Source organism: Carya illinoinensis, chromosome 6 (genome assembly GCF_018687715.1).
Source record: "Carya illinoinensis cultivar Pawnee chromosome 6, C.illinoinensisPawnee_v1, whole genome shotgun sequence".
Lineage (NCBI taxonomy): Eukaryota > Viridiplantae > Streptophyta > Magnoliopsida > Fagales > Juglandaceae > Carya > Carya illinoinensis.
The window spans coordinates 13,078,555-13,150,643 of record NC_056757.1 but is presented as its reverse complement, the minus strand read 5'-3'; the positions used below and the strand labels follow the sequence as shown (position 1 = coordinate 13,150,643).

The 72,089-nt window shown below is 36.8% G+C and overlaps 1 protein-coding gene across 2 annotated transcripts; it reads right to left on the bottom strand.

Annotated features, from left to right (window-relative positions):
• Positions 1 to 26,089: 26,089 nt before the first annotated feature.
• Positions 26,090 to 68,828, bottom strand: LOC122313149 (DNA-directed RNA polymerase I subunit 2). Of its 2 annotated transcripts, XM_043127903.1 has the most exons (27): positions 68,519 to 68,828; positions 68,215 to 68,297; positions 68,030 to 68,149; positions 56,724 to 56,800; positions 52,625 to 52,688; positions 52,191 to 52,261; positions 49,686 to 49,763; positions 48,517 to 48,562; positions 47,105 to 47,285; positions 46,964 to 47,016; positions 46,803 to 46,876; positions 46,514 to 46,631; positions 42,851 to 42,938; positions 40,933 to 41,048; positions 39,936 to 40,063; positions 39,757 to 39,836; positions 38,563 to 38,804; positions 38,322 to 38,483; positions 38,041 to 38,205; positions 37,836 to 37,910; positions 37,347 to 37,450; positions 37,195 to 37,270; positions 36,564 to 36,692; positions 36,334 to 36,474; positions 33,431 to 33,643; positions 32,112 to 32,366; positions 26,090 to 26,606 (listed from the first exon to the last, which is right to left on the bottom strand). In XM_043127903.1, the coding sequence occupies exons 1-27, from the start codon at positions 68,682 to 68,684 to the stop codon at positions 26,187 to 26,189; spliced, it is 3,525 nt and encodes a 1,174-aa protein (XP_042983837.1). In that variant the 5' UTR covers positions 68,685 to 68,828; the 3' UTR covers positions 26,090 to 26,186. The 2 variants fall into 2 exon arrangements, with proteins under 2 accessions (XP_042983837.1, XP_042983838.1); XM_043127904.1 differs by lacking the exons at positions 52,625 to 52,688; positions 68,030 to 68,149; positions 68,215 to 68,297; positions 68,519 to 68,828.
• Positions 68,829 to 72,089: the final 3,261 nt, after the last annotated feature.

The following is a 72,089-nucleotide window of genomic DNA, read 5'->3' as shown; positions in this document are numbered from 1 at the left end:
GGAGTTCGGGGGTCGGATGGATTGAGGACGGAGTTGCTTGGTTTGGTTATTTTTGTGATTGGTTGGTTAATTGTTCCTTGAGGTTGCATTTACATGGTGCATTCATGTGCATTTTATTTAATTTGAGAAAATCATGTTTTATTCGTGTAAATGGATTTTCGGGTGCGTGTGAGTCACGACCCCAAGCCGGGATGGGGTATTATCTCGGTGGAGCTCCTCTGGTCACTCGGGAGTGGATAATACTGAGTGACATCCCCTGGGTTGTCGTTGGACAACGATCGGATCGGACGATATGGTAATGCTATCGTGTCGACTCCATGGTCCCTAGAGTGGCGGGGACTAGAGGATGGCCTGGTCCAAGGATGCATTGGGCGCGAGTACTGGGCATCGCTCGTTTAGGTGTCACACGCGTAGTCGTTACCTGCAGTGTGGCATAGGGGCCAAAGTGTGCGGATGATCCCTAGGGGAGATCATGGTGCATGCAATAATTGGATCGGTTTTATGGATTTCGGATAGGGGCCATTTTCGGGGAAAATGGTGAGGTTACTTTGAGGCTTTGTGATCCATTTTCTGGGAAAATGGTGGTTTCTTGCTTTGGGCCATTATCTGGGATAATGGCAAGGCTGGTTTTAAAGATTATGTTTTTGGCCCAAAAATGAGATTTTGGCGTGTGTGGAAAAATGTGGTTTTTATGGGACATGTGCATTTGCATTCTTTCATGCATATTGTTGAGTTTAATATGTTTTTATCTTATGGCGTTTGGATCTTTGGTATCTTAGATTTTGGTGCAAAGATCGAGGAGGAGGAGGAGGCTGAGCCCGAGGAGGCGGCTCCGCCAGAGTTTTGAGTTGGAGTTTATGCTTTATAGTCGGTTTGAAACTATATTTGTAGCTTGTAATATTTTATTATGTATGTTTTGAATGGCTTTATATTAAACCAAGAAAAATTCTGGTACTTAGTTATATGACTTTGTTTATCTGCTGCATGTTTTCTTTTGCACACTTGTTGCATGTACACACACTTGGCACTTGGCGATAGGGTGGTGACCCGTGTTGTCATCATCCGGACGTCTCAATTTCCCTGTGTCCGTACGTGGGATTTGGGGGCATCACACAAACATCACATTGGGTAGATTTGCATGGTGAGAGATCTTCAAACTTCTACTTCACTCACTTCTCTTGAGCACACACGCACCTACATAAAGTTTCTTTGGTTGAAGAGGGATCATCTTGGGTGAGTAAAGGATGTAGGACACCACCTTGTCTCGATTTGTGGAGATGATGGGAATATTTGGTTTAGATTTTGCCTCTCCTCTTCTCTCTGTATCTCATCTACCCTAGGAAGAACAATCCAAACACCTCCAACTCATAAGGAAAGGAAGGAGATTAAAACATTACATTGGGTAGATTTGTACGGTGAGAGATCTTCATACTTCTACTTCACTCTCTTCTCTTGACCACACATGCACCTACATGAAGTTTTGTGGGTTGAAGAGGGATTGTCTTGGGTGAGTAAAGCATGTAGGACACCACTTTGTCTCAAGTTGTGGGGATGATGGGATTATTTGGTTCAACCATGATTGATCTTGTCGAGTATGAGTATCCAGGGTTTTCTTCTCAAAGAGCCCGAACCATTAGAATGTCACCTCTATTCGTCCTAGGGCATTTCCTTAAGACCAGAGTTCATGAAAGGTCACAAAGTGAGAAAAGAAACCCTAGAACAAAATAGGGTGAACCCTATAACATGACACACACACACACACACACTTGGATTGAAGTATCGTTAATTTCACTAAGTCTAATGATCTAAACCTACACTTTCAGCTTGTTTGATTGTTGGCATTTCTTATGGGTGTACAGAATTCGGTCCGGATAAAAAAAAAATGACCAAATCAAAAATTTTGGTCTAGACCAGACCAGGCCGAATATTATACCAATCGGTCTTGATCCTAAAAATTGTGGATTGAAGAAATTCGGCCCGGTCCCAAGGTCTATAAATTTCAGATCGGACCGGACCGAACCCCTATATATATTTTTTAAAACTATTTTTAATAATTTAATATATTTTTTATATAGTAATTATATAAGTTAATGATGTAATTTTCATCTAATTTATTATCATTGAAAATATAAAATATTAAACAAAATCATGTGATAATTTATGCCATTATATGTAAATAGTTAATACATCATACATTCATACATACTCTAGTATTTACACTTAATTAAAGTAATTATGTAATTTTTTTTACATACCTAAGTTGCAAGCAAGTATGAATAATCTATATACAATGAAATTATTTGATATTCATTAACTATATATAAAATGTATGACATCATTAATAATTATGTATACTAAAGAGTAAAGTTTAATTTAATAATTAATTAAATGACATGTTTTAATTCTGAGTAATGTTGTATGTTTGGTTGAGCTTCCACATGTTGATTTTCTAGTACAAGTTTCTGCACGTTCTAATTCTTTCAAATTATAAACATGATGCACTCTTGATATATGGCATAAGAACATGATGTTGTTGTATAAAGTCACATGGTCACATGTAACACATTCTCAGGTTATACATCAAAGTTTTTGTCACAAGTACATGTCACATGCATTTCAGATTGTGCATTAAAAGAAAAGAAAGAATAATGATTTTTGCACGACCCCAAATGTTAGGATGGGGAAATATCTTAGTAGAACTCATGTGTCCACTCTTGAATGCTTAAATTGGAGTGTTAACCCCTAGGTTAATAAAGTATAGTCAACAGACTTCGAATGGAGCCTTTTTAAAGGATTTTAGAGTGAAGTAGCACCTAACACTAGTGGGTGCAACACATAGAAAATGCGGTGAAGGCAAATGTGAACTATCATACTAACTTCGATGTACTCACACCCAGTCAATAGGGTCAGTTATGTGATACGGTAACTAGCAGGGAGCCCACGAGTGCGTAGGGGAGCCATGAAGTGTCCACCCAAATTGTTATTGGATTAAATGGCTATAACTAAAAAATATGAATTGCAAACGGTACTTTTACATGACTATTTTTGTTACTTTGTTACAAGAATACATGATCAATGATTTTGAAGTGAATACAAGAACAAACGATCTCATATGTTACTAGTTTAACTTGTTGAGATTTCTTGAAATCTTACCCTGGTAGTTTCCATCACCAATCCACCTAGAATGGTAGAGGTTGTAGCATGTTTAAGCAATAGCTATTGGGGAAATGAAAGAGGGAGAATCCCCCACCAACTAAGAAAGCCCCTAAGAGCCTTGGGCGCTCCACAGATCCAACAGTAGAGGAAAGACTAGAGGTAGCCAATAAGTTCATTAGTGAAGAACTAAAGCTTTTTGAGGACTTGCAGAAGATCATAGCAAAAGACAAGCCCTAATAGGTTTTTTTGGGGATTCCATGTAAATAATGTTATGAGATTGTGGTGAAACTAAGTACTAAGGGTTGTGGTTTAAAACCCTCATTTTGTATCAGGAGTTTTTGAACAAGTATTTTGGAATTTTCATAGTTACTTTATTTGGTACCATACTTTAATTGCACTATCTTTTCCTAGACTTGAATCTTTTCCGCTGTGATTATTGCATACTACTAGTAACATATAAGGTGCATTGCATGTTAACTATCAGGAATGACGAGTTGGTAGCCTTGAGTTACATGTCCCAACACTTTAGTCTACAGGTTGTAGTAATGATTCCTGATGGGAATACAGTAGCTTGTACTCATTTAATTAGGGACTGTCTGCTTAAATTAGAACAAAAGACTGTGAAGGCTTTTTTATTGGTATTAGGCCAGCTGGAGTTTGACCTAATTTTGGAGATGGACTGGTTGTTCAAGCCTTATGCTAAGATAGACTGTAGGAAGAGAGAAGTTGTGTTTGAACCCCTAAGTGAAGACAAGATAAGTTACGCAAGAGCTTTAGTTAAGGCCACCCATCTAGTGATTTTAGCTTTACAGGCCAAGAGGTGCATCGAGGAAGGTGCCTCAAAATTTCTATTGATGGTCGTTGAGAAGCCAGAAGAAGGTAAAGAAGTCTATGGGATACCTATAGTTGAAGACTTTTCCTAAAGTTATGGTTGACGATTTACCCAGATTACTGCTAGATAGAGAGACGAAGTTTGGAATAGAGTTGGAACTTGTGACGACTCTGACGCACAATGCGCCATATCGCATGGCTCCCATAAAATTGAAAGAGCTCAAGGTGCAATTGGAGGAACTATTATTAGTAAAGGGATTTATTCATCCCAGTTATTTATCATTAGGAGCAACTGTGCTATTCGTGAAGAAGAAAGATGGTTCCATGCGGATGTGCATAGACTATAGAGAGTTCAATAAAGTGACGATCAATAACAAGTATCCATTGCCACAGATTAACATCTGTTGGATCAACTACAAGGAGGATCAGTATTTTCAAAGATCAATTTGGGATCCGAATATCACCAGTTGAAGGTGAAGGAACAGGATATGCTGAAAATTGCCTTTGGGACAAGGTACAACCACTACGAGTTTTTGATAATGCATTTTGAGTTAACTAATGCTCCAAACACATTAATGGACATGATGAACAGAATATTCAAACCTTACTTGGATAGTTTTGCTGTTGTATTCATTGATGACATCAGATTTATGCAAAGAGCGAAGAAGAACATAGAATTCACCTAAGTATGGCACTAACCAAACTCAAAGATCAGGAGCTGTATGCCAAGCTCACTAAGTGTGAGTTCTGGCATCGTGAATTAAAGTTCTTATGTCATGGTACTTTCAGTAGAGGAGTAGCACTATACCCCCACAAGATTGAAGCAATAACGAATTCGTAAAGACCGACCAGTGTGCATGAGATTCACATTTTCTTAGGACTGGCTGGTTATTACAAGAGATTCGTGGAAGGATTTTCCAGTTTTTCTGGACCAATTACCACCTTAACAAAGAAGAATGCGAAGTTCATTTGGAGTGATAAGTGCGAGGTAAGTTTTCTAGAGTTAAGGAAAAGACTAACGATAGCATCGGTACTTACTTTCCAAATCCTCATAAGCCTTTGGTTGTATCTAGTGATGCATCCAAGGCAAGACTAGGATGTGTGCTAATGTAGGAAGAAAGAGTAGTTGCGTATGCTTCATGTCAATTGAAGGATCATGAGCAAAATTATCCTACTCACAACTTGGAATCACTTGTTGTAGTTTTTGCTCTGAAGATTTGGAGACACTACTTGTAAGGCGAAAAGTGTGAAGTTTTTATGGATCACAAAGTCTCAAGAAAATTTTTGAGTAAAAGAACCTTAATATGAGGCAGAGGAGATTGTTGAAATTGATTAGTGACTACAAGTGCGACATCAATTACCACCCCGTAAAGGTCAATGTGGTAGCTGATGCTTTGAGTTGCAAGAGTAGAGCAGAAGATTTGTCTACTCCATCCTTGGAAGTGAGATCTCTTTTAAACAGTATGAGGAAACTATTGATTGGAGAACATAGTTAGAAAATCATTTTGACTGCAATCCAAGATTTCGTTCTATTGGATTGGGAAGAACTAAAGAGTCATCAGAGAGAAGACAGTAAGCTTATTAAGGTCATCAAAAAAGTCAAGAAGTTTGGAAGGCCAAAAGACTTCAATGTCAGACAAGATGAAACTTTTTACTACAAGGACTAGAGAAGCTTGAGAGAATCTCATAATACTCCCTATATAGCTCATCTTGGTAGTACAAAGATGTACCAGGATTTGAAGCATCATTTCTAGTGGGAATGAATGAAAAAGGATGTGACAGAGTTTGTAAACAAGTGTTCTATCTGTAGACTTGTTAAAGCATAACACCACAAGCTGGAAGGTGAGTTGTATTCACTACCAATCCCTAAATGGAACTTGGAAGATATCTTGACAAATTTTGTAGTGGGTTTTCCAATAACTACAACTGGTAATAACACTATCTGGGTGATAGTTGATCGTTTAACAAAGAGTGCTCACTTCATACACATAAAAGATATTGATTCTTTGGAGAGATTGATGAGGATTTACATGTTAGAACTTGTTTGATTGCATGGAGTACCGAGGACTATTGTGTCAAATAGATACCCCCATTCCTTGTCTCGATTTTGGCAGAGTTTGATGGGCACCAGTTTGAAATTCAGTAGTGCCTACCATGCTTAAACAGACAGAAAACCAAAAGGATGATTCAGACTTTGGAAGACATGCTTAGAGCTTGTGTGCTGGAACACGAGGGGAACTGGGAGAAGCAATTACCTTTGGTAGAGTTCGTATACAACAACAGCTTCCAGACCACCATTCAAATGGCACCCTATGAAGCTTTGTATGGTAGAAAGTGAAAATGCCCATGATATTTAGACAAGGTTGGGGAGAATAAGGTGATTATACCAGATGTCCTACAAGAGATAAATGACCAAGTCCTTACCATTAGAGAAAGGATGAAAGCAGCACCGGGTCGATAGAAGAGCTACGTCGACAACATAAGAAGAAGTATAGAGTTTGAAGTGATAGATTGGATTTATGTCAAAGTGACTCCTATCAAAGGAGTAAGTTGATTCAGTGTTAAGCCAAGTTAAGCCAGAGATACATTGGACCCTACAAGATATTGGACAAAGTGGGAGCAATTGCATAGTGTCTAGAGTTGTTAACTAATTTCCATAGAATTCATAATGTATTCCACGTGTCTTCACTAAAAAGAGTTTTGGAGATTAGATACCAATAGTCGTAGACCCTGAGTATATCTTTACAATCCAACCTATCTTAAAAGGAAAGACCAATGCAAATTATTGGTTGGAAAGAGAAGGAATTGAATAACCGCAAGATTCCATTGGTCAAAGTACTTTGGTAGAATCATAATGTTTAGGAAACTATTTGGAAAAAGAAGTTGATATGAAAGCCAAGTACCCTCATCTGTTTTGATCTTAGTTCAATCTGTGTTTTATCTATGGTCTCGACTCAGCCGATTTTTGTATTCACTTATGTACAGGGATGCATTACATCAGTCCTTTGTTGTAATTCATTTGTTTGGATATCAAATAAAGTATATGTTTTCCGTATCAGTCTGTTGTGGACCTGTTTATAGTTTGTGCTGTGAATTATCTTCCATCTTTGACTACATCTTTTTACAGTTTCCATGGCATGTGAACGGAAGACCGCAAGGAAATTGACACTCTCTACACAATGAGTGTGAGAGATGAGAGAGGAATGTTGTAGGAGGCGACTTACCATTACCCCTTTGCAAGAGATGGAGCGTCTAGAGTACCATCGCACCCATGTGATGAACATAGATAAGAATGAGGTAGGCTATGAGAGGAAGGCCTCAGTGGCAAAGCCACGTTGGGGCAGGGGGGCCATGGCCCCCCTATAAATTTGAAAAAAAATGTGTTAATTTTCTTAATCTAATAAAATAATATTAATTTATCATGTATTGGACCCTCCTCTAAAAATTATTTTGGCCCCTCAATAAAATTTAATTTGATATAAAAATGAAATAAATAAAATACATCTCATATAAAATAAAATACATAATTTTTATTATAAATAAAAAAAAAAATTCTAACTATAACTAGTAGTATTTCTAACATCTTTCCATTGTCTATATTGAAAGAGAAATAGTTAAGAATTTTAATTTAGATTCAATACTTGATGATTTTGTTTGTTTAAAATAATGCAAGTTACAATTTTAGACACTATAATTTTTTTGTTTAATATATTTATACAAATGTCTTTATATTTTTTCAATAATATACTGTTCTTGACATTCAAATATGTTTTTAATATATAAGTTGTATTAAACGTATTTTTTTAATTGATCTTGACATTCAAGTATTTTTTTTTTACTATATATCATAAAAAAATTGTATAAAAGTAGAAAAAAAATATTTTATGTATATTATTCTAGTTTTATTTGGCCCTCCTAGAATAAATTTCTAGCTCCGCCACTGGAAGGCCTTACCTCATAAGGGATGTTACCCACCTCTTAACTCGACCACGTGGATGGATCAGGATAGTTTTAGAGCAAAGATGTCAAGGGACGGAGCTAAGTCTAGCCGAGCAGCACATGAGTGCGCCGCAACCATTGATTCTATGCTTGAAACATCATGATCATTGATGTCATACTATATGTCTCAGTGTCTCAACATACCATGACTGTAGACCCTGAATCACCCCACCAGCATCGACTAGCAACTATATGTCCCGTGATGAACAGAAGGCTTAGTGAACATCTTCTCTTTTGTTTGATAGTAGTTATTTTAGTGACACATGCATAGATTTTGAGGATGAGATCTTTATTTTTAGGGAGGGAGGATGTAATAGCCTAACAGAAATTCAGTGGATGAATTTCTTAGGCTTTAAGAACATCTCGAAAACACCAAAAGGGTTTCACGAATAGAGCAATCACGTAGAATTGAATTTGTCAATATAGTCAGTTTCTGGCCCACTTAGGTGTCAGAAATGAAATTTTTATTTATTTGAGGCACTTAGGAATGTGATAATGTGAAATGGTCTACACCATTAGTCTTAGATGAATATTTAGAATTTTACAAGGCAATCAAACAATTTTCATTTTTTGGACAACAACTATTCGAAAAACGCGTTTTGATTTGTTCAAGGTAGTTAAAAGTTGAAATTTTTGAAATGAAGTACACTCCTAGTTTTGTAGGATTATTTAGGATTTTATGGTACAAAGTTATTCTCACTATTTTTAGAGTGTAGTAACTTTTGTGTTAGTGCCATGTGGCATGCAGTCTATTCGTTTTCAAATCACAATGTGGAATGTCTAAATCAGTCTAGAGAAGTTTCATTTAAACACTTGGCAAGATCTTAACCACACTTGGTGAATAGTATAAAACATTTGGCACCAAGAGCAACCATAAGATGGAAATGTGAAGAAAATGAAGGAAAATCAAACTTTGTGCTCATACCACCTAAGCCAAATACTATTCCATCCAACCATCCATTTGTGTGCCTAGTGAAACACCCAAATATTTGAAATCTAATTCAAACCCCAAATACCTTGTGGAAACAGAAACCCTAAATGGTTTCCTAAATCCTAAACAAAGCCAATTTTAACTCAGTGTTTAATCACTTGATTAAATTAGTTCCACATGCTATTAACAATTCATATTTATTTCATTACACCCTTATCCATTCTTTTATACCACAGTATTTTCATCGGTCCAAAAAAAATTTGGATTTGGGTTTGATAGAAACCAAACCAAACCCTATTGAAACTCCAATTGAGGCCCAATGGATTTAGGCCCACCAAATTGCACCACCTATACATGGCTTCTTTGAGAAGTTTCCCTAGCACCATGAGTGTACTTCCGCTACCCATGTCAGCCCCTAATAGTGGTTGATGGGAAGGCAATCAACCACCTCACCACCACCCCATCACACAACAACTTCAAGGCACAAAATCAGGGGCTATTACAAAACAATGTGCAATAGCCCTTGGTTTTGTGCATGGTTTTATCTGACAACCCATAACTAGAAAAAGTCACCCTCACATCCCCTCTCAACCCCTTCAGAAGTACTGGCCTTTCTTGCTCAAATTTTTAGAAGCCTTTGTAAGTAGATTCTTATGAAACTCTCATCACATAAGTTGTTACTCTTTAACTCTAGTTTCTGTTGGTTAGTGAGAAATCATGGTGTCTTGATTACTGAAAAATCTGTTTAGGCATGCAAATATCATACAGGGCGGTAATTTAGACGGTGTGTGATTCTTCATTTTTTTTAATGATATTCTTAACAAGATATTGGTCCAATCCTTTGGTTTAGAGTTAACATATTAACATGAAAGTTGGATTTAATTGTGTATTATATTGAGAGTTTTTACTAAGAGTTTTGCATGATATGAGAAAGTTGGAAATTGGTGGTGTAAAAATAATTTCTGTTTTGAGTAAGCTTTGATATTTTGTTGTGAAAGCATGCTCCTATGGTCTTGATATTCCCAATTATTGTTCTTAAGACTTTAATATACGTGTTAGGAAGTTATTGGAAAGATTTATGGTTGTGATCTTGAGGGAATGATTTTTTATGCATGTTGGTCCGATTGAAACACAAACTTGAGGCTCACAAGTTGTGTTGTGTTTCTACGCAATTTTCGCCATGTGATCTTGAGTTTAATTAGGACTTGAATGTGGAGCATATGATGTTATTTATTGATGGTATACTTCATGGAAAAAGTCAGATCTACTGGTTTGATCAAAGACCAAAACATATGGTACTTAGTTTTGGAGAAAATGTGCAAGCGATAGTATTGGTTGTTGATATTTTGGGATTTTTGTGATATTTGACTTGTTTGTTCAAGCAAGCTACTTCTTAGGATTGATATATGGATATGTTAAAAATCGTTTTTTGAAGTTTTGGAGTTCTTGAAGTTGGTTTGAGGAAGGATAGACCAAGAACATCAATGGTTGTTCTTTGTGGTAAAAAACACATGATGTTTTGGCATGAAGGAAATTATGGTTATTATAATTTGTGTTTTTTTAATGTCCTAGCATGATATTAAAGCATAGGATATGGTTTTGTATATTGCATGATTCGGTTTTAGCATGAAAGTTTGAGTTTGAAAGAATTGCAACAAAAATCAAGGATTTTAGTCTTAATGTGTTTCAGCTATGCAATGATTTAAAGTTTTCTCATTAGATATTTGGATTTAGGACAAAATTTACAAGAGGAATGTAAATTTTGGCCAGTTGTCGAGTTAGGATGTGAAATCCTTAAATTAGAGATAAAATGGTCATTTTCCCATAGAGTGGGTAAAATAGTAATCTTACTTTAAGTCAATAATATTATTTTACTAAGTATGTTAGTAAGAATTTTCTAACCTTTAGAAATGTCTCCTTACAGTTTCCGTTATTTCACGATTAAATTTCGTCACTCTTCAATCGCTATAAGTTAGCCTCTAACTTACTTTCAAGATATTATGTGTGTATAGTGGTAAGAGAAACCATACTTTATATTATTTATGCCTTTGTAAATGCTACGTTATTTCCATGCCATAATTTATTTCCAATTCACATATATTTGTTGCACATTATGCCACGTTACGCCATGTTTAACTGTTGCACGTAAAAAAATATTTTATGTTTATCTGTTACGCATCATTATTATGCTTAATTGAAACCGAAATGGTGAAATTCACTTTTAGTAACTTAACACATGAAGACTCTTGAAGATGAGTGAAGAAAAAGTATGAATTTAATTTAAGCAAAATTAAGTTAGATGGAATTAGAGTTTCTAACCAAAAAGGCAAATTAACAAACACTTGGGTTGGGTATGGGACTCTCTTTGTTTCGGTTTCTAGATAATTTTCTTAATTAACAATCCAGTCAAGACATTGATAAACGGAAGATAAAGAAAAGTTACAGTCAAGTTTTGCAATATTTCCCTAAGGGATTCAATACTTTACTAGCCAAACACACATTAACAATCAACTGAGAGAAGTCTTGATAATTTTCAAGTTTTTGTTGTGCCTTGCGTCAACAACAAATCAAGAGCAAAAGTTACAATCTATTTTCAATTCGAATCTGAATAGCAACGGAGTAAAATCAACATTTATCAACAAAATATTGCATTAAACTAGAAATTAGCTACACATAGTATTTCTAGCAGCAAAAATTAGTTTAAATAAAACTATATTAAAATCTAAGAAAATACCCAGATGAGATGAACCCTAGACTGCAAAGCAGCTTCTGAAATATTGAAGAGAAAAAGAAAACTCCCAAAATCATAAGAAACAATCGTCATCAACGTGAAGAAGAAATAAAATGCAAGATAAAAAAAAAAAAAAAAAAAAAAAAAAAAAAAAAAAAAAAAAAAGAAAAGAAAAAAGAGAGAAACTAAAGAGGCACCCACACCATAGGAACACTCTATAAGTAATGAAGAACACCCAACGAATGGAAATCCAAAACTAACGCTATTTGGAAAGAGCCAAAATAAAACTCAGCAAAATGAAATGAATCTGAACAGACATGAGAATGCCGTCTAACCAAAAGAAAAAGTAAAACCAAGAAGAGAAAGAAATAAAGACCAAGCCGCCTCTGAAGAAAAACTGAAAGAAAAAAGGTCTAAGGAAAAAAAATGCAAATGAAAAATAATCGCCCCTCATGCGTTCTCCTTCCACATCTCCTTTTCCGCGAGTTTACCTTCCTTGCCAATGTCTGTCCTAGCCTGTAGCTTTCGCAAGCTAGTTTGTGCCCCTGTTGTAGTTTTAAGCAGCCGTGCCTCTCCATTCGTCCGTAGCTTCACGCCTCTAGCCGTGCTCTTGCATTTCGTGCCAGCAAGCATCCATTTTATTTTTGTCCTCATGTCCCAGTCGTAGCACGTAGGCATGCTCTACGTGCGCCAGTTCATCTTCTCTTTTTAATTCCAGACGGGCTCTATTTTTCAAAAAAAAAAAAACATGTGCTGAACATATAACTATGATATCAGAGTTTAATTATTTCAAGGGAAAATATGAGACTTGTGTGTATAAAATATTGGCATCAATTAATTTATATCCAGTACTAGAATTTGATGCATAATTAAGTACTCAACTCTTCTTTGATAAAATAAATCACTCACTTAAGCAACTTAATTATGTAATTCTAACACTTTATCAAGTCTCATGTACATGTCACGTCATGTCAAGTTTTGTCATCTATCATTTCGTTTCACACCGCGTCATGTCACTAGTTTGGAGTTCATCAATAAAAAACAATATTTTCAAGTCAGTTGAGTCTTTTTTGTTTATCAAGACCCGAAATTCTAGGATGGAAAAATATCCTAGTGGAATCCCATTGTTTACGTTGAGGTGTGTAAACTAGTGTGAGATTCCCTGGGTTGACAAAGTACCATCAATAGGCTTCGAATACAACCTAAGTAACTGGTTTTAGGAATGAAGTCAGGCACCAAAGACAATGGTGCCAACCGTAGTTCACATTCATGTTATACACACTCGTGCATGTGTAGATACCTGTCATCGGTGCATACATTATGTACTCGCAGCAGGTGCAAATACCCATGGTGTTATGAGTATGTTAACGCACTCACAACTGGTGTAGATACTTGTGATGTGATGTGGTATCAGCAGAGGCACACGGCTCAAGGAGACTTGTGTAGTGTGACGCCCCCAACTCCCCACGCATAGACACGGGGAAGTCGAGACATCCGGATAGTGACATCACGGGTCACCATCCTATCGACGAGTGCCAAGTGTGTGTATAAGCAACAAGTGTGCACTAAGAGACACGCAGTGGATAGCAAAGTCATAACTAAGTACTAGAATTTTTCTTAGTTTAATACAAAGCTGTTCAAAACATACATAATAAAATATTACAAACTACAAATATAGTTTCTAAGCCAAATACAAAGCATAAACTCCAACTCAAAACTCCGACGGAGCCGCATCCTCGGGCTCAGCCTCCTCCTCTTCCTCAAACTCTGCACCAAAATCTATAGAAGCAAAAATGGTGCCGCAGGTAAGTAAAATCCAAACACCACTAAATAAAAATATATTAACTCAAACAATATGCATGAAAGAATGCAATGCACATGTCCCATAAAATCATATTTTTCCACGCACGCCAAAAGTCTCATTTGGCCCCAAAAACACATTACTTTCCAACTCACGCCAAAAGTCTCATTTGGCCCATATCCAACTCAAACCGTTAACCAATTAATCCGTATGCACCATGATCTACCCTGGGGGTCATCCGCACACCCTAGCTCCTGTGTCACACCGCAGGTAACAACCACGCGTGTGACACCTAAATGAGCGATGCCCAGTTTCGTGCCCCGCGCGTTCATAGCCAAGCATCCTCTAGCCCTCGCCAGCCAAAGGCCACGGAGTCGGTACGTAGAGCGTTACCATCTCGCCTGTTTCCGTTGTCGCCCAGCGACAACTCAGGGGACATCACTCAGTATATTACGCTCTCGAGTGAACAGAGGAGCTCCACCGGGATAATACCCCATCCCGGCTTGGGGTCGTGATACACACGCACTCGAAAATCCATTTACGCCAATAAAACTGGATTTTCTCAAATAAATAAAATGCACATGCATGCACCATATAAATGAAATCTCAATGCACAAAACAACCAATCAACCATAAATCAACAACTCAACCAACTCCGTCCTCAATCCATCTGACCCCCGAACTCCTCGGACTTAGTCCGGAATCAACCAACCAACCAGATAATGAATTTACTGTAAAAGTAATAATATATTTAAATCTAAAATAGAGTTTGGAAAAATACTTACAACGCTATACAGTATTTTTTGAAAGTTCGTGGCGTTGCAAACGGCGGAGGAAAAGTAACGTAACAGTGTATTTTACATTGTGGCCGTGGGTAATAAATTACCCACTTTCGAACGGGGATAAACCAAGACACGAAATTGATAGGGAATGGCCTTGAGATGTTTATGAAGCTAAAGGAAGTGAGTTTTGGCCGTGGGTGGCGGTGGAAACGGCGGTGGAAGCGGAAAAAGCCCAAATCAGAGTTGAGCTCGTGGGGGCTGCTCCAGCAACGGATCAAGGCCGGAAATGGGTGGGTTAGGTCGGCAAGAGGTAGGGAAAGAATCTATGAATAGGTGGTGGCCGGAGGTGGAATGACGGCGCCGGAAAAGCTCAAAAACTGTGTGGCTTGGAGTAGCTCGTGGCGGCTAACGGTGGCTCGGATGGAGGTGAAACTTGGTGGGGATGTTCACCGGTAGAAAGGGAAGAAAACTGGGTTGGTGGTGTAGGCCACGCCACCGGCAAGCGGTGGTTCTGGGCTGAGAAAGCAACCAGAGACAAAGAGGGAAAACAGGGCTGGTGCCGTGACTTCCAACCGTGCGTAGTGACTAACGGTTGGTCGGATGACCCTGAAAATTGGTGGGGATGATCACTGGTGGGAGGGGAAGATTTTGGTGGGGGTGGTGTACTACACGGCGGCCGGACGGCGGCGGTCTGGGCCGGTCAACAGGCGGCGACGGGAATGGAAAGGAGAGGAGGGCTGCGCGGGGAGAGAGAAACCGGGGAAGAAAAGAAGAAGGAAAAGAAAGAAAGGAAAGAAAAGAAGAAAAAGAAAAAGGAAAAAGGGAAAAAGAAAAATAGAAAAGAAATGAAATGAGGTTCATCCTCACTCCCAAAATCCAAAAACCGATTCACCGAAAACGATTTTAAAAACCGTAAAACGACTAAAATAAATTAAACACAACATCAAATAAATTAAAACCAATTTAAAATACAATAATTTAAAATAAAAGATCTATGATATTAATTAAATTAAAAACACCCTTCAATGAAAATACACGTCAAAGCGGGTCATCACATGTAGCATCCACAGTTCATGTTTAATCAAGCAATTATTATGAGAACAAGATTCCAAATTCATGTTCGATTTCAATTCACATCATGTTCAGTTTTCATGTCATGTTATTTCATGTACAGTCCAAGTTCATGTCATGTCAATTCAGTTCACATCAGTTCCAATTTATGTCAACTCATGTCATCTTATTTGCCAAGTCACCTCATGTTTATTCATGTTCACGTTAGCATTCATGTTTTACCATCATGCATGCACCTGTACACTTCTAGTTAAAGTTATTTGTTAATTTGCTAAGATTTGCTTGGTAGTCCCAACTACCATTTCCCCTGAAATGGTAGATCATGTACCAGGATCAGGTAATGCAACCGATGGTCAATTAGAGGAGGTCGATTAGGCGTCAACATAATGACATGGAGCTTATAGCCTCGATGCTCCATTTCATTTATAGTCTATTGGCTTCCTTGGCTGATTTGTGCGAGCTACTCAAAGGACTAGCCTAGTATATTTTAGTAGTCTTTACGTGTACTTAAGGAGCATTGTCTCCAATACTCATGATGATATATATATTTGGACATGTACTATAACTTTTCAACATCTATTATGTGGATTTTATGAAGTATGTTTATGTTTTTGGTATATGTTACTTCTAGTACATAAATTGCTCAAAGAAGAAAAATATCCATGTGAATATTGCATATTTTTATGTGCATTCTAGGTGTGTTGCATCTTTATTTGTCATGAACGGGGGCAAGTAACCTTGTATTGCATGTCCTAATGCTTTAGAGTCCACCAAATCTCAAGTGGAATTTGGGGGCATCACATTTTTTCTGTCATAGGAGCCATCCATCATTTTGATTTGTACATAGTTTTTCTTAAAGGGCAACCACTTGTATTCTGTTTGCCGCCCATTATGTGATAAACGAATTATTTGGCTTGTATGTATTTCTAAGTTTGGGATAAATGAGGAAATGATAGTAATTATTTCTATGATGTGATTTAGATTTCTAGTACAAGGTCTTAGTTTATTAACTAAACTTCTATCTTTTCCATTGCGATTTTCATATATGAACCTTGACACATGCACTTCCATTTGGATGAGGCACACCAGTTCCTGACCAACCTTGGGTGTTGACTATTTGGCTAGCACTCTGGCCACCCCAGATCCTCACTAGGAGCTTTACCGAGGAATGAGGCACCTCAGCTTGACATCTTTCCTCTATGAATCACCTGATCACATTTGGTCATTCCTCGTAGTCCTCTTTGCTCTAACCATAGCAATATCCTCCAAATTCTCTAAGAGTGGTAAAACTAAGTCGAATGGGTTTGGGGGTTGTTTATAGTTGTGTACCCACCAGTCAAATGGCATAAATGCCCTCATCAAAACGCGTGACTGCCCAATTATTATGACTTAAATAAACAGGAAAACTATCCCTAATGACCTTTTTCACTTTCCAACATGAAATCTTGGGCTTCTAGGCTCATGGGTATTGTTTTGGACAATAACCTTTGTTCCTTCTAGTCTACAATTTGTATCGACATTTCCTCATATGTAAGATTTAGTTGTAACTGAATCTCGCTTGGGCTAACTATTTGGAGTTCTTGATTCATGAAACTTTTCCTCAAAGAGGAGATGTGAAATACGTCTTGGACCTCTCTATGTATTTAATCGGTAATGTGACTCTATATGTGTGATGCCCCCAGACCCTGCTTGGGATTAAACGGAGACTGAAGTTTCCGAACATGTAACTCAATGTTACACACCCCTCATTCATTACAGTTTACATGCAATAATACACCTAACATGTTTCTAGTAATAAACAATAATCGCAGTGGAAAAGTTCAATTCTAAGTAAAGTTTTTTTTTAGCAATTAAAATATGGTGACAAATAAAGTAACTATTAATCTCAAAAGTGCTTGTTTAGAAATCTCTCAATACAAAATAGAAGGGTTTAAGCACAACCCTTCATACTGAGTTCATCAGCAAAAGGTCACGGATGACAAATAGGCTATTCGATTTTCCAAGTACAACATTTCTTCGGATTCAAGAGTTTTTGGGCTTCCTTGATGAGCTCAAGTAGCCTTCTCAAGTTGATGACTGCATCTTCAAGGCTATCTCCCCTAACATGCTAAGAGCTAGAGGCCACACTGCCCTCACCCTTCCTATTTTCTTGCTAAATTCCTCTTTAGTCTTTGGGGAATCCAAGTGCTTATGCTTCTTCATCGCTATCGTCTATTCCCGTCACAACTTCTACCATTCCAGGGGAATGGTGGTGAAAACTACCATGGTGAGATTTCAAGAAATCTCAACGAGTTAAACCAATAATATACAAGAAGATAACATAAGCACATAAAGGTAAACCATAAATATGAATGCATGAGATGGACATGAATTTGATTAAAAACTCATTTCTTTCTTGTATGTGTTCTTTTTCAAAACATTGACCTTGTAATATCATGTAATGGAGTACCAAAGTGAACATGTAAAAATATCATTTTCAATTCATATTAATCACTTATAATCATTAAGATATATAACAATGTAGAAGGACACCTCACAACTCCCCTCAGTACCGTGGGCTCCCTGCTAGTTACTGGATCACATTCCCAACCCTCTTAACTGGGTGTGAGTACATCAAAGTCTATATGATATGGAAGTTCACATTGCACTTCCAATGTGTTGAATCCGCTAGTGTTAGGTACTACTTCACTCTGAAATCCTTTAAAAAGAACAAATTCTAAGTTCATTGACTATGCTTCATTAACCCAGGGGTTACTACTCCAATTTACGCACTCCAAAGTGGACAGAGGAGTTCCACCAGCATATTCCACCATCCTAGCATTTGGGGTCCTGACAAAACCATTTCTTTTAATACACAACCCAAAAAACATGTGACATGTGACCATATAATTTTCATGCAACAATGTCATGTATTTATGCCATATATCAAGAGTGCGTCACATTTGCAATTTGAAAGAATTAGAGCATGCAGAAACACATACTTGTGTATAACATATGAAATCTCATCAAAGCATACACCATTTCTCAAAGCTCCGAACATGTCTTTTGTACCAATCATTTGACAAACAATATTTGAACATAGTAGGCACATGTAAGATATGAATCATAGCATGTGACGAGTAGCAATTCTATAATCGAATTTGAACAACCAAAATGCAGAGTTTACACATAAACATGAATACATTATCCAAAAGTAAGTTAGAGACTAACTTACAAATATTCCGACGTGAAGAAAATGCCAACGATCAAGCAAGTGTGGGTGGAGTGTGTGTCCCTTGGATTTCCAAAATCCATTCCTTTTCTAGCCTTTATCCACTTTTAAGTCTAGATGCAATGAGTCCATAGAGTGAGGTTGCATGATGGCCAAGTGGCGTGGTGGAAGGTGGAGTTGGTGAGTGCCCCAGGTGAGCCGAAACCCAATGTCTCTCCTCCATTACTTGGCTTCTTCTAGAAGCTTTAGGGCTCCAATGCATGAGGGACAAGTGATGGATGCCTCTTAGAAAAATGACACTCCCTTTCCCTAGAAGCCTAATAATTATAACTTTGGAGAACTTAAGAGCCTTCTTGTCCAAAGGAGCGCCTCTCACTCATTGCCAAACCCTAGTTTAGGCTTTCAAAACCCTATATTCCTATAGGGCCAAAACTTGGCAATTGTTGAGCTTCTATCCTTGGACTTGGGCACCTATTGCATAAACAAAACATGGCCTAAGTCTTTCTTTCACCCTTAATCTTCTCCAATCATTGGGCTCAAGTCCATTTGGATAAAAACAAAAAATAAAATAAATAAAAGTAATAGCTTAGGCCGGGTTATCACAATATGCCACTGGGCCCACCTTCTCCATCACTTGGTACTGCCCAACATACCTCAGGCTCAATTTTCTCTTCTTCCGAAATCTTTTTACACCCTTCAAAAGTGACACCTTAATACACACCCAAGTATCTTCAAAGGTCAAGTCCCTTCTTCTCATATCAGCATAACTTTTTTATCGACTCGGTGTTGTTGCCATCTTTTATCATATAACCTTGACTTTATCCTTGATCTCTTGGATTAGCTATGGCCCAATGAGCCTACCCCAACTTCATCCCACTATAGAGGTTACCTACACTTCCTTCTATATAAAGCTTCATAAGGTGCCATTTGAATCGTCACCAAATGGTGCTCTGACTGACCATCAATGTTTGGATGATATGCGCTACTTAACCTCAATTTGGTGCCCATCACTGATTACAAACTCTTCCTGAAATATGAAGTAAACTTTATATCTCAATCTGACACTACAGTCTTGGGCATTCCATGTAGACCGAGGGCAAGTTTGGCAAGTGGGATGAGACACAAAATTCTTATCTCATCTCATCTTAAATTTACAACTTTTTCAAAAATATAATAAACAATTCAACTTTTTCAAGTCTCAATTCAAAATTTTCAAATTTCAAAAAAATAATAATATTAAAAATAATATTTTAAACTTTTATCTAAAACCAAAAATTCTTATCTTACTATCCAAACCTACCTTCACTATTTCCCTAGGGAAGCCATGTTAGTGATTGGAAGAAAATTAGTACTCTTGGTCAACCTATCCACAATCAACCATACTGAGTTCTTCCCACTTGGAGTCCTTGGAAATCTGACTACAAAGTCTATTGCGATGTCATCCCATTTCCACAATGGGATTGCTAGGTGTTACAAACTCCCAACATGTCTTTGATGTTCTACTTTCACTTGTCTACACCTAGAACACCTCTAAATGAAGTGGGCGATGTCCCTCTTCATTCTCTCCTACCAAGATTTTTTCTTCAAGTCTTGGTAAATCTTTGTACCCCCTGAGTGTACCGTAAGGTGCTAAATGAGCCACATCGAGTATCCTTTCCTTGATATATGAATTCGTCAGGATCACTCTTCAACTCTTATATAGTAGGGCGCCATTCCAACTAATACTAAAATGCATGGGTCCCCTCACCTTCTTGATTCTTCGCCAAAGGTGCATCATCTTCATATCCTCTCTTTGTCTCACATGTAGCTTATCATAGTTAGTTGCCTTCATCCCCTGAATTGAGGCAAACTTCCTCTTGTTGTAAAGTTTCCAATAGTAGCCTCCTCATTCTGTTGAGGAGAGAATCCATCTCCAAAGATCCAGCTACATCCTTCACCCGAGACTTCCGACTTAGAGCTTCAACGACTAAAATTGTGACGCCCATAGATTTCGCTTCGGATCAGACAAACTATGAAGCGTCTAGACATAAACACAAGGTGATTAAAGATGCAATGCACCTAGAATGCATCCAGCAATATGCAATATTCGCAGCAGATAATCTTTTTTCTTGAGCAATACTATGCACCAAATGAGATATATCCCAAAAAATTTGAAACATATTAAATACACATTAAAGTGATAGACATTCTTGATTATAGCATAAGTCTAAAAGGTCTATAATCACAAAAGTATGGGAGATAGAGCTTCATAAGTGCGTGCATAAACTGAAACATTTACTGGGCTAATCCATCGAATAGATCGCACAACTCGGTCAGGGACGCTATAATACTATCTACGAATTTGATCATGAAAACTACAAGCTCTACATCGTGTATGTGCTACCTAGTAGACCATCTCCAGTCAACCAGTGTCCGATGTATCTCTCGATCCTGACACATCATCTAGCATTCTGGGGGGAATGGTAGTTGGGACTACCACGTTAAAATTTGATTACAAATCTTAGCAAGTTAACAAAGTATTTAACTGACAGTTTACATATGCATGCACGACGATAAAAGTATGAATGCATGACATGATTATAAATAAGCTTGACGTGACTTGACATTTAACGTGACGCGTATTGACATGACTTGAACTTGAACACGAGCTAAACTGAACTAAAACTGAACATGGATTGAATTTGAACTAAACGTGAACTGAGCTTGAAATAACATGAGCTTGAACATGAAATACATGAACTTGGAATCTTGTTCATTGAATAATCATGATTAATAAAAGTGACCATGTGGGTGTTACATGATTCCCTTTAAGCCGTGTGTCCCTATCGATTACCGCATCACAACACAGGTATTTGTACCAGCTATGAGTGCGTTAACATACTAGCAAGTTCACAGGTATCTATACTTGCCATGGAAAACATAATTTATGTATCCCGTGTTAGGTATCTGCACTAGCACGAGTACATATAACATGAAATTGAAAGTGGGGAGCACCATCAACGTTAGTGCCTGCTCCACTCCAGTGACTAGTTAATTAGGTCTCATTTGAAACTCTTTGATCTTTATCTTGTCAACCCAGGGGATTTCACACTAATTTAGATACTACAATGTGAACAAAGGAGTTCCACTAAGATATTATCTCATCATAGCATTTAGGGTCATGATAAAAGTAAACAAACTTGACTTGACGTAGAAAAGTATTTTTAAAAGATACTCTCTACTCGAGACATGACTTGACAAGAAACAAAAGGATAGATGACCTGACGTAGCATGACATGACATGTACATGACTTGTGTTGCATGTCCCAACGCTTCAAAGTTTATCTGATCCCAAGCAAAAATCTGGAGGTATCACACCTTATTAGTAAGTTTTATGTTTATAAGAATTTATTGGGATATTCTAATCCTAGAAAATAATATCTCATTTCAGTTTGTACTCATTTACGCTTCACCTTTTGTTACGCGGCATAACTGTAAATTAGCCTCTAACTTACTATCGGTATATTTATGCATGTACAATGGTATTTGTGTCATTTATGCTCATTGTAACTGCTATAACATTCCATAAGCTATCATCAGTTATCTATTACATGCCTATGTGTTATATAGTTTATATTTAACAAGGTCATGTTCATGTCAATTCAGGTAATGTTCATGACAAATCATGTTACGTTTATTTATAGTCATGTTATTTACAAGTCACATCATGCATGTTCAAGTTCATGTCATGATGTATACATGTTAATTTTACCATCATGCATGCATATGTATATTGTTGGTAGCTTAGTAGCTTGTTGAGATTTATAAAAATCTCACTAAGTAGTCCTAACTATCATTCTCCTCAGAATGGTAGATGTTGGGTTAGGACCTAGAGAATCCACGTAAAACCAATTGGATGAGGTTGAATAGATTGTGGAGCAAAGATGAGGAGCTGATAGCGTTGATACTCTATTTTTTGGATAGGATTTTGGACATTATAGCCAAACTGCATGAGCAACTCGATGGTTTAGTTCAATAGTTTATATTTCACATTTGTATTTTGGAGCACTGTCCCTAGTACCTTTTTCGAATCAAATTCATATTATAACTTTTGGATATGTGAATTTATGAAGTATAATTATGTTTTGGGATATAGTAATTCTTGTGCATTGTGTATTGCTCAAACAAAAATATGCTATGAATACTACATACTATTAGATACATGCTAGGCGCACTGCATATTTAATTGTTATGAATGGGGGTATGTGATCTTGTGTTGCATGTCATGACGTTCAAGCTCTATCAAATCCCAAGTAGAGTTTTGAGGGCGTTGCATTTAGTCAAATCCCAATTCCATGACTCCCCAATGGTCGTGTGCTCCTATCGGTATTGTATCACATCACATACATCTGCAATTCACGTTAAACAACCACATATATTTAACAATGTCATGTTCATCAACGTGAGAAAGCCCCCAACATCAACGATTGCCCCCATCAACAAGCCCATGCGTGGCACATAGTGCCACCATATCCATCCCTAGAGCACAAGCTTGTTGCTAGAAAGCAAACGAGAACGTAAGAATCACCCCCCACCACAGACGGGCACCGTGGCAAACCCAAGCATAGACACAGGGTCGAGGCTGGCTAAGTTACTCCCCACAGACGGGCACCGTGGCTAGCCCACGCATGCACATGGGGTCGAGGCTGGCAGGTGATGTTCATGTCAAATCATGTTACGTTCAGTTATAGTTATGTTATTTACAAGTCACATCATGCATGTTCAAGTTCATGTCATGATGCATATATGTTAATTTTACCATTATGCATGCATATTTATACTGTTGGTAGCTTAGTAGCTTACTTGTTGAGATTTGTAAAAATCTCACTAGGTAGTCCTAACCATCATTCCCCTTAGAATGGTAGATGTTGTGTTAGGACCTGGAGAATCCACGCAAAACCAATTGGACGAGGTTGAATAGACTGTGGAGCAAAGATGAGGAGCTGATAGCGTCGATACTCTATTTTTTGGATATGATTTTGGACATTATAGCCAAACTGCATGAGCAACTCGATGGTTTAGTTCAATAGTTTATATTTCACATTTGTATTTTGGAGAACTGTCTCCAGTACCTTTTTCGATTCAAATTCATATTATAACTTTTAGATATGTGAATTTATGAAGTATAATTATGTTTTGGGATATAGTAATTATGGTGCATTGTGTATTGCTCAAACAAAAATATGCTACGAATACTACATACTATTAGATACATGCTAGGCGCACTGCATATTTAATTGTTATGAATGGGGGTATGTGACTTTGTGTTGCATGTCATGACGTTCAAGCTCTATCAAATCCCAAGTAGAGTTTTGAGGGTGTTGCATTTAGTCTCCGTCAAATCCCAAGCAGAGGTTGGGGGCATCACAGATGTTCTCTGGTGGAACATGTTCTCTATGTGAGAGTCGATCTGCGTTGGGGTATAGGCGAGTTCAATGCCGATCGGGTAGAAGGGATTTCCTTGAGGTCGAGTGGTAGAGCAAATCATCCCCTGTTTGCCCATCAGGCGACGAAAATGTTTGTGAAAAAATGTTTGTGTAACAAACTTGTATGTGATAAATCTCGATGGGTGATTTCTCACCTAAATAATACTCATGCTTTAAAGTATATTACATTAGAGGATAACTCCTCATTGGGCAATTCATCGACATGCTTATATATATGTGTGTTTAACTAAGAGGATGATTTCTTGTCATGTTTTATGGACCCATGTGCCTATGCCCTTGAGGGTGATTCCTAGCCAAAGCATATGTGTCCTTTCACTATTTACTTGAACTATTCATTCGATCTTCAAAAGCATCATCCCTCATTAGTAATTTTTGTCATGGTTAGGCTCATCCCTCATTAGCAATTTTTGTCATGGTTGCCTAACCTATCTATGGTTTCACTCTCGAAACTATAGATTTTGATACAGAGTTAGAACCACGAGTAATGCCCGAGAAGGAAGAGTCGAACCCACTCAAACCGTAAAGATGGAGGCCTAGCTCTGTTAGGCGTCATGCATTGTTTTTAGTTGTATTTAGGCAAATATAAAGGTTTGATCAAGATTTGTTTCTCTGAATTACCAAAAACAAGCATGACATTATGAACATAAAATCCCAAAGTATGGAATCCCAAAAATAGACCGGCCCAACCTAAATGGGATATGATAGCTCCCTTATTACTTATAAAAAAAGTGATAGCTGCCATAGCATTAAACATTCTTGCCAATACATCATTTTGTTTTGGATTGTGATCTCTAATAAAAAGTATAGCTCCATGAGCAAAAGCTCCTATCATAATGAATCCTATAATGCATTGGTGATGCATATATAATGCAACTTGAATGGTAAAGTCATGGACCACGAACGCCTAAACAGGTAGAGAGTACATATGTTAAGCTACCAAGGACGTACTAACCCCTAAAGGGGCTAGGTAAACAAGTCAAGTTCAAGCAGGTAATGGGTGGTTAAGGCTTATTTCTTTTAACTTTTATTTTAACGCAAGTCGACCTCGAATTTTTCATCAGAGCTACATTTTACTTTTAGAAACTCATTTAATATTCATGCGAATTCAAGCTTATTTACAAGCTCTTTTTTTTTTATAAAATAAATTATCTATGTTGAACGTTATAAATTTATCTACAATTTTTAACAAACAACTTTTTGATAAAATTTTGATTTTATATTTATATCTCTATAAAGTTTATTTTTACAAATATTAATGAATATATTTATAAGGATTCAAGTAACATGTTTAGTACTAGGAATATAATTTCCTCTCTTTTAAACATTAAAAAAATATGATTATAAATATAAAATTAATATAAAATATAAAATTATTCGGGTTTCTAAGTTCTTATACGGGTGGAACTGAACTTTGTACTAATTGTACATCATTTAATAATCAACCATAATTTTGTATTCACAAATAACTCATTTAATAAACAAATCGAGCTGAACTAAAGTTTGACCGAGCTGATATTGAGCGACTCATTGCGTAGCCATGTTAATTTACAGCCCTAAGGTCCACCACAACCTCAATGTCCATTATCAAAAAATCATCTGCAAGGCCCTCTAAAAACCTGCAAGAAAAATCCCCACAGGGTCATTTTAATTGGATACTGCAAGTCCAACTCAGAACCAAAAAACTATTCCACTCGTTTGTCCACCACCCTCATCTCCATTTACTCAAACCTTAACCTCTTTGAATGATTCACTCCTGATCTTCAACACTCTATTGCCCTCCTACTCTTGCTTTGAAGTTTCTCATCAAATAGAACATTTTCCACAGCCTGTCACAACAATTCCTCGGCTTCTGCAATGTGCTAGGTGATCTCAACGGATTAGTGTGCAAGTAGACTCAATACACACTATAGGAGGCACTTGTCGAGATTTGACTGGGTACTGGAATTCACCTAGAAAGTTCTCACCTAAAGAGCTATCAATCTTTGAGCACAATGCAAATCCATGAGCATGCACTCTGCAAAAATCCTGAACATTGCACCATGCCACCACACACCACGATTGGACTTTTACAGTCACTATGCGAGAAAAAATAAAATAAAACTTCTGAGTCACTAGAAAGAATAGCAAGTCTTTTAAACGGAAACAATTTCAAATATATAACAGCTTAGAGACATTAGATAAGGAAATTTAATTTGACAGTTCGGCACTATTGCTTATCTGGAGGGTCATTTTTATGTTCATAGCTGCCAACTCTGCAGCCAAATATCGGAAGACATAGGGCATTGCAACTGTCTCCATTCCTTTACTCGTCTGACAAGCATGACAAGTGACCTTCTTGGGTGCCCTAGCAGGGGGTAGCCCGCCAATCTCCCGCACTGCTCTCTTTTGTTGCTGGACGAATGAAGTTGTGAGGATGCTTCCACATAGAGAACAAACGTCAGCAATGTGATAATCAGAACAAGTATGGAGCCTATCATGCAACAAATATGCTGCCCCATGTGCAAGCAAAGAGTCTCGTTCCATTTCTCCAAAGCGAATACCCCCACCAAACTTTCGTCCTTTAATAGGCTGCCGGGTGATCTGGTCGACAGTTCCAGTAGAACGGACCTGCACATGAACACAAGTTCCCAGAGTTAATCATTGATCTAATAGTCACAATTTGAGTCCTTGGGCCGCAGAAATAAGAGGAAAAACAAGGGTATCTTAAAATTGGAGAATGTAAAGAGGACATCAACCCTCCCTTTCCCGATATGAGATAATAATGACTAAATCAAAGAATAATAATATAAAAAAAAATAGTGGTAATAATTGTACTTAATAGTATGATAATTTTTTTTATTCGGATAAAAAATAGTATTAATAATTATACTTAATACTATGATAATGAACAAGGCAAAAACTCGTAAGATCGTGCACAGTTGGGCAATGTGGAAAGGAGGCAGTTTCAACGTTTATACTTCGGATAAAAGTGTGGAACTCTCTCTCTCGGGGTATGACCTTTCATCTTCCATCCCAGGCACTTCTCGTCGGGGATAATCCTTAATACTTCTTTGCTTCCCGCATTCGTGTTCCCTCTGTCCTTTTCGTCTTTTAGTTTTATCTTTAGTTTGTTGAAGATGGATGATAATTTTTGGATAAATGCTAAGAGGTTCGTGTTTAGTAGCAAAGGTGGTAATGTTTCTTGTATTACTGAGAGAAGCAAGAAGATGTCTAAGTCTCTTCATCTCAGTGGAGGAATGTTACTTGGATGGACAAGATGGTGGAGGATTGTCTGAGGATAGTGGGCAATAAAGATTCTTTTCAGACAAGGGAAGGTAATAGAGTTTTATGGTCCAAAAGTGTCAAAACACGTTTGGCAGATTTGTGAAGCTGACTGAGTTTGGTACTGGTAAGGGGAATGGAATCTTAGTGATTCCAGAAGGGTGGAAAGGGGGTGGTTGGGCAGGTTTTGTGAGATTAATGAGAGATGGTTGATTTTAGGGACTCTGTTTCAGGTTCTGAAAACAGAGTTTCTCCTACAGAGGGTGGTGGCGAACGGGTTTCTAGAAATAAGAATTGATTTCTAATACATCTTCAAAAGGTGTTTATCATCATTGCGAAGTGTCTAACCTGTCGGCATTAACAAATCCAAGGCAGAAGGAGGGTTCTGTTCCTCATCAGAGTTTTGGCATTGGTAAATTTAGGAAGGATGACTTATCCAAAAAAAAAAAAAAAAATTAGGAAGGATGAATCAGTGTTGGAAGGTAACAAAAGAAATGACATTTTGTGGTGGAAGCAGATGGATGGAAGGAAGAATGGTTGGCCTGCTGAGGTGTTGCAGAAAGTTGGAGAAGTTGAAGGGTCTCTGTGGCGCGTAAGGGCAGAGTTATTTGGTTGGAAGGAGAGGTTGGAGTCAATGTTGAAGAAGGTAGATGAAGGGTGGGTCTGTTTATGGGTTTGAGCCTAAATTTGGAGGATAAGAAAGAAGGAAAAAGGATGGGGGAGCAGCAGAACAGGCCTGTGGGTCTTAATGTTAAGTTAGCAGATAGGCCTGTGGGCCGGAATGGGTCTGGTTTTTGGAGGGCAAAGCCTTCATGCGAGATACAGGGCTCAAACAGCTCAAGAGGTGGCCCAGCCCAAGGGCTCAGTGGCTCCGACAAACATTATGATGTCATAGAAATGGTCGACAGTAGCAGGCGAGTCTCCGAGAGGCTCTCCAAGAAGGGTCCATCCACCAGCGACTATTCAATTACTCAGATTTGAGAATTGAAACTCTGAGGTTGTCCATATTTTACCCTCGATGGCACAAGAGGTTGAGCTTTCTCCACAGAAGGGGACAATGGTGGAACGTCGATCCCTCTAAGGGTACTCAGGTGGTGTGTTCAACTCCGGCGAAGGGGAGCATGTTGTCTTCCTCAGAGCCCGAGATTCAGAAGGGAGATTCTCATCTCAGGGTTGGGAGGTTCTCTTCTCAATCGTTACTGGTTCTTATTGAGCTATGTTTTGAAGGCAATGAGAGGGTTTAAGAGGGGGTGGAAGTGGTGAAGGGAGATGTGAATTGAGTGGTAATGTCATTGGGTCCATTGAGGAGTTTTTTTCTGGGGTCCCTTGCTCCCAAAGCGTAAAATCTGAGAAGCAAATAGTTCTTGGAGGAGAGGAGGCAAAGGCAAGTGAGTCAGAAGAGCTGAGGGAGTCTGATGAAGAAATGGACACTGATCTGTTGTGTTCTATCCTTCCTGAAATTGATTGGCCCAATTCCTCAACTGATTGGGTGATGCGGAAAGTGGATGAAATTAAGGATTGTGTGGGACTCTATTGTGTCGGATTTGAGGAACAATTTAGAGCACTTCTAATAGCTGGTCAACCTTCATTGGCGAGACCCGCTCTTAAGAAGGAAAGGGAATTGAAGAGGTTATCATGCTCTATTAATTATAATGCGAAGGGAGGAAGTGCCTTTAGAGACAAAGGCAAGGAGAGGATTGTTTATAGTCATCAATGAAACCAACAATCATCTCTTGGAATGTGCGGGGGCTGAATGAATATAGAAAACGTCTTCGGGTAAAGAATATGATTTGGAAGTGGAGTGCTGATGTTATTTGTTACCAAGAAACCAAGCTGAAGTTGGTTAATCAAACAATTGTGAACAGTTTATGGAGCTGTCAATGTGAGGGATGGATTGAATTAGTTTCGAAAGGGGCTTCGGGTGGGTGGGATTATTATTATGTGGGATAGGAGGTTAGTGGAGATGGTAGATCATTATGTGGGGAGTTTATGGTTGCTTGCCAGTTCAAATGTGTGGATGACGGATTTGAATGGGCTTTTGCGGGGATTTAAGGTCCTAACGTGGATAATAGTAGGAGTATTTTATGGGATGAAATGGCGGGTGCTTACTTTGTTGGGATGTTCCTTGGTGTTTTCGAGGGGATTTTAACATTACTTGGTTCCCTAGCGAGTGAGTGGGGTATAATTATTTCTCTCATGCCATGAATTCTTGTTCTGATCTGATTTTTTAGCTTGGTTTGATCGATCTTCCAATGGTGGAAGGGGGTTTTACGTGGTCCAATGGACGGGCATGGTCTAGGCTGGACAGATTTCTGGTTTCAGCTTCTTGGGAGGTTCGTTTTCCTGATGTGAGGCAGAAAAGGTTACCGAGATTGTGTTCTGACCATTATCCTATTATGTTGGAGAGTGGGGGCACTTTTAGAGGACTAAGGTATTTTAAATTTGAAAATATGTGGTTGGAGGCTGAGGATTTTGTGGATAGGGTGAGAGTATGGTGGTCTTCGTACTCTTTTCTGGTACTCCAAGCTTTGTACTGGCCGGTAAACTTAAAGCATTAAAATCAGTTTTGAAGAAGTGGAATGTTGAGGAGTTTGGGAACACAGAAAATAAAATGAAACTTTTGATGCAGCAGTTGCAAAGTTTGGAGGAAAGGGAGCTGTTGGGGGACTTATCCAGTGAGGAATTGGTAGAAAAAAAGTGCTGGTGGATGATCTTGAGAAGATCACTTTAACGGAGGAAATCTCTTGGAGACAGAAATCCCGGGGTCCTTTGGCTGAAGGAGGGTAACAAGTGCACGAAATGTTTTCACCGTATGGTGAACTTTCATCAAAGAAATAATTCAATTGAGGTTCTTCATGATGGTGAAAACATCATTTCAGATCAAGAGGTCGTTAAGGATCACATTGTCAACTTTTATGAGAAGTTGTTCAGCGAAGAATGCTCAAGGGGACCAAAGCTTGATGGACTGTTTTTTGACATCATTGACCAGGCAAGTGCAGAATGGTTGAAGAGAGCTTTTGAAGAGAATGAAGTTCTCAATGTGATTAGAGGAATGGCAAGGAATAAGACTCCGGGTCTAGATGGTTTTTCAATGGCTTTTTTTCAATCTTGTTGGGATATGGTGCGGGAGGATATTATGAAGGTTTTTCGTGAATTTATTCATTTATGAAATTTGAGAAAAGTTTCAATGCTACATTTATAGCACTTATTCCCAAAAAGGTAGGGACTGTGGAGATGTAGATTTTCGGCCTATTAGTTTGGTGAATGGGGTTTACAAGATAATCTCTAAGGTGTTAGCTAATTGTATGAGTGGGGTGTTGGGAAATATTATATCGAAATCTCAAGATGCCTTTCTAAGAGGGAGACAAATCCTTGACTTGGTATTAGTTGATAATGAGTATGTGGACAGCAGAATTAAATCAAATGAATCTGGAATTTTGATTAAATTGGATAGGAAAAAGCGTATAACTATGTTAGTTGGGATTTTCTCTTGTATTTGCTTGGGAGATATGGTTTTGGAGAGATATGGTGTATGTGGATCAAACATTGCATTTCAACATCGAGATTTTCCATTTTGGTGAATGGCACTCCGGTTGGGTTTTTTAATAGTCCACATGATTTGAGACAAGGAGATCCACTATCTCCTTTTCTTTTCATCCTTATCATGGATGCATTGAGTAAAATGTTGGAAGCAGCAGTAGAAGGTAGGTTACTTGTCGGGTTTGAAGTGGGGAATGAGGAATGGAATAGTATGAAATTATCTCGTCTTCTTTTTGCCGATGATACATTAATTTTCAGCAAGCCCAATCAAGAACATATTCGATCTTTGAGAGCATTGTTGTTATGTTTTGAAGTTGTCTCGGGTCTCAAGATTAACCTAAACAAGTCTGAAATTGTTCCAGTGGGTGCCGTATGTAATATTTCAGTTTTGGCTAATATTTTGGAGTGTAAGATTACTTCACTGCCGCTGAAGTATCTTGGTCTTCCCTTGGGGGCTCCTCACAAATCTATTTTGACATGGGATGGGGTTATTGAGAAGATTGAGAGAAGATTTCCTTTGTATACTTCTTGTGTACTTGGGCTGTGCCTATTCTTGGTAATAAAATTAAAAAAAATAAAAAAAAATAAAAAAAAAAAAAACAGAAAAGAGAAAAATAACAATGAACAAAATAAGACAAGAAACGTAGATATAAGCTGATTACAGGAACCGGGAAATAATTCTAATATACAGAAAAATCCCATATATCCCTTTAGGAACCAACACGAGTTAAACTTCTGTCTAGTAACGGGAATCTCATGACAACATTTTTTGCATTTCCGCATTGCCATCCTTCTTTTAAGCCTTTTCTTGTAAGGTACAAATAGTATCATCTGAACTCACACTCAGTAATTTCCCTTAATGGAGGAATGAGAAATTTTCACACCATCGAATCTCATGACAACCTTTTTTGCATTTCTGCATTGCCATCCATTTTTTTTAGCCTTTTCTAGTAAGGTATTCATTTTTGGATGGGCAGATACAAAATTTCTCGGTAAAATCCACCACAAGGGACAAAAATACAAAATATATTTCAATTCTATGAGATTTCTACTCTCTTTTTTTTTTTTTTTACCTATCAAACGATCCTTTTTTTTCATGCTCAATTTCTAACCAACATTACCATCCTCTTTTAGATTTAGCCAAAAATAAAAAAACAGAATGAACAAACGAGGGGATTGAACACTAAATATTGTGAAAACAAATAAAGATAATGATAGATTCATTAGGTAGATAAAAGAGTAGCAAAAGAATGAGAAAATCAAGGGAGACTAATTTGGGGGTGAAAAAATAAAAGAAAATTGAATGATTACCTGAAATTTGTCTGAAACCATGTGTCGGAGTCTCTGATAATAAACAGGCCCAATAAATATCTCACATGTAAGTTCTGTTCCATAAACCCCACTGTACAATACCTCCAATCCATGGTAATTGAACCCTTTCTCTTTTAACATTTCACCAAGCTCATCAACAAGGGAACCAGGCTTTTGTCCAGTCTCCCCATCTTCTTTTTTGACTGAACTAGAAAATGGTGTTGCATCTAAAAATTTTCCTTTCAAGCTACCTCCCTGCAATGAATAGTTTACATGCATCTTTTAAGTTTTTAAATGCTAATAGATACGCATTTTTATGCAATTGATATCCATTTAGAAAAAGAAACAAAAAAAAAAAAAAAAAGCATTTAATTTATTCAAAAAACAGTTCGTGAGATGAGCACCCTTCTTTTGAATCATGTCTGCAAGATTATAACTTCTTTGTTTCTACTACCACCCAAAAGAAACAATAACAAAACAAAGTATACAAAACATAGCAACTTCTGGGCCAACCCAACCCAAATGCAAGATCATCATGTTTTTCTTTCTTCTATCATATCTGTCAAAGAACATGGGACTTTGGTTCGTTAATGGTAAGCAGATTCGCCAAACCCAGAAAGAGAGATTGGGATAATGGAGACCTTTAAAAGTAGAAATCAAATAGAAGGATCGCCTGCTCAAAAAAAAAAAAAAAAAGGTAATGCGATAAGGTTCAAGTGAATCATTAATAACTTTTGGATTTACAAACCAGTTATATACAGAGGTCAGCAAATTTAGGAGGTTGGAAAACTTACATAAAATGAAGTTGAAACAAAATCGGGTATAATAATTCTCAATATGCACCAACTAATATGTTTGACCCTCTGATTTGACTTCCGAATACCTACATGAGGCCTACTTCAATTTTCAACTTACGCATTTAAATCTCCTTGCGCAACATGTGACCTTTCACTGACATTGCAAGTTTAGTACAAAAATCGAACTAAAATCTTCTAAAAAAACCACTCGTCCACCTCCAATCACCCAGGATCCCAGACTTGAAAATAAACCGCATGCATTAGCAAGATTATTATGGGTAATGGTACAAAGACAGACATATCGAAAGAGATCTGAATCTGATAAGGAACATCAAAACAATGATGAAGATTATTGATGCAATTACTGAAAAAAGATCAGACTAGTGCTTATTAAAAAAAAATATCCAGGCCCTGTTACAAATAATCCACACAATTTATATACTCAGCAATTGATATCCAAGCCAAAAAGGTATCAATCATATGAAAATAAATAAGAACAATATTTCTTTTCGATTGTAGTACCTTAGCAGCAACAGACTCCAAAAGCATTGCAATTGTCATCCTTGATGGAAATGCATGCGGGTTAATAATCAGATCTGGACGCATCCCGGTTACACCAGAAAATGGCATATCGATGTCTGGCCACAATTGTGAGCAAACACCTTTCTGACCATGTCTACTGCTAAATTTGTCCCCAATGACAGGGTTTCTAGGATGTCGAAAACGTATATTCACCTACCCAAAAATGTTAACAGAAAACGTCATTCCAGTATTGAAGGATGAGAAACATTTTAGAGAAATTGTACAATCTATGATCATATGCATTCCCAACAGTACTTTATGGGGTATGAATATCCAGGGAGGGCCAAATTTGAGATAGAATCTGAGTGTAAAATGGCAAGTTCCAGCCAGCTCAACATTTAATTAAAGATTGATGCTGGTATGGTTATTCTCATTTCTCACTTAGTTTTACTGAAGGGAAAGGAAAGTCATTAAATAATCATCACTTTCCAGACATTTGTTCTGATCTTGCAATGGAAGTTGACAACATGGATTTATGCAAATATTAGAAAAAGGGGAAAAAAAGTTTCCCTCCCAGCAAACCAAAACTATTGGCCCATCTTGTGCTCCAATAAGGTGGCTATCCTATCCTTAAAAAACTAATTGAGAGTTAATGGACAATAAATCTGTTTTTCAATTATTCTTCCAACGCAATCACCACAACTGAGCTGGGGATTTAGGGCTCGTTTGGACACTTAGAATATCTCAGAAGGAATAGGCATCATAGTAGCTCTCAATTGGCAGCAGCATGGAGGATGATTCCTTTGTGCATAATGTGGTGTATATGAATGGAAAGGAATGAGAGGTGCTTCATCAACAAGGAGCGAGCTGTTGAGGATACCTGGAAATTGTTTGTCTGCTTTGCTTCAGTGGTTTTCTGCTATTGTTCTTAAGGGAGGGAATGTTCATGAGTTTTTGTTTTCTTTTCAGGTTTCTAGAATGTAATTAGGTGTTTCTTTTGTATACTTCCTGTGTATATGGACTTTGCCTAATTTCATTTGACCAATAAAGTTTCTTACTTATAAATAAAAATAAATAAATAAATAAATAAAAAAGGAATATCTCAGAATATTTGTCAATAGTAGTGAAATGGCTTGAGATAAGATGTTTTATTGAATTTCGGGAAATAAGAAAAAAAGTTGAATAAAAATATTATAAAGTTGAAAAACCGTTTGAATATTATTTTTCTTTTAAAATTTGAAAAAGTTGTATTGTTTTTTGTGTCATGTTTGAGAGTATAGGAAAGTTGTAATGATTAATGATTAAATGAAAAGGTTGAAAATTTGAAATTAAAAAGTGTTTTGTATTTAAGATGTTTGGGAAGGAAATATCTGAGAATACGTGAGAAGAGGGCTGCTAGAGACAGATCCTACAAACTGATGTGGCACAGTGCCACGTCATCTAAGTTATTATTTTTTATTTTCATTTTTTCAGTTTTTCATTTTACTCCTGCATTCCACTGCGCCCCGAGTCCCCTCCCCCTCCCTTTCCCAACCCCCCAGACCCAAGCTCATGCCAGTTTAGCCGCCCGTTCCTGTCGACACTGACGTCGCTACCAGCCCACTTCCGCACTGCCAGATATTTTATTGACACATACCCATCTCTTCTTATCTTTCATCTCTCTCTCTCTCTCTCTCCAGATTCCACCACTCCTAATTCCCAGACCCATCTGATCTATTTGCCTCTGAGCTCATCACCAGTTCCCAGATTATTGTTTTTTGTTCTCTCTTTTTTTTTTTATGAAAAAGAAAGTGATTTTTGGAGGGTGGGTGAATTTGCTTAGGATCCAGAGATTCGTGGATTGCGTGAAATTCCTAGCTTCGTTGTCGGAAAACTGGCTTCGAGAGTGGTTGCTCCACAATCAGTAATATTGAATCAGAAATATATGGTTGCCTAGACAGAGTAGGAAAATTGTTGATTTTTCCAAACCTTTGATATTTTATTGATTGGGGACCCAAGAAAGCTAAAAAAGACCTCCGCTTCACAAAATCCAATTAAACTCTTCTAGCATTTTTGTCATACTTACCCACAACTTTCTGGATAACCAAACAGCAGATCAAAGAATACAGAAAGCATCAACCATTAGACCTTTCTAAACTATTGAGAAATGCAAAATAATATGGCAACTGGCAACAGCGGTGGCGAGATGGTACATTGCCGATGGGGTTTGGGAATGCATGGAGATGCAGGGGGAGAGAAATTGAAAAAAAGAAAGAAAAGAAATTAGATGATGTGGCACTGTGCCACATCAATTTATGGGATCCCTTTGTGTCTCTAGCAATTTTCACCTAAGAATACCTGTGTTCCCAAACAAGGCCTTAGGGTCATGTAATTTCCACACAGGATCACAATGATCAAAAGAAATGTACATGTACCCTACAATGTGGCTACTCTAACCGTGAGATAGGAGTTGGAGTTTATGGCACAAAACACATTTAAGTTCATATAATTTCCCCACAGGCTTAGTGTAGAGGGTAGAAAAAGTACACCAGTATAATCAATCTCACGGAGACTGCTAATTTAAATCAGGTCATATAGCCAATAGTAAAATAAGGTACTGGCTTTCTGAGAATGGCACTGAGAAAATGATACACGAAACGAGTTTGGTGCAAACTAGTTTTATGGAGAAAACCATGAGCCTAAAAATATAGGCTTGGATGAAAAAGAAACTCAACAATTCTATTCTATTTTTTTACAGTCTTAATCTAAACATGGCATACAAGCATTGGAATGAGGGAGAAAAGGGGATGAGGAGGGGCATGAGCCACACTGGAAAATACTGCTTAAATCCAATGATCAAAATATTCAATTTTAAGACACATTGTCTAAAACCACGTATAATTAAGATGACATATTTCAGTTACCTTCTGAAGCGGCTTCTTGTTTTTCACATCAACAGCAACATAGTCAACTATAACAGGTTCTGAACCCTTCCGCTTGTTGGTTTTTGTAGAACTAGTTACCTCATCATAAATGCAACAATAGGGTTCATTTGGTCGTATCATCTGAAGGTAGTTGGCATATATAGTTGGTCAACCTTAACATCAAAAGAGATAATACTGATATAAGAACAGTAAAAGAAAACAAGACCAACCTGACCAACATATGGAAGCCCGTCAGAATCAATCGAAGAATGCATTGATTTGTCCACGTTGCTTCTTCTAAACATTCTCTGGGAACGTTCTGACCTGCTGCTCTGATCAGACAAGTCAAGAGTTTCCGTCTGCACAAAAACAGGGTACAGATAAACCATACATTCAAGCACTATATGAAATTATACCAACCAATCAACATAATCTGTTTTCTTGATAGTTAAGTGTTCATTAGATGGAGGCAGGGTCATGTATACTTCTTGATTACCCATAAGAAAAATGATGGAGGTGCAGGGAATCGAAACCCATGCCTCTAAAATCATTGATGCAATATGGTCACACAATACATGAGTGGTTGTGCAGACACCTTGTCAATCATTTCAATTGAACCCTACTTAGAGATTTCCTTCCATATAATCCATGTTTTTGTACATTCAGTATGGAAATCTACATATCTGGAAAACAAATATTGAAGCAACAAGATTTCATAATAGAAAAATAGGTAAATATAAAACACTAAAAAAGGACCATATTAGAGGAATTTATGAAGATATTTTGACAGAGATCATAAGTCAAGCTATTATTCCCATCTGTGCATACTAAAATTAGCACAAAGAAGACAGAAGAAGCAACCTGGTATATCTGTCCATGACACAATCCACGCTCCACAGATGATTTATTAAGAATCATGGCATCCTCCATGTCATATCTGGATGTCATAAAGAGACAACTGTAAGATGCTATAAAAGAAGACGAGAGACAGAGAGATTGTCTAAAGTAATTACCCTGTATATGCTAGCACTGCAACTATTGCATTTGTGCCTGTTGGATATTCATCAATGCCGTATCTCGTATATGTACTTGTGCGCACAATAGGAGTTTGAGGAGTCTGTAAATGCCTCATAGACCAGTCAACATATAAACCCAAGTAAAGAATGCCAAAGCACATACATGAAATATAGTCTATTTATCGCATACTCAATGTGGCGTGTATATTGTAGGACTTTTAGCAAATCTAGAGGTCATTGTCCAGGGTAATCATAAAGTTTTGGACTGCAAAACCCAGGTTCACTGGTTCAAATCTAGAGAGCAGTTGCTTCATACAAAAATATAATGTTTATTTGAAGAACTATATTCCAGCAGTCCGGACCAGCACAAGATAATGACCTTTATGACCCTTAAGTTTGCAGAACCATTTATAGGATGCAGCCATTCTGTTCTAATTAAAGTAAAATAAAGAGGAGAGAGAAAAAAAGAGAGTGATAAGAAGTTACCTGAAGATGGTATAGCTTTTGGTCCGCACGAAAGTGAATTGCTTGTGAAGAGAAAGCCATTGTTTGTTTTGCCATCTACAATTTATAAATAGAAAAGGATGTAAAAACCTATAAAAAAAAATTTTAACAACCAACAGGAGCATTAGACAACTTCATACAGGATGAAAAAGAGCAAAGAAAAAAGAGTAAAGGAAAAGAAGAACACTTGACACTGGTACATATTGCGTGGGCTCTGATTATGTTCTGACCAAGGTGTAAGATTAGCAACCACACTGAGCATTCCAGTTGGATGGATTTCTTCATGAGTTGCAGGAAAAGCATTTTGTCTCCCACCATCTTTTCCATCAGGACATCTTATTTCCATAAATACCTGAAATGGATAATTGAAATTAGTAAGCTCTTACTATACTTCCATGACAAAAGAGGTTTACCAACTGACCAAAGCCCAAGTTTATCTAAAAAACTTTTAACAAGGTAGATATTGACCTGTTCAAAAGGACCAACGAGTTCGATGTTCTGACTTTTCTCGGGACTCAAAATATTTCTAACTGGCCGAACAAATCTAGCAGGAGATGTGAAGAGGTACAAACCAGGATATGCTCCCCCCAGACTCAAAGGAACATATCCCACTTCCAGATCATCCGGAATCTGCCACAAATATGCATCAGCAGTACATCAAATGAAAGAAACCATAGGGAGGAAAGGTAAAGAGAATTTAACAACAAACCATTGTATCGGCTGACACTTTTAATTTCCGTAAGTTGGCCACAACATTTTCAACTAAACTGGAAGCTATAGAACCAACAACATGACCATCTATATGGACCGAAAGAAACTTGGGAGGACCAACTTTAACTAGCATTGGCTGCAGCGACATCATTCCAGCACCAATCAAAAAGCTGCGAATATCCCTTCTTATTTTCTTAAAATCTCTTACATCTCCTTCAGAACCAAAGTATGATGTAACTCCTGAAAAATATAAGACAGAAAAAGACTGCTAAGAAGGGAACGTTGAAAACCAAAAGCAACCTAAATTTCTAAATTTACCTACTAGAAGAAAGATTCCAGGCAAGAAAAGCAAATAAATAGTTAGTTCCACTGTTTCATACCCCATGCCATGTAAGAGATTCATTTCATTCCCTGTACTGTTTGCTATAGTCTTATATAACAAAAAGCATCATGTATAAATAATGTTTTCATATACATATTGGAAAACACAACCCATATTTAAGCACGATGTGCTATCAATTGAATTTTTTTTTTATTGGTACTGAGTGTCTGAGAACAGTGTCCCAACTAATCCCAAGGGTGCACAAGACCTCCCCCGCAAGGAGTTTCCTACAAGTGTACCTCAAGTAATTCAAAGGGAAAATCCCCCAGTCTGATGGCCCCTAGGAATTGTTTGCACCCAAGAGGATTTGAACCTTAGACCTAGAGAGAGCATACTCCCAAGACCAAGGCCTTTAACACTTGAGCCAACCCCTAGGGTTTTTTTACTACTTGCTGAAAAGATTGTGCTTTTATTTCCACTTTCGGTTTGTAACTGACATAATAAAGTTTATTTTCTCCACAAATGGCACCATTCTCTTACCACCAATAAAATTCAATTCAATTAAGTATTTATCTCCAAAATATGGGAAACCATCCATTTATGTGCTTTTTTAGTGTGTTTTCTTCTCCTGAATTTCATCAGCCTTAGGAGATATCTCTTCCAGCATTTTTTTTTTTCCCCTAACAAAAAAGGCTCTCTTACAAGAAACAAACTCCTGCATGAAAGAGCACACTGATCAAACTTTAACTGGTGAGTTGAACCAACCAATATATGCATGAAAAGCCATACTACTTTCAGTAGTGTAACTTCATTTATTTATTTATTTTTATTGGTATAACTTCATTTATAAAGGATGATACATGAACTTACGACAATTGCTGGTCATATGATTCAACAAGCCACATGGCTCCCCATCAGGTGTATGCACAGGGCAAAGAAAACCCCAAGATCTACAAATCAAAAAACATATATAAATATAATTCATGATGATATGCATGAAACTCTTCTTTTTTTTTTTTTTTTTTTTGATTTAGCAAGCAGATGCATACTCAGGTAACAATTTCCGCACAGTTGTGGTCCGAAGTCCAGCAAATGAAGCCCCTCGATGGACAGCACGAAAATGTGAGAGAAAACGTAAGAAATTAAGCCTCTCCGCCTGAACCGTAAAGCCTGCCCTCTAGTGAAGCAAAACATAATCCATAAAGGCCAATCCTACTTTAAAATTTAAGCTTGCAGACTTTTTCCAAAAAGAAAAAAAGTATGTACAGTACATTTTTAGTTATTTCCAGCATTTTGAGATATTATATGTTAAAGAAGATCTTATCAAAGCAAACAGAAGGTCTTATGAAATAAAATCACAAAGCACTGCATCTATCAATATGAAGTGCTTAAAATCAGAATTTCATTTCTGATTTTAAAGAAAGCAGATTCTCAAGGAAAGATCTGAACAAGGATCTAAAAGGAGGTAGTGTATGGCATGTTCCTGAGATGACAGGACTAAATTTTGTTGGTTTACATTCATGCTAGATTTTTCTCACCGATTTAAAAGAAAAACCCACTAGAAGTCAGAGTTTGGATGCATGCCTTTTTCTTCAAGTTACCTAGAGTCAACATTGAATTAATTTACACACAACTTAACCCACTGATGAGGTATATCCCGGGAAAAGATAGACAAAAAAGAGAAACAGGCATATCACTCCACTAATGAGGCAAAAGAAAGCCAAAAAGGATCATTGCGTCAGCATCTATTTGAATGCCATAAATAGACAGTAGAATGCAATAGAAGTTTAATCACAGGTTTTCACCTGTTTTTCTTTAATAATCAAAGATACCAAATATCATTAAAGATATCTAGGGGCACAACCCAAGCACAAAAGGAGTATATAAAGGAAAGCACATGATTAAGGAAATGAGGAGAATAAGAATTCAACAAATCTACAAAATCAGATTTTCATCTGTTGATGATGTATTGCAAACAGATTATGAGGAAGAACAGATTAAAATTTTGAATTACACAACTGAAAATGATCACCAGTAAGTAAATACCTGCTGCAAATCTAGACCTGTTTTAGTAACCAGTCTTCCAGTTTTTAACATGTTTTCAACAGCAGAACTAATTTGCTTGGCAGGATTTTTATCCAAAACCTTCTTGACGTGAGCTACTGCATTATTCCAGGAAACGAGATGGAATGTCAATCTTGGAAGAAATGTACCAATCATCAATTATATTCTAGATTTAAAAATAAAATTCCTTTCAGCGTAATATTTTGACAACAAAATGCAACTTGTTGACCAAGCTTGAGAAGATGGTATCATGAACTCGGTAACAATCAATCGCAAATAGACCATTTCAGTATTGTTGTTCTCCAGCACCATATGAATAAGGATCCCAGTAGATTCTCCACATGGTATACTTCCCACAACCAAATCAGTGGCCAGCATTTCCACCACCAAATTAAGGAATAAGTAAAAACTCAGTCAAGTTGCATGACAACATATCACTATATACTAAACTTAAAAATATAACCACCATAAATGAGCAAGGAATAAAGTATTTTCCACACAAAAGAACAATTAAAAAAACTTAAAACAAAGTACACAATCAAAACAGGGAAGAGGTGATAGTGAGGGCCCACCTCCTGCCTTATGGAGTTTATTAATTGGAGTTGATCTTATGCGGACTAGTTAAAAGATAAACAACTCAGAAGAGATAAGAAAAGTAATTAGCAGGTATAAGTCCTTGGCCAGTGACAGAACCACATATACCTTAGGGGGCGCCATGACCCACCCAAAAAATTTTATAATTCACAATTTTTCCCAACTTTTTTCATCAAAATTTTATGTATATAGAAATTGGCCCCCCCAAAAAATTATAAACCTTAGTACACTCCAAAATTTTCTAAAATCTGTATATGCCTAGAAATTTCTCTCTAATTGTTTCTTATATGGCCCAAAATTTTATTAAAATTCTATAAATCATGTATTAATTATGATGTGGTCCCTTCAAAATTAATTTCTTTGCCCCTAAAAATTCTTTCAAATTGATTGGTAAATTCTAAAAATGCTTAAACTAAAGTTAAATTTATGAGAATAATACACTTATTAATATGGACCCCAAACTTCTTGATTATACAGGATTAAGCTTCTTAATATGGAACACAAACTAAAATAAACACTAGAATAATCATTTAAGGTTGATATCTTATATGAAAAAATAGTTGAGAACTTTTATCCTTTAGAATTCATTCAGCAAGAAAAAATTTATTTGAGATCTCAATTCTCAATTGTAGCATTATATACTTAATGTGGCACCAAAATATTCAGCTTTGATATTAAACTTGTATAAACTAGCTTACATACTATAATGAAAGATGAGTTTATAAAAATTCACCTGTTAGTTTTTATTCAGAATAAAATTTCTAAAAATAAGATCATTACATTAATTGATAACGAATGAATATTATTCCATAAAATACTATCATAATAAATTTAAAGGGGATTATAAGTTGTGCTTTTTAAAATTTTATTTTTACATGCATATGGCAAATTATATATTTTTCTTTGAAATGAAAGGTCTCTTAAATTAGATAATTTTATCGATGTGTAAAATGTATATATAGTTATTATCTTACGATTTACGATGGAACTAAACATAAGATTTATTTCTTTTTAGTTTACATAAAGAAAACTCTATGTCGCATTTTACTAACAGTAACAGATTTATGCTAACGTGATACACCATTAGCGACCATATACATCCATAAATCCTTTATTTACTTATATATTGGCAGATTGTTACATTTCGAGAAAAAAATTAAAATTCAATTCAGGTGATCTGATTGTCTACTGGTCTTTTAACTACATTCTTAATTTTTTTATTTTTTTATTTTTAACTACATTCTTAATTTTACAGCCTGCCAGTATTAATGGACTCAAAAACAGAGAAAGCGCCAACATAACTCACAGTTGCAGAAATCAAAATTTTTGCTCTTATTGTTGATCTCATCTTGAAGAAGCTTTTTTGCCCTGCGCAGCCAATCTTCTAGTTTTTCCTACATACCGCGATAAACACAAGGTGAATATAAATAAGAACTGATGAGGAAAAGCAGATACAATTAATAACTTATATAACACATGACAGAGTCAATCAACATGATCATCATTACAAGGTGCATACAAATTATATGGTGAAAATGCCAACCTGTGTACCATGCATCAGCAAGTAGAATAATCAAGTTTGTATTAACAGACAGCCTGGCACAAATTCTAGGCCTATATGATCAGGCAGCAAAATGATGCTATGAGACTATTTTTTGTACAAGTAAAACAATATTATGTTTCTTTCTCAATAAATGAATATTTTTGTGAAACATGACCACTTATTCAGAGCATATAATTGAGTCTTACTTTTGAGATCGCTGTATATTTGGACAAGGGCAGTGCTAGAGTGCCGCCCAGATTGGACCACTGGGCATGCCCACTAGCACAAATCTCCCATTTTCTTTTCTTTTTTTACATTTTTTTAACATATTTAAATATTTTTAAAAAATAAAAAAATATACCAATACACTAAAAGTCGCTTCTTTAATAAAGTAAAGAAAAAAATTTTATGACCGGTCAAAATGAGGAGGCAAATTAAGGCAGCGTACTAGCATTTTCCTTTGGATAATGGCTTTAGGGAGAGAGAGAGAGAGAGAGTCATTTTATAAGAATTGGGCTGCTATGGCAGTACTAGTTCATATAACAGTAACATTCAGGTTCACTGTATTTTATATCACTTGATATGCAACAAACAGTTACAAACTTATACTTGCATTTAGTGCTGCAAACACGAGTACATAATTGAAATCCTGACATCAAACCTAATAAGAGGTTGTAACGACCCAACCCAATAATTCTAAGGTCAGAATTTTGATAACTTTTATTGAGCCTAAAATTATATTTAATGAGTCATATTGCATATGCCCACGAATTACAAATTACTGAGGTTGATTATGAGTTTTAATTAGACTCAATAACTAGGTTAAATCTCATTTATTATTTACTGAATGAGTTACACTCTTTTTAGAATTTAAAAATCAGCCATTAGAAATTTATTTTCACTTAAATTCATCACTTATTGAAATCTCCTATGTAGTCTCAGTCATTGCCAACCCTGCATTGAACGAATTCCTAGATCATGTTTTTAAATTTCAAATTCTCTTCTTGGATGATCACCACCAAGTTTTCAGCAAATTAGTGTCACTACATGTATTAACCGAGTCCAACTTGAACTTGTCGGCACCCTCTTCCAAATTTCTCTATAAATATCTTCCCTTCCGTGTATTACTTTGAAAAAACCATTAAATCCTCATCCAAATCCAGCTCATCAGAAATTGCTGGAAGACACCCAGAAACAGCCGGCCACTCACGACCCATATTCGTCGCCTTCTGTCCCGACTAGTGAGCCACTGCCCCACTGCAGCCTTCAATTCGAGTCCAACCTATCTCACAGTTTCATCCTCTCAGCAAGCCCTCTATTCTTCGTTGCTCTCTTTCTCTCACCGAATAGCACTGGTTTCAAATGTTTTATTTCTAAGCTTGGACATGTGGCTTTCAAGTCCTTTAGCTTTCAATTGCTACTTTTTCCTTTTCCAGCTTCCAATTGTTTTACTTTACCTTTTCCACCGGAAGAGTTTTTGTGCAAGTACATTATGGCCCTTTTTATTCCCTCCAGTGCATATTTGTTCTCTCAGCACCAACCCCATTTATTTAAATTCTTGTCCTTTCAACTTGTAATTGCTTTTTTTACAAGAAAGCAACCTTTCAAGTAATAAGTCAGACCATGCTAGTTTGGTGGGAAAGAAATTACCATAGCCCTGTAAATCATAAACATGTTCAGACTTTCCACAAAATTGTCATAATACCATAAAGACTTATGATACCCTTTACTTTGTACAGAACCAAATTTCAAAGGAGACAACGTGTAAATTCTTTAAGGAAATTAATTGTCTATTCTATAGGAAATTAGTTTCACTCCAAAAAATATTGGATGAGCACTACAAGGTAAATAGCTTGATCATAAATTAGGATTAGCATAGGTTAGCTAGTTATATTATTATTATTTAAATCAGTTCCAAATAATCAATTCTTTGGAAGCCAATGTTTATGTACCACGCATGCTATAATTTCTGCAAGCACGTCATTCATCATAATTCATGATCATGTTTTATTCCACATATTATAGTTATATATGTATTATGCATATCATGCATCTTATGTTGCATAAGACATAAATTTTCACAAGATCAAGTGTAAGATAAAGATCAGATTAATCAAATGGCCATTCAGATGCATAGTATCAATGCAGACTGGATGGATGTGCAAGCCACGGACTTAAGCGTGGACCACCATAATATTATTATCAAATCAGATCAATGGTTCCCCTTGTGGCCACAAGATGTGGGACCAGTACACATCCTTGCACACAGGATTAAGTGTGTTGGTCAGTCAGATAATTCAGATTAGTCAATATACCAGAAATATTTTCAAGTCATGCATGTCATCAGCATATTTAAGAACAATCATGATTTTCAATTCTTAGCAAGAAATATTTTATGAAAAAGCTTATGTTAAGTATGTTTACATGATGATGAATTTCTTACTGAGTCATCAACTCATTTTAGTTGTTTTTTGTATGTTTTTAAACCACCACAGGTCATAATCTTTATAAAGGTAGAGATGTGGAATGGGACTTGGTCTAGGGAGGCGTGACAGAGGTCTAAATCATGTAAAGAAATTGTAAGTTATGATTTTTATGGTAAAAAGTTCAAGAAATTTTTAATAAATGCTTTGGTGTACACTTTTTTATGATTTCAGTATTTTAATACAAAACGCTGTATTTATTATAAGGAATCTGTGTACCTAGTGTTTCCTTAGAATAGAAAATATTTGTTAAGTCAAGGTCAATAGTAGCACACCAATTCCCCGAAATTTCATAAAAATGACTTTATTTGTAACCATGGGGAGCAGGGTGTTACAGAGGTAAATGATGAAACATTTGAATTTAAAATTACAACAAAACCCTGGAAAAATAAATGACAATTGATACTAACAGATATTATAGCCTGAGCAAGTTCAACAATTTATTTGAATTGAGGTGGATTTATAGTGGTCAAAAGTTTGAGTCTTCATCCCCATACATGGAAGATGTCAAAATGTTGTATAGAAGTTATTTCAAACAAGGAACTAAAAAAAAAAGATGATCTTTGTGATCATGCATACCATAAGAAAACTTGCTAGGAAACAAAATAGGAAGTGTAAAGTCACATGTTTAGTCTATCGCAATCATCTTATGCCACATCATCACTTAATTGTAGACCATCATTCACACTATCATCCTATATTGTCACATAATTCCTTTTTCTATCAAGAGAAAACACAAAAATTATTAGTTGTATTTTAGTAAAAGTGATAGATTGAGAGAACATCTAAAAAATTTAAGGGACAATCTTCTGATTGATTAGGGATATTCTATGACACAACTTTAGACTCTAAAAATGAGCATGGATGGGGAAAGTCTTACCGTATTAATCTATTTTTTCCTCTACACAATGTTTATTTTGAAGATAGATTTCAAGTTTTCTACCTTGAGATAAATGGTAATCAAGTGACCAGGGAGTAAGACTTCCTGATTTTGCAAGGAATCTGGATTGTCTGGCACAGATGTCTGATCCACAAGTGAGAAAAGTTTATGCAGCATAAAGCTGAAGAAAAGAAGCTAAACACAAGTCAGTATGTGAGAACAATACTTCCCAACCAAGAAGAGAGAGAAAAAACAAACATTCAAACAGTAACGTATGACAAACAATGAAATTTGGCAACCACGAGTTGTGAAAGATAAGTCAAGAGACACAGAGGGGGAGAGAGTGGCGCACATGAGCAGATTAAACTTCTCATAATTGTTATCGAGGTGAACAAAGATGTACTCCTCAAGAACAGCATTAGCAACCTACCAGAAAAAGGAAGATGAATCCAATTACAAGAAAAATTTACACTTCCAAGTTGTATGTACTACTAGGTAAAGATCATGACATACACCAGAATAACTTTCGTTTTCCAGCCCATCCATGGCTGCTTGGAAATGCTCACCTAAATTTATAATGACCAAAGTTAACATAGGTTATTAATAATCCAAGTCATATACCAATGAAAACATGAAATATCCCATGGTCGGTACCAATATGCTCTAGACATTGAAGCCGAGTGAAAAGAGAGAGATTTCGAACTTCATCAAGAATAATTTTTGCCCTTTCACCCACGAGCTGAGTGGCAACAGCACCCTTCTCTCTCTCATCTCCCTCACTACAGCAGCATGTCAAACTCTCATATATTTCATGATCAGTTGTGTCTACAAGAGCCTGTTTATTACACAAAACAAATCTATTATACCACCATAATCCAACAGGCCAAAAAATGAAGCATGATATTGTTTCAGCATTACATAATAAAACCAAAAATGTGCATTACACAATATTCTATCCAGAAATTAAACTACAAGAGGGTAGTAAAAAGGACATACAACAAGTTTGTTGTAACTATTTCGCTGCATACAAACGTTGCACATTCCATTTCTCTTTCTTTATTTCTTCTTACCAAGTCGCTGAAGTTTGTCAAGGAGGTTCTCAAAAACGCATTTATTAAAAAACTTGTGAACATTGATGTCAAGCTAAGTGTATAAACATTGTTTCCCATTTTATAAGATTTATTTTATAGACATAATAAAAATGTTAACACCTAATAAACATTGTATAGTTTTGAACAAAGTAACTAAAAATTCTGTAAAACGCAAGTAAACAAACTGCATAATCCTATCTAGGCATGTTTACCCAAGAACTGCACTACAATTGAAGATCCTATTTTATAACGCCACAAAAAAAAAAGAAAAAAATCACCCCCTCTTAATTTGATCCATGATACCTCATCTGAAACTATAAGGCAAAATTTTGGACGTTTAGGAATTCATGTATTTTGAAAGCAGCTCATTGCTTCAGTGTTTCTTTAATAGCTAGAAGTAAAATTTTATTGAAACACAACAAAAGACATTGCCCGGGTAAAACAGGATGGATTAAAATCATCGCTTCAGTGTTTACACATGATTTTTATAGAAATATGGTCGAGATTTACATAAAGGCAAGGATTTGAGCTATATTGGTATTCTCGTTGATAGTTGGATCAGTGCCAATACTACTAGCATTTATCATTAAAAATCACTAGAATGACAACCTAACGTTTAAGAAACTACTAGATTATTCAAACCTAGACTAGCTAAATATAAATCTTTACCAGATCCAGAAAAGCCCATGAGAACTACTTGAACTCCATAACATGTGCAAGAAGCATGGAAAGATAAAACTACTTTATGCCCTCCCACACCCCCAAACGCACACAACTGTAAGATGGGTGAGAAAAAGAAAGGATTATGGGACAAGTAGCCAAATCATCAACATCAACAAGAAAAAGGTATATCTACTTAAGCAAAAAAAATATATATTTAATAACCACAGAAAACATTCTTCATACATAAGAGTGGTCTAAAAAAAAAGTAAAAAGCCAAGGAATGTCTGAGAGATTTTATGCATCACAACCTACCTTTAGCACAACGCCTGCAGGAAGCAAGTACTCCCTCCCCTGTATCCTGTAAAATAAATTCAAGTATATTCTAGTTATATTCAAAATCACAAGCCATATGGGAGAGGGGGAAGAGAGGGGGGGTTGCTTGGTGGAAGTGTTCTAATTAAACCCCAGGGGCATATGGAGTGGCTTATTGGAAAAATATCCAGAAAGGTTGGGGATCTTTTTCTAGGCACACTAGATTGGTTGTGGGGGATGGCAACATGGATGTATGGGTTGGGGATACGACTCTTAAGGATGTTTATCCTACTATTTTCAGGACTGCATGGGAACAGGAGGCCTATGTGGCTGAATTAAGTGAGATCTCTACTGGCTCTCAATTGTAGAATGTCAGCTTCATTAGGGAGGTTGGTGTGTCTTCACTGAGTTTTTAAATTCACATACTCCTTTGGAGCTCGTAATGCAGAGCTGGATAAACATTGTTTGAATTCCTTCTAGTAAAGGAAAATTCTCTGTACACTCAAAATATGAGGCACTCAATACTAAGGATAGTAATCACTTCCCTCGGAAGAATATTTGGAGTAAGGTGCCCCGTAACGCTGCCCTTGTTGTTTGGACTCCATCCTTAGGGATCCTGAGCATGGATAACCTAAGGAAATATGGATTTATCCTGATTGATCGGTGTTGTATGTGTAAAAATAGTGGCGAAACAGTGGATCATTTACTTCTACATTGTGAGTTTGCCAAGGCCTTATGGAATGATTTTTTCAAGAGTGGGATTAGCATGGGTTATGCCTGGGAAGGATGTTGATCAACTAGCTAGTTGGATAGGGCTTAAGGTTGTCCCCCTGATTGCAACTATGTGGAAGATGGCTCCCATTTGTTTACTATTGGCGTATTTGGAGGGAAAGGAATGGCCGAGATTTTTGAGAATCACAAGCACTCCCTAGAAGAGCTTGAAGAATTTTTTCTTGACTTTATTTATGTGGACCATATCTATAGATCTTAATGGTCTTAGCATTCATGATTTCTTTGTATCTTTTTTCTAGTTTCTAACTAGGTGTACTCTCTTGTATACTTCCTGTATACTTGGGCTAAGCCTTTTTCTGTACTAGTAAAATATCTTTTACTAATTAAAAAAAAATCAAAAGCCATATATTACTTTGTTAGACCTAGCCCTAGCTTACCAAAATCCAAGTCTCGCACTTCCATTACGAAGGTAATATACTTTGACTGTAACTGAAGACTGATTTTTTCTCTCACACCTGAAACAACAATTAAGGAGCAATCAAAACCAAAAGGTAAAAACTATTAAACAAGTAACATGTGAAAACCAAAACAATAACTGGAATATATGCTCTTTCTGTTGAATGAAAACTAGAAATAAATGGAACAATTAGAATATTTAGTCTAAAATGAACCACAGCTAATATGACACCATTATCGATACAACTTCGTAAGTGATATAGTTGCTAACACATACACGTCATAAAAACTTAAGTCAACCTCCACTAAATATAATAACACGGCGGTGGTGTGGGAAAAACATTGGGAGAGGGTGTAGAGATTTCTCTCATAGAGTTAAATCTGAGGTTGAGGATGGTTTTAAGACCATATTTTCACACAAGTGTAGTGAGGAATCCCTTAAAGACAGCCTTCTCGGCATTGTCTAGCATCTCCTGTTTTAAGGAGAAGTTGATAGCAAACCTTTGCAGATCTTAGACAATAGATCCCAAAGGAATGTTTGCTTTTATTAAAACGACACATCATTGGGAGGTGAGGATGATTTCCTCACCCTTTAATTGTTTGTACTCCTTCTGGCTAAGAGGTGGTGGAGGTGATAAGATCTGTTGATTCTTACTAAGAAAGAGACCTTTGAGGTCTTCTTTCTACCATGCACTCATCCCCAAAGATGGCCCTCCTTTCCTTTGAAAGAATATTCAGAGACATAAGGCACTGTCAAGGGTAGCATTCTTTATCTGGATGATAGGATTATGCAATATTGGTTTTGGAAACTAGAAAAACATGAGAACTGAAAAAATGAGAGGTCCAAAGTTAGGTGCAACTGCAGGGTAAATTGAAATTAGACTGTGACATCATTAAATAACTTAATTAAAATTACAAATAAATAAATAAACTTACCAGAAGAAATTTTAATAAACCTACCAAAAAATAATTGAATAATTTGAAGGATTTTTTACTGCTAATAGGTATCAGAAACAAGGTTGACGGGTCCTAAAATGAATTTGCAGCCAATTGATATTTGTGCACGCCACAACAAAACTCCAAATGAACTTGAAATCCTTGTTTTTCATCTTTCGAATCCCAGTCACTCTCCTTTCTAATACTCAAATTTCAAAGTTTCATTTATCCCCTTCTCAAGCCTCAGCCAACCACGGTGAATATCCCAATTTCTTATGGGCATGGAAGGAGCATACCAGTGCACGGCACAGAGCTATCTATCAGCGCAAGTCCATGGACCCGATACTTGTGATTTGTTGACACCACAACTACAGCCCAAATCAATTTAACTACTTTTTTTGGATGGTAAAGTGGGGGCAGCTGAAATCAAGAGATATGGACGGGGGCTGAGTTATAGGCATCTTTAGGAAAAAATTACCAAAACCCGTGAGATCCATGAACAATTTCTCAGGTCTATGGATACTATGGGGGCATACAATTTTTTTTCAATAGACTGGTTTTAGTAGATAATAGGACCAGGCTAGAACCTGTGTACAGTTGGACTAATCCAATCGTGCAATTTGGTCCAATCTTTGAAACCTTGGTCTTTGTGTACAAGTGAGAAGTTTTTTAAAGTTTTAAATATTATGGTAAAATAACCCAACAGATATTACCTGTTAGGGTGCAACATAGTCATTAAAGGGCAAGTTGGGTTGAACCATACACTGGACATCCTGGATTTTATTCCACACAAAGAACTCCCCTAGATTACCTTATATAGGGTTCTTGGGGGTGAGGTCATGTATCCGAGGTTCCATGTTAGGAGAAAATAAAAAATAAATAAAAATCTAAAAAGATAAGAAACAAATCCCAATAGATCCTCATCTTTGCAAAGAATAGATAATGACAATTAAGTTCTATGGTTGATCTTCTTGCCAACAGGATAACTCTTTATGGCATTCCAAAAATGGTTACAGTTTGGAAGATGGGGACATGCCTTTTGTGATGCATTTCGAGGAAAGGAAATGACTGGAACTTTGAAAATAAGGAACATTTGCTGGAGGAGCTTAGAACTCTGTTGTTTTTCAATTTGCTATTTCTATGGCCAATAGCTATAGATTTTAATGACCTCTGCTTTAATTATTTCCTTGTATCTATTTCTTCTTCCTAACAAGGTGTTTCCTCTTGTAGAGGTAGCATATACTTGGGCTATTCCTATGCTCCTATTAGTATTAATAAAACCTTTTGAAAGACGTTTAAGGTTTATTGTGACCATTGCAAGGGTGAAGAAAGTGTTTTCAAGCAAAAATCTCGAATTCAATGATTTAAATAGGGAGGAACATACTGAACAACATGCTATCAAATCAAATTTCCATCTTTCAAAATTAATCAGTTCATCTTAAACCCCAAAAATGTCCCTAATCTGCCCATGATACCAAATATGAAATTTTAAGTTATGTAGATGGATATTATGAAAAAGAAAATCTCTGTGCATAGGATAAAGAGATAACCTTATGGCAACAGCTTTATCGGTATATCCTTCTCGCCGATCACTAAATGAATTCCGCACCATACTCATTGGCTGGACCAAAAAGCACTCATGTCAGTTATGTGACATGGCATTAGAAACAAAAAGCAAGAAAGATTTTACTGAACAAAGTACTGGATCTGCTTCATGCCATCGGTGTATAAATAATTGACTTAGCCAGTAAGAGCCTAAATGACTTCACTCACAGGAAACATACATAAAAATCTTGGCTCAAGCAACAATGTCAAGGTTGAACACATTGGGATATTAATCAATAAAATGTAGGCAATTTACCAGCTAAGTCATTTAGGCTCACAAGAAAATACATAAAATCTTGGCTCAAGCCACCATTTCAAGGTTGAACACATTTATCCGCTTGAGTATCACAAAATGTATGCGAAAGGCAAAGTCTCTTACATAATTCCGCTTTGGCAATATTAGAAGTCGAACAACTCGCTCAAGCCCATTCAGTATAAAGTAACTAGACAGCCAAATAAAAAAAAAAAAGATTTAGAGTAGTAGGAATTATATGCAGATTAACCAAAAATAATTTAAAAAAATAAATCTGTACAACAAAATCATCCACCTCAAAGAACAAAATGCAACATTTTTTTTTTTTTTTTGATAAGTAGAACAGCTATCTGTTCTACTTATCAAAACAGACCACAATGAGTAGAACAGATATTATAGTTGAATTCAAAACTAAAAACAATTAAATAGCTGTCAACGTTACAATCTAGGTACTATGTATCTTTTTAAATTGTTTTGGATACTTCCTTCCCTCTCTATCGCTCTCTCAGAAATGACTAAGTCTGGCATTCCTTGCCAGAATTAATTCCATCTCATTCTCCTCCTCTGGTCATTTTGTTTTTTTTTTTCTTTTTTTTTTCTCTTTTGAGAAGGGGGGGGGGGGGGGGGGGGGCATGATGAGGAACTTGCAGGTGGATTCCAAATTGTGTCTTTTCTACTGAGGATCAGACCTAATTAGAATCACAGAGAAGGGTAAACGAGTGACAAAGCACATTTCTTTTAAGAAATGGGGTACTGGTTGGTTGGCCAAAATAGTGGATGCATGTGTTTATTGGGAGGCCATAAGGAGTTCCTTAAAACCACTCGAGAAGGCCATCGTATTTTCTTAGTTCAGCGTCATGCGAATCCTTTCGGCTGCTTCTTGTCATTTGAAGTTTATGGAGGTGGTGGTAGACATGTCATTTTGGTTATAGCCATAGGAATGCATGGCAAAGGTGGGTTTGTTTTGGGAAAGCGCTCAGGGACTTCTGTCGTTTGCCTTCCCTTGTTATGGTGAATGGTAACAGAGGAGTCACACTACCCATTGGTGGAGTCTGTCAAGGAGTGTATTGGGAATTTCTTAGTTGCTAGTTTATTTTAAAATGATGAGGATGGGTGGAAGTGGGTTTACGTAGGCACTTATGGGCCAAGTTTGAATAGTGATAAGAGACTTCTCTGTGAGGAGATGGTGGGTTTATATTATCTATGGGATGTGTTGTGGTGATTGAGTGGGGATTTCAATATTACTTGCTTTCCTAGTGAGTGATTGGGAGAACCTCAAACTTCCTTGGCTATGGAGAAGTTTTCTGAGTTCATCTTTGATTTGAATCTCATGGATCTCCCTCTTATTGGGGGCGAGTTCCCATGGTCCAATAGTCGGGGTTGGTCACAATTGGATAGGTTTCTCGTCTCTGGGACCAGATGGTTTTTCTATGGGATTTTTCCAAGCTTGTTGGGATATTGTGAAAGTTGATGTGATGCGTGTTTTTCTCAAGTTCTATTCTTTTATGAAGTTTGAAAAATGCCTCAATGCGACTTTCATCGCTCTCATCCCAAAGAAACATGAGGCTACAAAAGTTTAAAGGATTTTTTTGTCCTATAAGTCTTGTGAGTGAAGTTTACAAGATTATTTCGAAGGTTCTAGCTAAACGTTTGAGCACGGTTATGGAACAAATTATTTCTAAGCCTCAAAACGCCTTTGTTGAAGGGAGGCAAATTCTTGATTCAATTCTCATTGCCAATGAATGCTTGGATCGTAGATTGAGGGAGGGAGCCCTAGGCATTCTGTGCAAGCTTGACATAGAAAAGGTGTATAATCATGTGAATTGGGAATTCCTCTTTTATATGCTTGGGAGGTGTGGCTTTGGTGAAAGGTGGATTTTGTGGATTCAGCATTGTGTTAATACCACTCATTTTTTCCCTTGAATTACCCGATGTGCACTCACAGAAAACTCTTTGCCGAGAGCCTGTACACCCCCGAAATTAGTCGAGAAGCTGTTCCAGGACACCCAGTGCCTATCAAAAAAAAAAAGTTAATACCGCTGTTGGGGGAGGTTCTTTATCTAGATTCTTGGTGGGAAATGGTATTAATGGTTCTATCATAATTTCCCATCTCCTTTTTATAGATGATATTCTTCTTTTTTGTGAGGCAAATCGTGGCCAGATTCAAGCTTTAAGGGCACTTTTGCTATGCTTTGAAGCTGCATTGGGTCTCAACGTGAACTTTGGTAAGTCCGAGATGGTTCTAGTGGGCGTGGTGCGTAGTATTACTAACTTGGCGAGTTTTTGGGTTGTAAAGTGGCTTCCTTGCCTATAAAATATTTGGGTTTTCTGTTGGGAGTAACTTTTAAGGCTAGAGCCATTTGGGATGGGGTTGTTGAGAAAGTTGAGAAAAGGTTGGCTGAGTGGAAATAGATGTATTTATCGAAAGGGGTAAGGCTCACTTTAATCAAGAGTACTCTATCCACTTATAAAAAAAAATTAAGAGTACTCTATCCAACCTCCCCACTTATTTTTTATCATTATTCTCAATGCCTGCAGAGGTGGCTAACAAGATTGAGAAGTTATTTCGGGCTTTCTTGTGGGGTGCAGCGGGGGAGGAAACTAAGTTCCGTCTTGTTAATTGGAATCAAGTTTGTTTTCCAATTTCTAATGGAGGCTTGAGGATTCGCAACTTGAGGACATTCAATAAAGCCCTATTGGGGAAATGGTTCAAGAGGAACCACTTGGAAGGAGATCCGCTTTGGAAGGAGGTTATTGATCATAGATACGGAAGTGCTTGAAGGGTTAGTGTTCTCACCAAAAGTGAGGGGGGTGTATGGTGTAGGCTTATGGAAATTTATTGGGAGGGGTTGGCAGAGTTTTGCCACTCATATTTGTTTTGTAGCTGGTGAGGGCTCTAGAATCAGATTTTGGCATGACGTTTCGTGTGGAGATTGCTCTCACTATAGGGCTTTCCCTGCTCTCCATTGCATTGCTGTTAATCGGGATGCTTCTGTGTTGGATCTGTTGGCATTTTTCCATGGTTCTCACCAGTGGGATGTTCAATTTAATAGGGATGTTTCATGATTGGGAAATGGATACTGTTTCTGAATTTTTCAGTCTTATATATTCTACAGGAGGCCTAACAGTACATGAGGATAGGATGCAGTGGAGGCCTAACAGGAGAAAATAGTTTACAGTGAGATCTTATTACAAGTTGTTGGCATCACATGGTACTGTTCCTTTCCCAAGGAAGAGTATTTGGAGGTCTTGTGTGCCTTCCAAAGTAGCTTTCTTCGTATGGACCGGCTCTCTTGGGAATGTTTTGACCACGGAAAATTTGAGGAAGCGGGTCTGATTGTTATGGATTGGTGTTATTTGTGCAAGAAGAACGGGGAATCAGTGGATCTTTTATTACTGCATTGTAAGGTGACAAGAGTGTTGTGGGAAGAGATCTTTAGAAGAATTGGTGTGGCTTGGGTTATGCCTTTGAGGTTGGTGGATTTAATAGCTTGTTGAAAGGATATTCAAGGCTGTCCCCCAAGTGCTTGCAATTTAGAGGATAATTCCTTTGTGCATTATGTGGTGTGGATGGAAATGAATGATCGGTGTTTTGAAGATAGGGAGCGCTTAATGGTGGAACTTTGGAACTGTTTTGTGCACACCTTATTGCTCTGGTTTTCAGCCATTGGGCTTAATGGAACTAGTGTCCATGACTTTCTATTTTTAATTTCTGGCTCCTAGAATGTATTTACGTGTTATTTTTTGTATAATTCATGTGTACATGGTCTTCACCTACTTCATCGTATCAATTAAATTTTTATTTTACTACCTATCAAAAAAAATAAAATTTTCATTTTACTTATCAAAAAAAATTAGCTGTCAATGTTATACAATATGTATGGTTTTAAGAGCTTGCTCATGATGCAATAATGGCATCACAAACATAACCATAGAACTCAACTTCTTTGCATTCACTATGTTAATTTACAACTAGTCTTTTGACCATCAATGGGGTGCAACTTTAGTCTAGGTGTCATTAACAAGCCAGGTGCAAATATTTATTTTTCATTATAAATAAATATATAGGGCAAACTATAGTCTCAATAGAATATGCTTGCTTACTGTATTTACTTGCTGAACTTCCATCATCATAAATTTCATCATCACCCGTTAAAAGGAAATGAGAATATCATTAACTACGGATCTAATACATGGTGAGCAAAAAATATAGTGAAATACTTACCCACCCATTTCCGATGACTCTTCTTTTTTGGAAACTAGTTTTTGTGGATCAGCATCTCTCAAATGACAAAGCTTTGACTGCATAGAACACAATTGGGCAAAAGGAAAAAAATGAACCAATTTTGTCTTCTTATCTTTATTGTGCCTTGCCACCAAAATCATAAACATCTAAGTATAAAATATGTAAGCACATCTGATTTCATTATATAACATATACCAAGTCAATATTCAAATATGATAATAAGATGCACATCAAATCACCACAAATAATTGATAAAACACGTTGAACGCAAACTTCCATGAAACAAAGTCACATGTCCCTAATTGAAACATGATATTGTGGAAATATACCAAGGAAAGAGAAAATTTCTTCAAAAGTTAATTCCAACAATTCAAAATAAATATTGTAAAACCTCTAAGGATACCATTCAGAAAGATATCATCTCATCATTATCTACACAACTGTTTATGTCTACAGCACAACCACGTGATCAAAATATTTTTGAGATTGCGTAAATGAAGGAAAGGAAAGATATAGAAAAAAGAAGACTTGATTACCGACATAATCTGACAAAAGTTTCATCAATGGCATACAGATATAGTCGATAAATAGCAGTACGTCTTGTTCATAGTTCATAGGATGCTGAGTCCAACCATCCCAGTTCAGTATCATTATGGAAAAAAGCTCAGGCACTCACTCCAAGGAATAAAGTTAAAATTTAATTATGTATAGCCTCTTGGAAACTCAAGATAACATGGTAAGAAAAGAAAAGATTGGCATGGTAATTGATGGAGGCAATCGACAAAGCAACAATCCATGCTTCTTTTGTTTCGGTATATTTTTTTATGACATGGAACGAAAGATATCATCTCATCATTATCTACACAACTGTTTATGTCTACAGCACAACCACGTGATCAAAATATTTTTGAGATTGCGTAAATGAAGGAAAGGAAAGATATAGAAAAAAGAAGACTTGATTACCGACATAATCTGACAAAAGTTTCATCAATGGCGTACAGATATAGTCGATAAATAGCAGTACGTCTTGTTCATAGTTCATAGGATGCTGAGTCCAACCGTCCCAGTTCAGTATCATTATGGAAAAAAGCTCAGGCACTCACTCCAAGGAATAAAGTTAAAATTTAATTATGTATAGCCTCTTGGAAACTCAAGATAACATGGTAAGAAAAGAAAAGATTGGCATGGTAATTGATGGAGGCAATCGACGAAGCAACAATCCATGCTTCTTTTGTTTCTGTATATTTTTTTATGACATGGAACCTCACCAAAGCATGGCCCTTCAGGCCAACCCCAGGAGTAAACCCGAAATGCATGACCTCACCTGCCAAAACCATGTATTAGGTAATCCAAGAGAAACTCCTACTTCAAAATCGAACTGAGAATGTCTGATTCCACAACTTGCCCATGCTCGCTCTTTGACCACTAGGCAACACCATGATGGGTCATGCTTGTCTTTAAGGTCCAAGATCCACTAATTAAAAGCAACTAAAAGCTACCCATGGAAAATGATCACTACATCACATTTTCTTGTCCCAACAGAAGGTAGATTGGGCTTGGCCAAAGTCAACTCAACTCAACTGAGCCTTAATTTTAACAAAATTGGGTCAGCTCCATAAATCATTTTCAACCTAAACCAGATTAAAAATTTTCCTCCGCCTTTTTTTTTTTTTTTTTGGTTATTCTATGATAACTAAGGTCATGGTACTCTTGATCTCATTTTGTTTAAATATGCCTCTTCAATTCCTCTTAGATGTTATTTAGGCATCCAATTACTCCTATTTGCTCCCACACCCAAAACCATTACTCCTATTCACTCCTTGAAAGATTATCATTGACTTGTGCTTATTTAATTTAAGCTAAGCTGAAAAAAGGTCTTAATTAAAACACCATGAGATATTAGCAACAACCCCAAATATGAAAGAGGAACAATTTCCTACCACCATGGAGATGCCTATCATAAAAGGAGCTACCTCCCTCACATTAGCCCCCATTCTTTTACTGACAAACCAAAGAATTCACTCAAAACGGAAACAGCCCAATCATTTCTACAAACTTTCGTTACAAGTAATTGAAAATTTTATTAAAGAGCGCAAAGACTTAGCCCAAGTAGACATGATGTATACAAGAGAAACATCTAATTAGGCAGAGGAAAATAAGCAAAGATAGAGGACGCTCATTGGGAGGGATTAGAGATCTTTTGTTCCATACATTATTCCTTTGGGCGTCGCCTATTGTATTGGATGGGACCTGCTTCCATGATTTCTTTGTTTCTTTTTCTTGTTCTTAGCCTATAATTAGGTGTTTTCTCTTGTTTACTCCTCATGTGCTTGGCCTATTCCTATTTATGTGATTTAATGAATTTCCTTTTACCTATCAAAAAAATATTTATACACACACAAACATTTTTTTTTATAATTAATAAGAAATTTTATTACCAAGAATAGGCAAAGCCCAAGTACACAGGACGTATACAAAAGAAATACCTACTACACTCTAGAAAGCAGGAAAAGAAAAAAGACTAATAGAAATTCAGAAAATTATCATCATTCCTTACAAAAGTCTTAGCCCACAAACACAAAGTAGAAAAGAAAAAATTCCGAAGTTCTCCGAAAGAATGCTTTGTCTTCAAAGCATCTCCCATTCCTTTCCAGCCAAAGACATCACATTAAACACATAGGAATCATTTTCCATATGACCAAGATACTTCAGTGGCAATGAAGAAATCTTACACTCCAAAATATTAGCCAAATCTGAAATATTGGCTACAGCACCCACAGGAACAATTTCAGACTTATTTAGGTTAATCCTGACCCGAAACAACTTCAAAACATAACACCAAGGCTCTCAAAGATTAAAGATGTTCTTGGTTGGACTCACTAAAAATTAAAGTATCATCGGCAAAAAGAAGATGGGATATTTTTATGCTATTCTGATCCTCATTTCCCACTACAAAACCCGACAAGAACTTTCATTCTACCGCCACTTCAATCATTCTACTCAAAGCATCCATGACTAGAACAAAAAGAAAATGAGATAACAGATCTCTTTGTCTCAAGCCACATGAACTATTAAAAAACCCAACCAGGGTACCATTCACTAAAATGAAGAATCTCAACGTCGAAATGCAATGCTTGATCCACATACACCACTTCTCTCCAAAACCATATCTCCCAAGTAAGTAGAAGAGGAAATCCCAACTAACATGGTCATATGCCTTTTCCATGTCCAATTTGATAAAAAATTCCAGATTCATCTAATTTAATTCGGCTATCCAAACATTCATTAGCAATTAAGACCGAGTCAAGAATTTGTCGAATTTGTCTCCCCCTTACAAAGGCATTTTGAGATTTCAAGACAATTTTTCCCAACACCACACTCATGCAATTAGCTAGCACCTTAGAGATGATCTTGTACACCACCAAACTAATAGGCCGAAAATCCCTCATCTCCACAGGCCCAACCTTTTTGAGAATAAGTGCAATAAATGTAGCATTTGAAACTTTTCTCAAATTTCATAAATGAATAAAATTCAAGAAAAACCTTCATAATATCATCCTGCATTATGTCCCAACAAGCTTGAAAGAAACCCATTGAGAAACCATCCGGGCCCGAAGCCTTATCCCTTGCCATTCCTCTAACCACATCAAGAACTTCATCCTCTTCAAAAGCTCTCTCTAACAATTTCTGCACTTACCTGCTGGTCAATGGAGTCAAAAAACAGTCCATCAAGCTTAGGTCTCCACGAATATTCTTCCCTAAACAACTTCCCATAGAAATTGACAATATGATCCTCTTTTTTCTTTTTTCTTTTTTCTTTTTGATAAGTCATAAGAAATTTTATTGATATAAAGATAGACATAAGCCAGGTACACCGGAAGCATACGTGTGAAATTGACAATATGATCCTGAATGGCCTCTTGTTCTGAAAGGATGTTATCACCATCATGAAAAGCCTCAATAGCATTATTTCTTCAATGAGAGCTCGTCGTTCAGTGAAAAAATTTAGTACACTTGTGACCTTCCTCCAGCCAAAGGACCTAGGATTTCTACCTCCAAGAAATTTCCACCATTAAAGTGATCTTCTCTAATCCATCCACCACCACTTTTTTGTCTCTCCAATTCCTCACCGGATATGTCCCCTAACAGTTCCCTTTCCTCCAAGCTCTGCAACTACTGCAGCAAAAGTTTCCTTTTATTTTCCGTTTTCCCAAACTCCTCCACATTCCATTTCTTCAAATCTAATTTTAATGCTTTAAGTTTACCAACCAAAACAAAGCTCGGAGCACCAGAAAAAGAATATGAAGACCACCACGACCTCACCCTGTCCACAAAACCTTCATCCTCCAACCACATTTTCAAATTTAAAATACGTATGCCCTCTAATAATGCCCCCACGCTCCAACATAATGGGGTAATGGTCAGAACACATTCTCGGTAACCTTTTCTGGCTCAAATCAGGAAAACAAACTTCCCATGAAGCTGAAACCAGAAATTTGTTCAGCCTAGACCATGCCCTTCCATTGGACGATGTAAAATTCCCACCAGCCATCAGTAAATCAATCAAATCTAGCTCAAAAATCATATATGAGAAAACATTCATAGCATGAGAGAAATAATTATCCCACATGCTCACTAGGAAACCATGTAATGTTGAAATCCCCTCCAAAATACCAAGGAACATCCCAACAGCAGCTAACACCCGTCATTTCATCTCATAAAATTCTCCTACTATCATACACTTTCGGGCCATAAACCCCAGCAAAAACCCATTCAAATCCATCATCCACACTCTTAAATTGACAAGCCACCATAAATTCTCCCACATAATGATCTAACATCTCCACTACCCTCCTATCCCACATAACAATAATGCCACCCGAAGCCCCTTTCGAAACTAATTCAACCCATCCCACATATTGAAACCTGCACAAACTGTTAACAATTGTTTGACTAACAAATTTCAGCTTGGTTTCTTGGAAACAAATAACATCAGCCCTCCACTTACGGATCAAATTCTTCACCCAGAGACATTTTCTATAGTCGTTCAGCCTCCACACATTCCAAGAAATGATCATTGGTTTCATTGATAATTGGAAACCCTCTCCTTGCCTTTATCTCTAAAGGCACTTTCTCGCTTTGTATTATAATTATTATAATTCATAAAGCACAACAATTTCTTCAATTCCCTCTCCTAATTTGAAATGGTTCTAAATGGGTGAGTCCGAAGGGCCCTACCTTGGAGAGGTTCCCCAACATACTATAAAAATAAAATAAAATAAAATTGAAGCGTGTCTAGTAAGGGTGAGCACGGGCCAATCCAGTCCTGTCTAGGGAGGTAATTTCGGTCCATAATTTTCCCCAGACCGGTCCAGTCCATTTAGTCCAACCTTTTAAAAAAAAATCGATTAATAAAAAAATTTATTTAAAATACCAAATGTGACTTATTAAATGAAAATTACATAATAAATTGTAGAATCATTAATATGTACTAGTACTATATATTATAGTTATACATTAAAGAATATAATACTTACGTAATATTGTGATATATTAATAATTAATTATATATAAATAATAAATTTTTTTTTTTAAATTTTCATTCGGTCTGGTCAAGTCCGGTCCAAATTGACCGAATTGGTCCAGTCCAAAATTGGTCGATTCGGTCGGTTTATCCAATCCAGACCAGCCAAATCTCACCCCTAGTATCTAGCCAAAGAAGGTAGACCAACCTCTATAGCTATAAGAAGTGCTCTAAATTGTTCCTAAAAGCCGTCGCAAGAGATTCCCAAGCAATCCTTGATTTCATCCACTTTCCTCAACACCCAATCAGAAGATTTATTGGGCCAATCAATTTCGGGATGGATGGATGTAACACCCCCTACCTGTAGAATAGAGATATTACTAACATTCATAGCATGGTACCCAATAAAGAGATTCATACCCTGAAATACCTCATATATTGAAAGACACTAAATTGAAATGAACATATATAGTCTTTGGAATTTGAAATTGAAAATAAAAAAAAAAACATAAACTCATCTTAAATAAGGCATAAAAGAACTAATCCTTGTGAAAGGAACACTTATTTAATTCTAAGTCCTTGAACTAGATCTACTCTTGGCCATCCAGCTCCGCATCATCAAAAATTTCATCTGTGACAATTAAACATAGAAGAAAACAGAGACAAACAATAATGAGTCGAAGACTCAGTAGATAGCACATCAAGTATGTGATATTTTCATACGAGGTACTAATCGTCACTAATATCTTGTAGTTTGTTGCAAACTACAAGATATACAATTTCCTTAATTTTGAAGAGTCCAGGTCCAGATGGCTTCCCCATGGCTTTCTTCCAAGCCTGCTGGGATATCATTAGGGAGGATCTCATGAAGGTCTTTATCGAATTTCACTCCTTTATGAAATTTGAGAAGAGCCTAAATGTCTCTTTCCTTGCCCTTATTCCCAAAAGGGCAAGATCGGTGGAAGTGAACGATTTTCGCCCCATAAGCTTGATCAGTGGGGTTTATAATATCATCTCCAAAGTTTTGGCGAAGCGGCTGAGTGGTGTCGTGGGAAAGATCATCTCGAAGTCCCAAAATGCTTTCGTGAAAGGAAGGCAAATTCTAGACTCGGTCCTCATCGCCAATGAATGCTTGGAAAGCAAAATCAAATCCGGCACTCCAGGTATCTTGTGCAAATTGGATATGGCAAAGGCTTTTGATCATGTGAATTGGGACTTCTTATTGTATATCCTTAGTAGGTATGGTTTCGGAGAAAGATGGTGCTAGTGGATAAAGCATTGCATCTCAACAGTCAGATTCTCGGTCTTGGTTTGAGACAAGAGGATCCTCTCTCCTCACTCCTTTTTATTCTTGTAATGGATGTCTTGAGCAGAATGCTGGAAGGGGCAGTGGAAAGCGGTTTCATCTCGGGTTTCTCGGTAGGTGGTTCCCCTCATGGAAGCTTGACAATCTCCCACCTCCTCTTTGCTGATGACACTTTGATTTTCTGCCACCCGGATCCAGCCCAACTTAGATCCCTACGTGCTTTTCTTCTTTGCTTTGAAGCCGTTTGTGGCCTCCAAGTGAACTTAGCAAAATCGAAGGTAGTTCCCATTGGCTCGGTTATCAACCTAAGTGAGGTGGCTGCCATCTTGGGCTGCAAGGTCTCTTCCTTGCCTATGAAATACCTTGGACTCCCCTTGGGAGCCCCTTATAAATCCAAAGCAATATGGGAAGGGATGATTGAGAAAATTGAAAGTAAACTGGCAAGGTGGAAGAGAATTTACTTGTCTAAGGGGGGAAGAATCACGCTTATTAAGAGAACACTCTCTAACCTCCCAACTTATTTCCTCTCCTTATTTCCTATGCTTGCAGGGGTGGCGAATAGACTAGAGAAGACTTTCCGCGATTTTTTATGGGGCGGGTTAGAGGATGAAAAGAAATGTCACTTGATCAAATGGGATAAAGTATGCACTCCGTTGTCTTGTGGTGGGTTGGGCTTAAGAAATTTGCGCACTTTCAACAAGGCACTCCTGGAGAAATGGTTATGGCGGTATCATCTTGAGGGAGATGCCCTTTGGAGACATACCTTAGATGCCAAATATGGAAGCATTTGGGGAGGTTGGAGTACTAAAGAAGCAAGAGGGACATATATACATGGGAGTCTGGAAATTTATTCGGAATGGATGGAATAACTTTCTCGGTAACTACAAATATGTGGTGGGAAGAGGCACGCGCATCCGTTTTTGGCATGACATTTGGTGTGGGGATGTCACCCTGAAAAATGCTTTCCCCTCTCTTTTCAGGATCGCTTTTGATCAAGGTTCCTCGGTAGCTGATAATATGTGTAGTACTGTTGACTCTATCCAGTGGTTTGTGAGATTCTCTAGAGCTGCCCAGGATTGGGAGGTGGGAGTCATCACTAATTTCTACAGCGCATTATATGAAATGATGCTAAAGGCTGGAGGGGAGGATAGCTTACTTTGGATAGGCACAGGAAATAAGAAATTCTCTGTTCGTTCTTATTACAAGGCCTTGACAAATCACCCATGCAACGTCTTCCCGTGGAAGAGCATCTGGAGGTGCAATGTTCCCCTTAAGGTAGCTTTCTCCGAATGGGTGGCTTCTCATGGTAAAATTCTGACTATAGACAAGTTAAGAAAACGTGGACTCTACTTGTTGGATTGGTGCTCATGTGCAAACACGACAGTGAATCTGTGGACCACCTCCTTCTTCACTGCGAAGTAGTTAAGACCTTGTGGGATGACATCCTAACCAGGCTAGATATTGCATGGGTTATGCCTAGGAGGGTGATTGATTTGTTGTCTTGTTGGCAAGGGATAAGGGACAATCGTCAGATAGCTACTATTTGCAAGATGGTACCTTTATGCTTAATGTGGTGCACATGGATTGAAAGGAATAGACGCTGCTTTGAGAACAAGGAACACTCCCTCGACGGTCTCAAGGCCTTTTTTCTTTCATACCCTATTACTTTGGGCATCCTCTATTGTATTGAACGGAACAAGTCTTCACGACTTTTATGCTACTATTCGTAGTACTTAGTTTGTAACTAGGCTCTCTTTTGTATACCCCCTGTGTACTCGGGTTTTGCCTATTTACGTGTTTCAATAAAATCTTTTACTTATCAAAAAAAAAATTTGAAGAGTCTTTCAAAATTAAGTCTACGATAAGTTATGTAATATTTTGCGGTATGATGTGCTATCTACTGAGTCTTCGACTCATTATTGTTCGTCTCTGTTTTCTTCTACGTTTAATTGTCACATATGAAGTTTATGATGATGCGGAGCTAGATGGCCAGGAGTAGATCTAGTTCAAGGACTTAGAATTAAATAAGTGTTATTTTCACAAGGATTAGTCTTTTATGTCTTATTTAAGACTAGTTTATGTTTTTTTATTTTCAATTTCAAATTCCAAAGACTATGTATGTTCATTTCAATTCAATGCCTTTCAATATATGAGGTATTTCAAGTTATGAATCTCTTTACCGGATACTATGCTATGAATGTTAGTAATATCTCTATCCTACGGGAAGGGGGTGTTACAATGGGACACAACGGATCAGGATCCATTTTATCATCAATCTCCCTCAACTCCCTTGGCTCACTTGCCTCAGAATCATCCTTCCCACCAAGAACCATCTGCACATCTAAGTTATAGATCTGGGTACAAGGGACCCCATAAACATACTCCGCAATGGACCAAGAAGCGTTACCTCTCAGCTCCACTTCTCCCATTACATCCTCCAATTCCATCCCCTTTTGACACCTGCTCAATACCACCAGAACATAACTGTGTAGGAGCCAGTAACTGCACCAACCTTTCTCTACCCTTCTTGAGATGTGAATCTCCCTTCAAAACCTTGAGATTAGGGGAAGACAACCACCTCCCTTTCACCGGAGTGAGACTCACCACCTGAGTACCCCCAGAAGATTCAACAATTGTCACCGTCCCTATCTATGATGGAATCACATCCTTTTGAGCCGTCAAAGATCTGATCTGGGCCTCCTCACTAGTCCGATTCTTAGATGCCTATAAATGGATATTCGCCATTGGAGAACTCGACATTGAAAGGCCTCTTGAAGACTCACCTGCCACTAACAACCTTGTTTGACCCATCAGAGCCACTGAACCCATGGGCTAAGCCTCCACTCCTATCGGGCTTTTGGAACCTTGTTTTTCACGAAAGGGCTGCCCTCCATTGACCAAGCCTGTTTATTGAGCCTCTAGGCAGCCCATTAGCCTTTGAACCATAAAAACTCTATCACCCTCCCTTTTTGTCTAATCAGATTCCTGTTTACCAGATAACCTCAAACATTCCTCCACCACCTTTGCCATCCAAACAACCATTCCTCCACTAAGATAATAGACTTTTCCTCCAATGTCTCTCTTCTTCATTCCAATGCTTTACAGCCAAATTTCTAGTAAGACTTCATTCAATAACCTAATAGATCAAGTTTCAAGGCCCCCACAAATTCTCAAATTAACACATATAGCTCAAATCCTCCAAGTGATACTTAAAGTCATCTTCTTTTCCCTACCAGAAAAAGGTACCGCAACAACCTCCCAACTAAAGTGTTGCCCATGATGGAATCAAAAATAAATAAAAATATATATTCCCCACTATGTCAGCTCCCTTTGACCTCTCTCGACCAAAAGTGCTACCAGTATGAGGATCCTCCCTTTCTAGTATTGCACTAATAGCATGCTTATTAGCATTTTTAAATCCGTTATCATCTTTACAAAATTAGATAATATCACATACATCTGCCAAATCATTAACATTTACCCTTTCCTATGTTTTTTCGTAAGTGATCAAATATATATATATATTAAAAAGTGCAAAAGGCACAATCTAGTTGCAAAAAGATCTGTATAAGAAAGTCATCTAACTAAAAACAAAAAACAATAAAAGCACATCAAGGATTAAGCTCATTAAAATCTAGAGAAGCTATCCAAAGTAAGAGAGTATTGAAAAAGAAAGCCTTGAGCCTCCATACTCTGCTCACAAAAAGCTTAATCATTTTTCCAATGAATTTTTGGTAAGTAGTCATTGGCATCTTCGACTATTTTTAACTCTAATCACTATGTACAGTAGGGCTATACAAAAACCAACCACACCGGCCACCAAAGTCAAGAACAGGCCAAAACCGGTAGAAAACCAATCGGCCAGCGGCAAAAAAAATGAAAACCAACATTGGCCGGTTCAGTCCTGGTTCAAACCGTCGAACCGGCTGATTTTATATATATTGTACATATATAAAACGACGACATTTCACTTAAGTCGTTTTAGACCTAATGTTTATAAGCCCACCCCCTCCCCTCCCCTCCCTCTTCTTCTTCCTCCCAAGTCTTTTTCTTTTTCAGAATATCTCTCCTCTCTCACAAAATCACACGCAGCCCCAACGCCCTCTACTACCCTCCTCCTTCACAATGTCACCGACAGAAAACCAAATAACCGATCAAAATCACGCCAACACCGAGGCTACCGGTTTGCTCCCCCTTAATCGGCCGGTTCTATACCTTTGAGAAATCTGTCGGTGCAGCGTCGGTTTGTCGGTTTTGGACCAAAACCGCACAGACGACGTCAGTTTTCACCCCTAACGTACAGTCATGCATTATATCTAACCAAAAAGTAAGCATAGTTGTCGTTTCTGTAAACCGATCCAAAAGGGCAAACAGACACATGTATATTGACTAATTTAAACAAAAAAAAAAAATAGAAAATCTCAGAGACCATAACCAAATAAGCACACTGCAAACCTTCAGCATTATGGGAAATTGCCCAAAATCGAATTCTTGTGCAATAGGAGCTCCACCGTCCCACTGAAAGCACACATCCGCCTTCAAACTCCCCGTGTACGAAATCTTAGCCTGCCTACACTGTTATACAAAGAAGAGAGATTAAAAAGGAAAAAGGAATGAAATCACGGAATGCAAAATCTTACTTTGTAAGGAAGCAGGTCTCCGTGCATCGTTTTCGATAACAGCTCCTTTGCCGGACGGTGCAACTTAGGGTTTTCAACCCAGAGTAACATCCAAGTCAAGAAGTAACGTATATTAAATTGAATATAGACAAAAAATTCAAAAAAAAAAAAAAAAAAAAAAAAAAAAAAAAAAAAAAAAAGCTTAATAAATCAAGTCATAAAGACAAACTAAAACCAACAGCTATAACTCTAACCAAATATGAAGTACTAAGAGGAGGAAATATTCTTTACGGAAAAAGAGAGATGGGGAAACCATAAAGGATATTTCTGAGGTTCTTGTTGGTGAAAGAATCGTGAACATGAATGCCTCTGATGCTCTGGAATAGTATTTCCAGTCCTTTGTCAGACATGTAATCGAACGACTCTATGTGGTGTCTGAAGAGCTCGCGCAGAGCCTCCAGATCCGGCGTCGTATTCGGCTTGACTACCATCTCTGCTCGCTCAGAAGGTCTCTCGCACTGCCTGTCTGAACTTCGGTCAGTGCGTGTCGTTGCGGCTTATAAAGAGACTGGGGTTTTGAGGAGGTTTAGAAGAGGAAACGATGTGAATTTCCATAGGAATTTACTCCCCAGAAAGGCAAAATAAACATAAGAAACTTTTCATAATTCGGACAGGTTGTAGTATCAGCCCATCTCGTACAAGGTTTAAGCCCATGACTTTTTGTCTTTTTCTTTTCTTTTTTTTTTTTAATTATTCCTCTTCTTTTTCTTATCACAGTTTTATCTTATTTTTATTTTATTATATAAAATATGACATATTTTTTATTATTAAATAATAAAAATAAATAAAATAATAATAAATTTGTCACATTTTATATAATAAAATAATAATATAATAATAAAATTTTCTTAAAATTAATTATGCAAGCTTGCAACGCATCCTTCTTTACAGTGGGCTGGGCTAAGTTTTTTGAACCGGGCATCAATTCTTCAAGTATCCAGATATACTAGAATCCAGACTTGATTATTTAATGTGATTTAATATCCGAATATCCGTTATAATACGAGTTATGATCCGGGCCAATACCGGATGAACTTAGATTTTTTGAACCAAGAAATTCGGGTACCGGTTGTACCCGAGTACCAAATTTTACAAAATAAACTTTTTTTTCTTTTTTAAAAGTGTCTATTTTACTAAAAGATTTTTAAGAAAAAATAATTCAATAAATTAAATAAATCTCAAAACATCAAATACATCTCAAAAAAGTAAACACTCTCCATTGTCCATAATAATAATAATAATATATTAAACTGAAAAACTAAATTTTACTTCATAGAAATAACTAAAGTTAAAAACAACTAACAACCTTTTAAACTAAATGTATATCAGACAAAAAAATAATAATATTCATCACATAAAATGCACGCAACACACAATAATACAATTTACTATATATTACATTATTTGATATTTATATATTACATCACCAAACACAAAATTACTAATGCCGAACAGAATAGCAAATAATACAGATTAATTTTAACAAATAATTTACAAGGAAGAATGCAAGAAAATAGTCTAAAAACACAAAGAAATACCTCTGATATTCAATTCAAAATTATTAAATAAAAAATTGTCGAAAATCAACCCACAAGCTGAGCTGTATAGCTAAAAATTGTCTCTATCAAAATTTTACTAAAAATAGCAAAATCTCAATAATCATGCTAAAATTAAATACATAATAAAATAAATAATCTGTCAAAAATCTAGCCTAAATCATGTTTAGAATCACTTCCTAAACAATAAATGAAATGTTACTATAAAAGAAAAAAAGTAACTAAAAATTAGAATTCGGAATGGAAAACAGTGGATTTTGATCTTGAAAAAGAAGATGCACAATGAGCAAAGCTAGGTGGCCACAACGTGCGCACCGAAAAGAGTTTTGAATTAGGGTCATATGTACAGTTTTGATGCTCGTAACTAAAATTATGGTCAAAATACCGAAACGCACTCAAAATTATCTCAGTTAGGAAAATATCATGTTTACCTGCTATTTTTACGCTGATCTACCAACTCAAGGTATTTCAACACCATCAACGTGCCATCTAATAACTCAGCATCATCTAACTCGGATCATTTGCATCAATTACACATTTGAATTACAAATTCAATAACATGAACTTCCATCAATGACGTAATCTCACTCCGAATAGCAATTTGAACCTTATTATCTCTTACAATTTACCTAAGAGAAGAGAGTAGGTCACGTGCAAATAGGTAAAATGGTTTGAAATGAGAGAATATAGTGTCGGAAAAGATTATTCTGAAAGTCTTTCTTTTAGAAGTATTGGAACAAAATTATCAAGACGTCGACTGCCTTCCTATACTAGATTAAAAAATTAACATCAGAATCAAAAGAACCGTGCGATAGATGTATTTACAAGTATGGGCCTTTTAATTGATTTAAAACATCTTATTGATATGAAAAGCTTACCTTTTCAATAACGAAAATGATAGTCCCATTGCTTCAGGTCCCAGCTCTTGCTGATAATTTTTTTTATTTCGTGATTAAAGAAGTATTTTTTAAAGATGTAAATTTATTTTAAGAAAAAAATATATATAAAAGTGTTAAAAAAATACATGTAAAAAAACCAAAAAAAGAAAACACTAACATAACTAACAGTAGCTCCAGGCTGGAGCTAGGAGCGGTGAACGTAACATTGTCCTTTCAATAAGCTTAGGCTTTTTTGGATTCATAAAATATATCAACTCATCTCATTTCATCTAATAATTACAATTTTTTCAAATTCTTAAATAAAATATAATAAACAATTTACTTTTTTCAAATCTCAAACCAAAAATAATATTAATAAATAATATTTTAATAATATTTTATTCAACTTTCAACTTTTATCTTATTTCAACTTACTATACAAACCCTACAGTACATTTGAATCACATCTTCAACAATGGACTCAAAGTAAGCCGTTGCATCATAGCTCTGCAAGAAATGCAACACCCAACCAGTAGATTAAGGTTTCGTTTGGTTACACAGTTTAATGAGATAAGATGATATGTTTTGAATAGTAATGAAATTTTTGAGTTAAGATAAGATGAGATAGCTTGTAAAAACGTGTATGTGGAATTCCCGTATCCTTGGAACTTTTAGAAAAATAATTTTAGAAAAAGAGACGAGAATTATTGATCTTCTAAAATCGTTTTCTCTTTTCTTCCTAGGATGTAAAAGATTCTGCATTTAGGATTTATAATTTACATTTACAAAGCTAAGAAAGAGTTTTGTAACAGAAAATCATTTAATTAAAATACAAGTCTTTTTACCAAAATGGTTTTCATAAATTACAAAATGGTCTAAAACGTTTTTTTTTTTTTTTAAACATTACAATGGGGGGTTTTTCTTTTAAAAATGGTTTTCCTACCTCAAGATATTTCCCACCTTACCCTTTCCTTTGTAAAATTAAAACTTTTCAAGCATACAATTATTCTTATTACTTTTCTTTGACCGATATACACAATTACGCCATGTGTGTTTGGATTAGGGGTCTTTTGGACTTGATTCCCCCCGTGGCTATATGTTGGGACTCCCTCAGTCAGGGGGCAGCACTGAGTGCACTACTAATACTGCTTACTCGGCATTGCAATCTGCCCAATCCTTTGGTACCATTATTTATCAGTCGTGGCCATTACAAACATTTATACATTAAAACATTCATTCATTTCAGTCCTTTCCTTTCTTTCATTCATTTCATGCATCAGTTCATTTCATAAAACATTTTTTTCATAACGTAAAACATAAAATCCTCATCATTCTTTTCATGGAACATACATACAATAAATACTACATACAGCATTCAGTCCCATGTATACAACTATTTATT

Excerpts from the sequence above, each read along its gene's own strand:
- LOC122313149 (XM_043127903.1), bottom strand. The coding sequence starts at position 68,684 with ATGGTAGTCAAGCCGAATACGACGCCGGATCTGGAGGCTCTGCGCGAG. Across the intron at positions 52,262-52,624 it reads TATTGCCAAAGCGGAATTAT|CCAATGAGTATGGTGCGGAA; the intron begins GTAAGAGACTTT and ends TTTTTGGTCCAG. Across the intron at positions 32,367-33,430 it reads TGGAGTCTGTTGCTGCTAAG|GGAGGTAGCTTGAAAGGAAA; the intron begins GTACTACAATCG and ends TATTCATTGCAG.